Below are 71,838 nucleotides of genomic sequence, written 5' to 3' on the forward strand. Positions count from 1 at the left end.
GCTTGTTGTGTATGACGGTGAGATATAACCACACACAAACACACGCACACGCACACACACAGTTATCAGTTCAGTGGATCCTACCTGGTGTAGCTGTTTGTCCTCTGGTCCAGTTTAGCAAGTCCACAAACTGGTCACAGCTCCTGGTGGAGAAAGACAGAGAGAAAGGATGATAAAGACACATATTTATATAAATCCACCTGCTTTAAACACGCTGAGATCACGTGCATACAGAATGCATATCACAAAATGCAACGTTAAAACAAAGCACTGATATTCTAAGAACCATGAGAAGACGTGACCCGGTTGGACCTAAAGCTGCACTATATGTCCAAAAGTATATCTGTCCCAATGCATTCATGTACTTTATGTTTGTTTTCCCTTAGATCCAGTTAAGAGAAACCTTATAGCAACAGGTTTATATATACTTTGAATATACAGAAAGGCTGCAGCCAGCAGCTCGTTAGTTTAGCTTAGCTTAGCACAAAGACTTGAAACGGAGGGAAACAGCTAGCTTGGCTCTGTCCGCACTTCTAAATCTCACTAATTAACACGTTATATTGTGTTGTTTTTAATCTGTACTAAACCAAAGTGAAAAAAAAATGCAGACGGAGTATTAGGGCCACATTGAGGGAAAAAAATCGGAGATTTACAGAATAAAAAGTCGTAATATTACGAGAATAAAGTCATAACTTTACAAGAAAAAAGAAAATAACACGTAAAATTACTACTTTATAATATTGTGACTTTATTCTCGAAATCTCTGGTTTATTTTTTTCCTCAATGTGGCCCTAATACTCCGTCGTACCGTCGTACCATAGACCTACAACAAATATCAATAAAAATGAAAATGTAACAAAAAAACAGTTATTCATTTCCATGTTTATAAATCCACAGAGATCCGCTGGAGAGGAGCTAAAGAGACGCATGTGGCTCTGGAGACGCAGGCTGCTGACCTCTTGACCTATACGAAAAGTGATGCACTGTAACTCGTTTATATCCCACGAAATCGAGGTGGATGGGTGGGTCTAAAAATACCGAACTTTCACCAGGAGGCAGTGAAGTCAACATGGATTTATTGTCACATAACTTCCGTACTTAAGTTACGCCTCGTCCGGTGTCATTTTAACACAAACCGCCATCTTTTCCAAGAAAAGACGGTATTCATGCAACGAGCGGAAATGAACACGTGTTACAACATAGCTGCCTCATTGACCTGGCATTTCCCAGAATGCAACACACCACCAGTACATTTTAATATCATGTTTGTTATTAACCTGTTCAGGATGAAAATATTGAAGCTCATCGCTGTAGTGTTCAGGTGTCCACATACTTTTGAAAAAAAAAGAAAAGCATCAATTGCGAACATATTCTTAATAGTTTGAAAGGTCAAAAGGTCACGAGAGTCTTTCAGTATATAAATATCAATGTAGTATTTAAATCAGGAAAATGAAAACCAGCAGTGTTGTTTTTGTAAAAAAAATCCCGCGCCAACAGGAGTGACACGCTGATCCTGAGGTTTGTGATCTGAAATTTCTAAAAAAGTCTGTGTTGTTTTCTGAGTGTCTGACGCTGACATCTCAAACCCTTCGATGAATCCAACAATAAACAAATAGAAACAGATGACACTCTGTCTTCTAGAGTTTCAGATCACTCGTGTCATCAGTTTGTCATCTTGATTTTCACTTTTCTTTTGTCACTTCTTTCTTTGTTTTGTTTTTTTAAGCCCGTTGGGGTTTCTGTTCCGTCTCACCCGCTGAGATTAGATCTCTTTTCATCCGCTGATAGTTTTTGAAGTGTTCTTATCTTTTATATGGATATGCAAATAACTCAACCTAAACCTACAGCAGCGACTGTCTCTGTGTTTTAATCGTGTTACCGCGAAGTAACTTCAGATAATATCAGACCGGGCAGCGGAGCCTGGGAACGGCACACCACCAACAGTCAGATGGTTCAACTTATTCAAGATTAATCACCATGTTTTATTGATTTCTAATGAAAATACACCTTTTTAAAACAGATCAGTTCAAGCAGACAGTAACTTATGTCGTCTACAGATCAGAAAATAGAGAGAAAATGGCAAAAGTTGCTGTCCTTTCAAATAATTAAAAATAGTAAAAAAAAAACTAAAAAAAGGCTAAATTACAGAGTGCTTGAAGGTCAAATGGTATTTTTATAATCAATTTTTTCATCAGATTTTTTCAGACTTTTTTAAAAAAAGATTCAAAATAAATATTTACACATTTATTTGATTAAAATAATAAATAATAATTAATATAAAAAAAACTAATAATTAGAGAAAAACAAACCCTCCAATACACTTACACTATCATCAGTCTGCGACGGACAGCTTGATTTAATTTGCCGATTTATGCTTCACCTACTTTCCCCTAAAGCTGCCTCATGTGCGTCAGTTAGATGTCCTACATTTCCCAGAATGCCACTGGACATCCCCCTATAGAAAGCGCCTGAGCTCCGTGTATTCAGCTGGTTTTACATGTACGTAGATGCCGTGAGTTACTGCAGGTATGAAAGTGAGAGTTTCCCACTGAGAGAAAGTGAGACTTTCACACTTTACCGTCGTTGAAACGTATTTCAGTTCTGGTTTCGTTTCTGTGGGTGGAATGAGCCTTTATTTCTCCCCGTGTGACCGTCGATGCAAAACAGCGGCAGTAGATTGAGAGTGACTGACATTAAAAGCTTTCTGATGTTTCTTTTAATCGTACTACAGCGGAGATGATGGGAATGTGATGTCATCTACATGAGCAGTTCTCCAGCTATTAACGAGAAAAACAAGGAAACCAAACTAAGAACAATATACTTTGTTGAGATGTTTGTAGCCTCTTAGCATAAAGACATACACTTTAACTTTAACTTAAACTTTAACCTCTAACTGATGACCTCTAACTGATGACCTCTAACTACTGACCTCTAGCAGGTTAACTGATAACCTCTAACAGGTTAACTGATGACCTCTAGCAGGTTAACTGCTGACCTCTAACAGGTTAACTGCTGACCTCTAACAGGTTAACTGCTGACCTCTAACAGGTTAACTACTGACCTCTAACAGGTTAACTACTGACCTCTAACAGGTTAACTACTGACCTCTAGCAGGTTAACTGCTGACCTCTAGCAGGTTAACTGCTGACCTCTAGCAGGTTAACTGATGACCTCTAGCAGGTTAACTGATAACCTCTAGCAGGTTAACTGCTGACCTCTAACAGGTTAACTACTGACCTCTAACAGGTTAACTGCTGACCTCTAACAGGTTAACTACTGACCTCTAACAGGTTAACTGCTGACCTCTAACAGGTTAACTACTGACCTCTAACAGGTTAACTACTGACCTCTAGCAGGTTAACTGCTGACCTCTAGCAGGTTAACTGATGACCTCTAACAGGTTAACTGCTGACCTCTAGCAGGTTAACTGATAACCTCTAGCAGGTTAACTGCTGACCTCTAACAGGTTAACTGATGACCTCTAACAGGTTAACTGATAACCTCTAGCAGGTTAACTGCTGACCTCTAACAGGTTAACTGATGACCTCTAGCAGGTTAACTGCTGACCTCTAACAGGTTAACTGATAACCTCTAATAGGTTAACTGATGACCTCTAGCAGGTTAACTGATGACCTCTAACAGGTTAACTGCTGACCTCTAACAGGTTAACTGATAACCTCTAACAGGTTAACTGATGACCTCTAGCAGGTTAACTGATGACCTCTAGCAGGTTAACTGATGACCTCTAGCAGGTTAACTGCTGACCTCTAACAGGTTAACTGATGACCTCTAACAGGTTAACTGATGACCTCTAACAGGTTAACTGATGACCTCTAACAGGTTAACTGATGACCTCTAACAGGTTAACTGATAACCTCTAGCAGGTTAACTGCTGACCTCTAACAGGTTAACTGATGACCTCTAGCAGGTTAACTGATAACCTCTAGCAGGTTAACTGCTGACCTCTAACAGGTTAACTGATGACCTCTAACAGGTTAACTGATAACCTCTAGCAGGTTAACTGCTGACCTCTAACAGGTTAACTGCTGACCTCTAACAGGTTAACTACTGACCTCTAACAGGTTAACTACTGACCTCTAACAGGTTAACTACTGACCTCTAGCAGGTTAACTGCTGACCTCTAGCAGGTTAACTGATGACCTCTAGCAGGTTAACTGATGACCTCTAGCAGGTTAACTGATAACCTCTAGCAGGTTAACTGATAACCTCTAGCAGGTTAACTGCTGACCTCTAACAGGTTAACTGATGACCTCTAACAGGTTAACTGATAACCTCTAGCAGGTTAACTGCTGACCTCTAACAGGTTAACTGATAACCTCTAACAGGTTAACTGATGACCTCTAACAGGTTAACTGCTGACCTCTAACAGGTTAACTGATGACCTCTAGCAGGTTAACTGATGACCTCTAGCAGGTTAACTGATAACCTCTAGCAGGTTAACTGCTGACCTCTAGCAGGTTAACTGATGACCTCTAGCAGGTTAACTGATAACCTCTAGCAGGTTAACTGCTGACCTCTAACAGGTTAACTGATAACCTCTAACAGGTTAACTGATGACCTCTAACAGGTTAACTGATGACCTCTAACAGGTTAACTGATGACCTCTAACAGGTTAACTGATAACCTCTAGCAGGTTAACTGCTGACCTCTAACAGGTTAACTGATAACCTCTAACAGGTTAACTGATAACCTCTAGCAGGTTAACTGCTGACCTCTAACAGGTTAACTGATAACCTCTAACAGGTTAACTGATAACCTCTAGCAGGTTAACTGCTGACCTCTAACAGGTTAACTGATGACCTCTAACAGGTTAACTGATGACCTCTAGCAGGTTAACTGCTGACCTCTAACAGGTTAACTGCTGACCTCTAGCAGGTTAACTGATAACCTCTAGCAGGTTAACTGATAACCTCTAGCAGGTTAACTGATGACCTCTAGCAGGTTAACTGATGACCTCTAACAGGTTAACTGCTGACCTCTAGCAGGTTAACTGCTGACCTCTAGCAGGTTAACTGATAACCTCTAGCAGGTTAACTGATAACCTCTAGCAGGTTAACTGATAACCTCTAGCAGGTTAACTGATGACCTCTAACAGGTTAACTGATGACCTCTAGCAGGTTAACTGCTGACCTCTAGCAGGTTAACTGCTGACCTCTAACAGGTTAACTGATGACCTCTGTTGGTACTGGGCCTGCTGGCTCACTGTCCTGTCTTACTGGGATCGTTAACTAAATTAGCTTCACCTGTTTTTCCGTGTGTGACCAGTCAAACTGTTTGTGTGTAAAGGCTCTATCATAAAGTCATATTTACACCTCATATCTCTATCTCTGTATTTAACACTCACACACACAGACAACAAACACACTGGGATTAGCTAGCAGCTCTCTCCTCCCATCATGAAGCTGATCTGACTGAACCAGGTGAGTGGTGACTAGCTGCTGGCTAACAGGTGAGTGGTGGCTAGCTGCTGGCTAACAGGTGAGTTGTGACTAGCTGCTGGCTAACAGGTGAGTTGTGACTAGCTGCTGGCTAACAGGTGAGTTGTGACTAGCTGCTGGCTAACAGGTGAGTGGTGGCTAGCTGCTGGCTAACAGGTGAGTGGTGACTAGCTGCTGGCTAACAGGTGAGTTGTGACTAGCTGCTGGCTAACAGGAAACACCTGGCTACACGCTGAGCTCACAGGTTGTGGATCACTAAATGCATAAAAAGCATCAGTCTGCTCATCTCAATCTGGCCGGACAGCAACCAGCTGTGACGAAGTCTCAGAGTATTTACCTGAAAGAGCTTTTCATCAGGTAGCCCAGGACCCAGGTCTGAAACAGAGCCAGGAACCAGCCTGGATCAGCAGGTCTCCACTGGTAGCCTGTTCTCTCTGTTAATCTACTGCTGTCTGAACCTCTAGGAGGGTTAGCTGGAGGCTGGAGGCTGGAGGCTGGAGGCTGGAGGCTGGAGGCTGGAGGCTGGAGGCTGGAGGAGAAGATCTGTTAGAGATAGCCTACTGACTAGAGACCATGTCCCAGTTGAGTTCCTGATTGCTGTGTGTGAATGACATCAGCTGACAGGAAGTAAACATGTGGTGCCTTCAGATGTGGTCGTATTTACCGCGTTCACCAGAAGAGTCCATATGAACGCCAGCCCCCCCCCCCCCCCCCTCCCCCCTCCCTCTCTTGTCGTATTCACGACCTCGTAGGTGGAAAGTTTCTGAGTTCCTGAGTTGTGACGTGTTTGTTGACGTTGTCAGAAATGTCGGAGGTCGTGGAGGTTCATTATTTCGGTGCATAATAAGTTAATATATTGTAATTTTAGTCGTATATTGTTTCTGTAAATCTTCTGATTTATCGGATTTATACATCCATGGGACACGGACTCATCGGTGTTTTCAGTCCAAAATGGCGGCAGCGCTATACCGCAGCCTCATAACTGCTTTTTGTTTACATTTTCATTTTTATTTATCATTGTTGTAGGTCTATGGTACGACGGCGTATTAGGGCCACATTGAGGGAAAAAATAAATATGAGATTTAGAGAATAAAGTCAGAATATTATAAAGTAGTCCTTAGTATAATTATAACAAGTATTCATTTTACGTGTTATTTTCTTTTTTTCTCGTAAAGTTATGACTTTATTTTCGTAATATTACGACTTTTTTCTCATAATATTCTGACTTCATTGTGTAAGTCTCAGATGTGTTTTCCCTCAATGTGGCCCTAATACTCTGTAGTGCATTGTCTCTTTGGCCCTCACTGCATTAGACTGATATACTATATACTCAGACTATAAACTGAGTTACCTTCATCACAGTGATCACATGTTTTGCGGCTCCAGACAGATTTTTTTTTTTATTTTCTTTGCATAAAATCTCTCTTTTGATAGTAACGGTTGCTGACCCCTGACCCCTGACCCCTGACCTCTGGTCTAGTCAAAACAGCACCAGAGTTTCACCTCTTTGCTTCTAAACTCTTTGTGTTTAGTGTTTTTACTTATTGCAGGGAGGAATAGCAGAAGAAGTACACCTTCAACACCTTCTATGTGTTATTCAAAAGGTATAAAAGCATCCCCGCCCGTAGAGCGCTACATGTAGTAGTTCTCCTGTTGCATGTGTTGCACTGCAACTGACTCAGCTTTCACATCACTCTCCTTCCAAACCTCTTTTTCTTTTCTCTCTCTTCCTTCTCTCTCCTTTGAATACAGGAACCACTGAGGGCTGTAAAAACCAGAGCTACAGCGAAGAGACGGCTCTCCCACATCCATCCTTCCACGTCCCTGATTCCTCTCCTCATCCCTTCATCCCTAACCCATCCCTCCTCATCATCATCTGGAATAAACTGTTCTAAACCCTTATTATCCTTATTATCTTTATTATCATTATTATTATGATGGTCTTTGTTAGTGAACAGCCCGTTCTCAGGCGACGTGCAGTAAAGGGGAAACTGAATGTCGGTTGTGTCATTCGGGATTTTCTGATTACAAAACAGTGATTTAGCTCCTCCGCTGTCTGACGCAGAAATACATGAAGTGAGACTAATTACAAGCTGTTGAGGAAGTAGGCCAGTTTGGGTAAAGGTCTCTCTCTCTCTCTCTCTCTCTCTCTCTCTCTCTCTCTCTCTCTCTCTCTCTCTCTCTCTCCCTCCTGACAGCGCTGGACAGATGTGAGGAAAATGATGTCGTCTCCCGTCAAAGAGCTGCGATATGATTGGCTGAACGGTCAGCAGCAAGGTGATCCCTGATTGGCTGAGGAATAAAAAAACATGTCCTCATCTTAGAGGTTGTAGAAGACGAAGAGAGGGAGTTCCCTTCTGCACGGCTGAGGACACACACACACACACACACACACACTCACACACACACACACACACACACACACCCTACTGGGCAAAGTCCTTCAAAATAAAAGTGTGTCAGCAGCTGACAGAACAGACACTCTGTTGGTACAGATGGAAACCTCTCCTCCATCTCCTCCTCCTGTTCTTTTACTCCTCTTTCTCCTCCTTCATCATCCTATCTTCTCCTCTCATCTTGTTTCCTCTCACCTCCTCCCTTTTACACTTGTTTCCTCTTTTGTCTCCTTTCATTTTCTCTCTTCTCCTCACCTCTTCTGTTCTCTCCCTTTGTTTCTTCTTCTCTCCTTTTTCTCCTTCCTGCTTGTTTCTTCCTCGGTCCTCTCGTTTCCTTTCCTTTTCTCTCCTCTCCACATGTTTCCTATCCTCTCCTCTTTTCTCCTCTCCACCTGTTTCCTCTTCCCTGCTCTCGGTTCCTTTCATTTTCTCTCTTCTCCTCACATCTTGTTTCCTTTCCTCTCCTCTCTTCTCCTTTCCCTTCCTCTTGTCTCCTTTCCTTTTACTTCCTCGCTTCTTCTCTTGCCTCCTCTCCTCTCTCAGCTTATCATCATCTTTCCTTCTTCTTTATCTCTCCTCCTTCTCTCCTATCACTTCCCTTCTTCTTCCATATATCTCCTGTCTCCTCTTCCACTCGTCTCCTCCCTTTTCTTTTCTTCCTTCCTCCTTTCTCAACTCATCTCATTCCCTCATCCCTCGTCTCATCTTCCTCCCTTCTTCTTCTATTGTATTTTACTCTCACTTCGCTCTTCTTCACCTCCTCCCCTCCTCTCCTCCAGGTGTGTATAAACCAAACCAGGTGTATATGCTGTATATCTAACCAGGTGTGTATATACTGTATATCTAACCAAACCACAGAGGATCTATTCATCAGGAGAAGCTTCAGCTTTGTGTGTGTGAGTCTTAATAATTTAGCCGTCGCTGTCAGGACCTCGGTCACCGGAGCGCTCTCAGGTTCCTCTACAGCTCTCGGGTGATCGAACACACACACACACACACACACGCACACGCACACACACACACACACACACAGGTGAGATAAACTGTGGATCAGTTCGGTGTGAAGCTTTAAATCCTCCTCTAATGCTGAGTGTTTGTTGCCCATTGACTTCCTACAGCGGAGCGTCAGTGAGCTGCGTGTTGCAGCTGCTTTATGTTATTTGTTGGTAGTAATCCGCTCTGAGGAGTCGGAGACGTTACAATAAGAGACCGGATGAGGCAGAAAAACACACAATACAGAGTATTCTCTGTTATTAACATCATCACATCAGTAGTTTAGAGGGTAAAGATACACACTATATACACTCCTTAGGTCAAACATACACCTATTGTACTTCATTTATGTCATTCTGTTGTTGTTGTTTTAATCTATAAAACATCAAATATGTCGAGCTATTAGAGCAGAACTGTGTCTTTATGTTACTTACTATCCTAAAGTATTCTATTTAAAATAATATGGAGAATGCAAGCATATGTTTGAGAGGCTGCGGTGGTGGAAAGTAACTAAGTACATTTACTCAAGTGCTGTACAATTTCAGGTATTTGTAATTTGCTTGAGTATTTACATTTTCTGCTACTTTATACTTCTATTCCACGACATTTTAGAGGTAAATGTTGTACTTTCTATGCCAGACGTAACTATTGAGTGTTCCTCTGTTCCACTGCAGCAGAATCCTGAGAGCTGATGGTGTTAATCAGTGTGTGTGTTACTTCATCACAGCATGCCATACATCTGCAGTCATTTCAAATTCTCCAGCTATGATGTCTGCGAAGTGTTAATTGACAGCAAATGCAAACGCATTTCACATCTGCAGAGAAGCAGCTGATACACAGCCAGCGGCGAGATGGACAGGAGGAGACGCACACGGAGACAGTCAGGAAGCGAGACGCACAGATAGTCCAACAGATTTAAAATCAGACACACAGATAATTCATTCTAACAAAGGTGATGCTGCTCTTTTTACAAACCTCAGATAATGATTTTAAACTAAAACAGACACTGTGCGTCTTAAATCACTGCATCATATTTACTGTAGGTCTCTTCTGACATAACAAGCCTGATCCCAGGGCGTCAAATACCGACGCTTTGTCACAGCCATCGGCGTTCCATACCGCTGCACAAGGTGCCGGTATATGAAACACACCGGGCGTTCCATTAACTACAATATAACGGACGGTGAACTGGAGACAGTGAACGCAGCATCGTAGCTGCTAAGTTAACGCTCCCTGACGGTGAACTGGACATTTTTCAAAATTAGCATTCCTAGTTTTAAGCTCAACCATGTAGTTCTTTCCTAAACCTAACTATAGTGGTTTTGATGCCGAAAGTAATGTGACGCCGAGGGGCGTGACAAAGCGGCGGTATGTGACGAGTTGGGACGAGAACGTGTCGGCCTAAAGGATGTAATGAATCAAGATACATCATCACCTTTAACCAGAGCCAGAGGTCACAGCCGTACCACCTGTTATCACCTGACCACTGAGCAGCTCCATCCTCTGAGGAAGACCATGAGATGCGGTTGAAAACCACATGAAAGCTAATAGGAGGTCCTTGAGTCACGATTTTTTGTTTTGTCCAGCCAATATAAAGTCACATTAAACCAACACGTTCTCACTCATGACTCGTCAAATACCGACGCTTCATCAGTGGCCCTTTACGCTTCAAACTGTGACGCCCCTCTACAGCGTGTCGGGGACGGCGTGTCCAGTTTCAGCCAGTTAACTGCATACGGCGTCTTTTCAAAGTAAACTTCAACGCTCACATGAAACATACAGTTTATACTTGTTTATCTGCCAACACGTTCTCATCCCAGCTCGTCACATACTGACGCTTCGTCGGACCCCTCAGCGTCAGACTAAACACGCCACTTTCAACCATTTCATCTCCCACGAGTTGCCCTGGTGCAACAGTGATTACTGTCCCTGATGAAACCAGTCTGTCCTGTCTGCTGTTAGTATGTTATATATTATATTATATGTGCCTCTCACACACACACACATATATAGAGTTCCCACAAGGCCTAGAAGTAATACATTAATTGAATGTTTAGTGCAAATCGACTCACACCTCACGCATGTTCTCCGTACGCCTCTCTGGTCACAGTGTGTGTGTGTGTGTGTGTGTGTGTGCACGCTCGCTCCTACGCAGCGCACCCCGATGGCCATCTGATGTGGCAGTGGGACAGATGGGACGTAGGTCGGTCTTTCCCCGCGCACGCTCTCACACACACACACACACACACACACATTTGAACGTGCACAGCCTGACAGCAGCAACCCCACCAACACGTTCAGGACTCGTTTCTGTATAGTTCTCCTGTTAAGCAGCAGCGGAGCGTCCATCAGAGCTCCTTCTCTCTTTAACTCAGCCTCCATCTCATTCTATTGAACTGTTTTACAGCGTTTCATTGCTTCTAAAAATACCTCCTTTACTGTGTCAATCTTAGTTTAAAATTAGCTGCTTTCCCTGCCAACACAGACAATAAACACACACAGATGTGACAATACACTTTACAAAATAAGACCAATTGTTTGAGGAAGAATTCCAGTTATTATTAATATTATTTTACTTATGTTTTTTTGTAATTTTTTAACATTTTATGTTATAGTTATTTGTCTTTATTATATTTTATAATAAAATTTATTTATTTATTTATGTATTTATGTATTTATTTATTAACTGCATGCCTTCTTATTGGTCCTTCTTGTTAATAAGTCCTTTATTGTATATTTCCTGTGACATATTAAACATTAAAGAAGCAAACAGTGGTGCTGTCAGCAGCCGGGCAGCTCGGTGTCCTTCAGCTGTTCAGCCCTCATATCACCACTCAGCACCACCATGCATAGTGTCCTTAAGTATACATGACTAGTGTTTTGACCCTGACCTTTGACCTCTGACCTCTGACCTCACTGTGGAAAAACAAAAACAAACAAAAAAAAAAGGGAGAGCTTCCCTGCAGGAATGAGGACGGGGATCACAGGATTATGACGACGTGCGTGCTCGTATGAAGAGGCTGTAAATCTCTCTGGAGAGAAACACTCAGAAAGCTGGTTAACAGACAGCAGCGAGCAGCGAGCAGGGCCGAGCCGTGCGTCGGAGTCCCCCCGGCCGGGGCCCCTCTCCAGACGGCTACACGTCATGGAACATTCCCGGAACCAGCCAGAGCACCACCCACCATCTCTCTCTCTCTCTCCCTCTCTCTCTCTCCCTCTCTCTCACACAGACACACAAACAGAGGAAGCAAACTGGAAGTCACTCTGCTGAAAAACATCAGTTTTCATATACTGGACACATTGTTGCACATGTTCTCCAGCAACACTCACACACAGCAGCAACCAGCCTCCAGTTAACAATCTCAGGCATGTCTCTCTGCTCACACTGAGGCTGCAACCAGGAAATACCAGAGGTCACAACTCACTGTTCAACAGCTCCCTACAGTCGAGGAGTAGAGTCACATTAAACCGGGTTAACAAGTGAGCCAGAGCCGCCAGCTGCACGCAGAGAGCTGGTTAACTGCTGCTCAGAGCACAAACACAACTAAACAACAAATGGACCTTCCAGACACAGAAATCCTCACACTGTGAAGAATGTCCCAGTTAAATAACAGTAAAGAGCTGGCAGCAGGGTTTCCTTTACGTTACTGTAAAATTAACATTATTATACTGTCGCTGACATTTATAGCTTTGTACTGTTAATGAAAAATACAGTTTGAACTTTATTAATTTCACAGTATTTTACAGTTAATTTACTGTTTAAAGATACATTATAAAGCTGTTTTTCATCTTTCTTTTACATTATATTACTGATTGGTTTTAATGCACTATTTAGGTTGTATTTTTTACAACATTATTTTGTGCCTAGATGAATACACTTAGCAGGTTACAGACATAGGAATAGTCACACTAAATACAAAGTGCTATGATAGACTTGTTGTGTGTCTCTAGCTGCTACAAGCACAGAATGAAACCAGAACAACATGTGATGAAGAACAATAAAGATAATTCACTGATTTTACAATCATGTTCAATGAACAAGCCTCACATGAGCAGACCAGGTCCCAGAACTCAACACATACTGCATGAAGCTGTTACTGATGACACTTTAGACAGCTGATCAGCAGGAAAGGGATGTTTATTAAGACTGCAAAAACAGCCTATGAGCGTCATTTAACAGGTTTAAAGCACTGTTTTTAGCAATAACAGGTTAATACTGGTGAAATCCTGCAGTTGTTTACAGTGCATGACACCTCAACGAGCTGACACTTCCACAGCTCCACATGCACTAACAGTCCTCTGGTCCTCTGGTCCTCTCTATGTCTCTCCATGTCCCCCCCCCCCCTGGCCTTGCAGCAGCAGCCTGGTGGTCGTGCAGGCTGCTGCAGATTCCTGAGGATATTACGCAACCCGGGTAATGTGCGTGCACGCTGCTCTGCGTGCCCGGCCGGGGTATTCCCCCTGCCTGCAGAGCCGTGCCCTTATAAGCTAAACAAAACGACATCAAGTGCGAAATGAAAAACATCCCATAATGTCCGTCATGGCGCAGAAAGGCACCGCTGCCACTCTGCGTAATGTGTTGGAGAGAGAAGAAGGTTTCGTTTCTTACCTTCCGTCCGTGTTGCGCTCCTCCGGCTGCGCGTCTCCGTCTCCGTCCGTCTGTCTCCGGTAATGACAACAAGCAACCTCCGGTGACAGGAGATCCTCCGCTCCAGAACAGAAACCCAGCCAGCAGACGGTTCGTTAGAGATCCAGGGAGCTGAGAGGAGCTGAGAGGAGGAGCGCTGGATCCGGGTGGAGGTGAAGGAGAGAGACGCGTCGGAGGAGAAAGTTGCGCGTAAAAATGTTGAAGGAGGAATCCTCTCCGACCGGATCTGATCTGTCGCTCCTCTACACTGCTGCTGCTGCAGTCACACACACACTCACACACACTCACTGTGCACTGTGCGCGTCCGACTGGGCTGTGAGTGTGTATGTGTGCGTGTGTTGTGAGGGTGAAATCAGGAGACACACGCACACACACACTCATAGGGGGTTATTCCAAACAGCACTTCCCAGAATAGCAGCAGAGAGAGAGAGAGAGAGAGGGCGTGTGTGTGTGTGTGTGTGTGTGTGTGTGTGTGTGTGTGAGAGTGTGACGTCGTCGGATCCCCCAGCGCGCAGCCAGGGCAGAGGGAGGAGGAGGAGGAGCAGTGGCCGGAGAGGAGGCTCTGTCTGCCGGAGAGAGAGAGAGCAGGAATCCCCGGTCACCTCTGGAGCGACCTGTCTGTCTGACTGTCTGTCTGACTGTCTGACTGTCTGTCTGTCTGTCTGACTGTCTGTCTGTCTGTCTGACTGTCTGCCTGACTGTCTGTCTGTCTGTCTGTCTGTCTGACTGTCTGTCTGTCTGTCTGTCTGTCTGTCTGACTGTGTGTCTGACTGTCTGTCTGACTGACTGTCTGTCTGTCTGTCTGTCTGTCTGTGTGTCTGTCTGTCTGACAGTGACTGTCTGTCTGTCTGTCTGTCTGTCTGTCTGTCTGACTGACTGTGTGTCTGTCTGACTGTCTGCCTGACTGTCTGTCTGTCTGTCTGTCTGTCTGACTGTCTGTCTGTCTGTCTGTCTGTCTGTCTGTCTGTCTGTCTGTCTGACTGACTGTCTGTCTGTCTGTCTGTCTGTCTGTCTGTCTGTATGTCTGTCTGTCTGTCTGTCTGTCTGTCTGTCTGTCTGTCTGTCTGACTGACTGTGTGTCTGTCTGTCTGTCTGTCTGTCTGTCTGTCTGTCTGTCTGTCTGTCTGTCTGTCTGTGTGTCTGTCTGTCTGTCTGTCTGTCTGTCTGTCTGTCTGTCTGCCTGTCTGACTGAACATTTATCTATAGGCTAACCAAATGATCATATCAATATTATACTATACTTGTAGTTATAATAAGTATATATATAATTATAAATATATATATATATATTTGTGTAAATAAATAAACTAAACTAATACAAATACAATTTCTAGTTTTAGAACTATTATTCATAATAGTCTTCCTCGTCATCATCACTGCCATAATTATCGTTATTGTTGTGTATAAATGTAATTAATTTACAAAATGATGATTCATCTTTTAACACCTGCTCAACGATTTATGGTCATAATAATTATTATAATTAAATAGTTTGGTCTTAAAGTTATCGAGGATTTATGACACAGTTTGACGCTTTGGAGACGAAGAACATGATAAAGAACATGAGCAGAGAAACCTGCTGCAAAACAACAACAGCTGTTGGTCCCTCATTTCATTTCATTTAAGAATATGAGAATTGATTTGAGATTAATTTTGATTAATCAAACAAGATAATGAACCCAGTCGCCAGAAAAAGTGTTTGTACGTTTCTGCATCTTACGAGATACGCTGAATGTTTTTAAACCAAAAACACGTTCCCTGTGAGCCTCGTATCACGCCTTCAGAGACCAACAACGCCATGTGGTTAACGCTGTGTAACGATTGGTTAAGGTTATAAAAAAGATCATAGTTTGTGTTAAAATAACGCAACAACATTACGTAACTAGTGTAAATAAATAACGCCCTTACATAATCAGTGTTGGGAAGTATGGATGGCGCCTATTCAGTCCAATGAGAATTGCCCGCCTGGCGCCAAAATGTTTACCAGCTTCGGGGTTTACTTCCGGGGTATGTGGCCGACTGAATACAGTGTTTCGCTCAACTCGTCAAATACCGCCGCTTGGTCAGCGCCTCTCGGCATCGGAGACCGACGCACCGGGTTCCCCTCTAGCGTTCCTGTTGGACGGACCGGGGACGGCGTGTCAATATACGCTCGTTACATGCATCGTGTCCTTTCAAAATAAACTTCTGTTTTCACAGGGAGTTAGGTTTAGTCAATACAACCATGTAGGTAGGGTTAGGAAACGGTCCTGGTTATAACGTTAACAACTCACGGGGTTGACGATACCGACGAGTCACCTGACTAAAGACTGACGGGACGAAAATAAGTCAACGTTACTTTTAGTTTCACACCATCCGTCCATCACCCGTCCATCACCCGTCCACCACCCGTCCACCACCCGTCCACCACCCGTCCACCACCTGTCACGCTCACCCTGAAAGGACTCTCACGCTATTAATACCTCGTCACCGCTCCGACCGTCGAATAACGCCGCGGGTGGGTTTAAACTGAGTTAGTAGAAAGGTTCGTCACACACGGTTACTAAAAATCGTTCTCCTGGGCGCCTGGGTTAGCTCAGTTGGTAGAGCGGGCGTCCATGTATTAAGGCTTGGTCCTGACCGCGGCGGCCCGGGTTCGAATCCGGCCTGTGGCCCATTCCGCATCCACTCTCTCTCTCAACCCTTTCAAGACTCTATCCACTGTCCTGTCATAAAAATGGAAAATGCCCCCAAAAAAATAACTTTAAAAAAAAAAAAAAAATCGTTCTCCGATGCCGAGCGGCGCTGACCAGTCGGCTGTAAGTATTTAACGAGCCGGGAGTGAGACCGAGTTGACGTTATAGACTTTAACTGCGGTGGTCTACGGTGGAAAATGCTTCTTGAGCCACGTCGCAATACCGCCAGTGGCCACTGGAAAACATTGCGCCGTATCCAGATCTCATTATACATCCATGATTATAACCTTCAATACCGGTTGCTCGTTGTACTACGTTACTTCCTACCAAAAGAGAGTGTCTAATCTATCAGTATGTATAATATATATCCATATTCATGTACCTCTCCCGTATAAAGTGGTAAAAGTCAAATATTTGAAACGTGTTTCGGTAGAGTTCATGTATTTATTTATTTAGGTGCAGTATGATTTTATTATCTGTGTTGGCAGGTTTGAGGTGAATCCTCCGTGTTCCCTCCGGCTCGGAGTCCTTTCATCTGTGAAACACATTTAGGAATACAGAGGAGCTCATTGAGGCCGGCCCTCCTGCTAATGAATTACATCAGGCTCCTGTTTTCCTCTGGATGGGTTCAGATGCGCCGGCCCCCCTTTGCTGCTAATAAACTGCATTAGCTTCTGTAAGCGCCTTTTAGCGACAGGTGGCAGCTCTGAAGCACCACAGGTTTGATTCCTGTGACGGACGACGGAGCGTCGGGCTCTGATCCGCCGTGGTCAGAAAGCAGAGTTTTTACTCAGCCGTCAGCTTTCTGCTAACAGCTCCTGTTGTACACAACCTGGGGACAGATAATGACACGGAATCGTCTCGATGGCGGCCGCTCACTCACGGCGCCGTGAGAAGTCATCGGACGCTGCTCGGCGGGGGCGGAGCCATCAATGGAACGATCAGAAATGACCTTTTGGTGCTGAGCTCATTTATTTATTTATTACAGTTTTTTTTTTACAATTATTAACAAGCGTTTACTTCAGGTGATTTTTCTAAACTCTCAACAAACCATCACACAATTAGACAATATGTTCCTCAAAACCTCATTTTGTTCATGAACTCTACATTTCGTTCTCTACGTACACTAACTCTATCAAAACACAGCAAACACGACTCAATATCAAATAATCTTTCTAAACACTAACACACGTTTTCTATCCAAGAGGAACACGGAGTCAATCACAACTTTCAAAATACTACCAAACACATTATGGAGAGGAAAAACTGTCCGAAAAAAAGTCAGAAAAATGTCAAAACAAAAAATGTCTGAAAAAAAAGTCAGAGAAAATGTCAGGAAAATTTTCAAAAAAAAAAAATAAATAAATAAATTAAGTGTAGAAAAAAAGTCTGAAAAATGTTTAAAAAATAAATAAAAAAATTCTAAAAAAAAATGTCAGAAAACTGTAAAAATCAAAAATGTCAGAAAAGATGTTTAAAAAAAAGTCTGAAAAATTTTCGAAAATAAATGTCTGATGAATCCATCGGTACCAACCAGGTCAGACTAGCTGGTCATGAAGGAGGTTAAATAACGCTCCAAACTTACACTAAATGTTGGAAAGGAAAAACTGTCATGTCCATGTTCAAAGGGGTCCCTTGACCTCTGACCTCCAGATCAGTGAATGTAAATGGGTTCTATGGGTACCCACGAGTCTCCCCTTTACAGACATGCCCACTTTATGATCATCACATGCAGTTTGGGGCAAGTCATAGTCAAGTCAGCACGCTGACACACTGACAGCTGTTGTTGCCTGTTGGGCTGCAGTTTGCCATGTTATGATTGGAGCATATTGTTTTATGCTAAATGCAGTACCTGTGAGGGTTTATGGATCAATATCTGTTATTGATCTGTGTTGTTCATTGATTTACAATAATAAATATATATATATATTTTGCATAAAGCAGCATATTCGTGGTGTTTTGTTTTATAAATTCTTATTTTAATCCCAACCATGACGTTTTTCTTTACCCTGAGTACTGTAAGTCTTTCTCTTGCCTAATGTCGTGGTATTTTTACGGTTGGGGACATGTAGACTGCAGGGGCCAGGGATCCAACCACCAACCATCTGATGAGTGGATGACCGCTCCACCTCCTCAGGTATGCAATATTTAGCTTCATATTTTGGTTCCCCTAAAATCGCTCCCAGCCCCCCCCCCATTTAAAATGGTCTAGAACCGCCACTGGATTTATAAGTGGCCTGAATCCTTTATTTTGTCTCGTGGTGAAGAGAGGCAGAAAAGTGACGACCACAATGTTCCTGGTTGGATAATGGATCTCATTCCTCTCTCTCTCTCTCTCTCTCTCTCTCTCTCTCTCTCTCTCTCTCTCTCTACTTCCTGTCCATCTCCACTATAAACTGTCATTAAAGGGTGTTAAATGCAAAAGAAGTGACATCCAGCAAACATCCTGGGCCAGATTCCAACCACATCACATCACCTAACGGAGCCTCATGGAACATGCACTTATTTCTTCCTGAGTCGTTGATCTTCATTTTGCAGCAGCAGCAGCGGTGTGAATCTGCAGGGTGTGAATCACACCTTGTGCTCACAGTTTGGATGGTGGTTAATCTGCCAGCTTCCAGTTTATAACTCCAGCTCCTTAAAGACACTGTGAACGCTGCGCTGTGGATAGATAGAAGAAAGTGGAGAGATCTCTGACCTCCAGCAGCACAACGTCTCAGTGAACGTCCTCGTCTCTCTCTCAGCCCGCCGGCTTATCGCCAGTGTGTGTGTGCGTGTGTGTGTGTGTGTGCGTGTGTGTTTGTGCTGGCCAGCGATAAGTGGATTAACGTCTGCCATCGCCCATAAGAGGCTCATCGGGATGTGACCTCATCACCGGTGACCCCATGGAGTCCCCATGGCGACGCCGTGGCAACACGGCACCATGGCGACAGAGAGCTGCAGCAGCTTCTGATGCTGCAATTTGCATCTGCTTTTCATATGAAGCCCGGCAGGAAGGTAGACGCAGTCTGGAGCTCCTCTCACTCTGTTCTTATACTGTATATACATATATATATATATATATATATATGTCTACCAGGTTTCATCCAACATAGCTGAACCTCCAGAATGTCAGTGATTTCATCTTCAACAGTACAGTTACCCGCCAGCGAATGTCTTCTCATGACTCAACGCTGTAATGATTTGCTTTGCAGCTGTCATCTAGATGAAGTAAGTGTGAGTTTTTCCACATGTGCCGTTTCACTTTAAACTCCATCAGTCTCTTCTTCTTATGTGTGGTTGAAGGATGTTAAAGTGTCTCTTTGTATAGTTGAGACCAAAATAACTACAAAGGAAAAACAGTTCACTTATAATATATAAAAAAAATAAGATGTACTGAATCAGAATCCGTTTGATTTCTAGTCTGTTGGCCATCGGGTTATGCCCGGTTCAGACAACACGATATCAGCCCGATTACAGCCCGACTCGGCTGTCGTAGGGGATCGGGAACAATAAATGAGTGTCGTGTGCGAAAATGGATCCTCTTATCTGGTGTAGTGTGTCATAGTACACGACAACCGACGCCACGTCTGGGACGCCCCACGACACCCCGAGGAAAAGTCTAGCCTGTCAGAATTTTTCGTCTTGACACGCCTAGTGTGACTCCAACGACATGTTCCTTTGTGTTGACCAATCAGGTGCTCTCTCCAGCGCGCAGTCGCAGTCAGGTCACTAGGTAATAAACAAACATGGAGAAAAGGAGGAGGGATGGCGAGTTTGCTGCTGTCAGGTTGACAACCAAACTGACTGAAGTATGGACAGCCCATCCCGTCTTCTCTGTTCCACCCAGGAGAACATCCACAACACCAGACCGCCAGCATCACACACAACGCTTCTGCTGCCATGATCGACAGTTGCTTCAACCGTCTCCCCGATGACGTCTGAACTGGCGCGTGATCGTAGAATATGACGTGCCGTGATTGGTCGTGGTCATACGTGTAGTATGGGTGCCAGTCACCCGACCGAGACACTGCAAGAGTTTATGACGCTGTGATCATTAGATCTGACCTGGTGACCATCGTCAAAGACTAAAATATCATGGAGTCATTAGAAATGAGACAATAATGATAATAAAATAAAAACACCTAAATCAAGACCAAGTCATGACCAGGACTTTGAGGGGTTGAGACCGAGACAAGACCGAGACCAGACCAGACCGAGTCCCAGACTGCGTGACACACTCATGATGCAGTTTGCACGTAAAGGTGTATGTGAAAAGGCTGCCTGTCGTCCTTTTCACTGAACCCCGTCCCCCAAAGTTAACGGGGTTTCTGTGTCTGCTTAATCGTTGATTTCAGTCTAATGTTTGAGTGTGTTTGATACGTTATCAGTGAAGGTGTATGACACAAGCCGGTTTAGTTGATTTGTTCTGTGGGTTCGTGGAGGTGGATCAGCTGCATTCTAAATGTGTCCCAGTTTAGTTCCTGTTGCAGTGTATGTGAATGACATCAGCTGACAGGAAGTAAACATGGACCCAAGCTGTTGCCTAGCAACGCAATTCCGTTGAAATGTGCTAAAACGGAGCGTTTCAGACTGAGGGTGAATACAGGTATATTCAGACAGACAGGATGAGGAAAATAAAGTTTTGTTTTTGTTATTACTGCATGTAAACTTGTTCTAATAGAAACACAAACTACAGATATGAACCTGAGAATGAGCCGATATGGGAGCTTTAATACGAGGAGCACTGAGTGGAGCTCTGGGGAAGATTACACGGATGACTCAAATATGATGCTAATTGTCTGCAGCTACTTAGCATTAGCATGCACAGAGCCGGTGACACAGAGAGATGTGTTTTTTTCGGTGCCAATCCTCTCAAACGAGCGACTAATAAAGTTAACGAGTGTGGCCACAATCCCAGGAAGTGAGTCACGCCGCGGTTAAAGTCCCACGCCGGAGCTCTAAATCCTCTCTGTTCATTGTTTGCATTCACTGTACAGTCGTAAAAAAACGTGAACGAGGAACCTGCTGAGTCGTTACGGGAAGTCGTGATTAATCCATTACAGCAGAGAGGTGGACACACACACACACACACACACACACACACACACACACACACACACAGAGTCGCCTCAGGCTCTTGTCCCGGAGTCGAACTGTAACGCTCTGCAAGACAAAGCACTTCTGTGACAGCTGACTGATTACTAATGCTTACTCATACACTCTCACACACACACACACACACACACTCACACACTGTGAGACCGCTCCCCTCGCTCGCTACCACACCTAGTTTGTGTTCACACTCTTTATATGCACACACACAGACACACACACACACACACACACATTAACGTTGTGTATCTTTCCATCTTCTGGTTTTTGAATCTCTTCACACACACACACACATTAATCCCTGTCAGTGTGTCTTTCCCCTTCCCGTGCATGCACACACACACACACACACACACACATGCTGTGTATCAGAGTGTGTGTGTGTTGAGGCGTGGCCCATGTTATGTAAAAGCTGGAGGGTAAGGGTCAAACTACCTGTGAGATAACAGTTTCATGAGGACTTCGTCAGAGAGAGTTCAGCAGAGACTGATATGATAGAAACACACACACACACATACACACACACACACACACACACACACACACACACACACACATACCGTCACCCTACCAGCTGTTTTGGTGCTAAGCGGCACCCCTTACTGGTTAGCATCGGTACTGACAGCTGTCGGTACTGTTCATTATAAACCTGGTAATTTGTCTCATTTGCAAAGATTTCAGGCAGTTAATGATTGGAATTTAATGTGTGATTTATAAATAATGAACAACACAGATCAATAACAGATATTGATCCAGAAACCCTCACAGGTACTGCATTTAGCATAAAACAATATGCTCCAATCATAACATGTCAAACTGCAGCCCAACAGGCAACAACAGCTGTCAGTGTGTCAGTGTGCTGACTTGACTATGACTTGCCCCAAACTGCATGTGATGATCATAAAGTGGGCATGTCTGTAAAGGGGAGACTCGTGGGTACCCAGAGAACCCATTTACATTCACTGATCTGGAGGTCAGAGGTCAAGGGACCCCTTTGAAAATGGTTATGACTTCATGAAAAGCTAGTATTTTTCTGACTTTTTTCTGACCTTCTTTGGACCTTTTTTTTATTTTTTTCCGTCTTTTTTTTGGACATTTAAAAAAAAAATTCTGACATTTTAAAAAAATATTTCAGACATTTTTCAGACTTTTTTTGGACAAAAGCCCTCATACATTTACATATCTGGAGGTCAGAGGTCAAGAAACCCTTTTTTCTCCCGTCCAAAATTTAGCGCAAGTTTGGAGCGTTATTTAGCATCCGTCTGTTTTCTGGTAAATGGACTTGCTTTTATATAACGTTATTGCTTTTTACACTACATGTCTGCATTCACACACATTCATACACTGATGGCAGAGGCTGCCATGCAAGGTCCCAACCTGCCCATCAGGATCTAATCTAAATACTTGCAAGGCGTCTTTGAGCAGTTCACATGACGATCGAGCGATGATGTGCGTACGGCGAGCCAACGCCAAATTGCCTCTGATCTGGAGCTTTTGTCGGGGAGCTCCATAAACTGTCGGGGAGCAGAAAATCAGGGCTGAAGTGGTGTAGTGTGAACTAGACATCAGTCGACTAACACTCAACATCATTTTGTTGAGTTGTTTTAATTGATTAATCTGTAAAACTGAGTTTCTCCACAAAGAATCACATAAAAGCACCACATTTAAATCACTTTAAGTTGCTTGGAAATAAGTCTTTCTGGAGCTGCTGTTTACATCCAAACACTCATTTCTATTACTTGACTTTCAAGTGTAATCGTCATGACTCTGTGAAGAGAGTTGGAGGTCTCTACCTCCTCCAGCTTTATTAATGTGGGTTACAAACAGTGATGGAGTTACTGCGGTTCTACCACGTCTGGATCATCAATAAAACCGCATCAGTGTGTTCTTGGCCCGAGCTCTGCTGACTGGCTCGCAGTCAGAAACAAGATGGTAAATATAAAGTCAATATTTTAAAAGGGGCACTCACACCGATTTGACAAAAAGCTCTGAGACTACAGATGAGCTGCTGCTGCTGAGTCCCCAAACTTTAATGGAAGTGCAGCTGTAAATCACTGCAGCACTCTTCTGGATTGACTCAAAACACAGAGACAGTGACGGTGAACTGGGAGGGATTCTTTGTAGAAAGTTGTTGTTGCAGACGTCAATCAGCCAGAGAGAGGCAAGTTTTTAACCTTTCAAAGTAGAAAAAAGTTGTTAAAGTGTGAAAATATAAGTCTTAAGTGTCTTGTAGATGTTACCAACAGACAGTGAACAACAGTGTTAAAGGGTCAGTTCATTCTAATCAGAAGTAACCTTTTACTTTATCTGCAGTGTTTCCAGCCGTATACATTCTCACCACTAACTATCTTTACTTTTCTTAATGTCAGTGCAGCTTTTCACACGATGAAACTGTGTGTATTGATGTTTGTGATGAGTATAAAACACTGATTAGATAAATGGTTTCAATGCTAATGCACCAGGATTTACAGCTGTGCTTTAATCCATTTCTACTGGTTCCACCTCGTGCTGGGAGTAGACAGTAAAGACACTGTGTTTAGAGGTATAAATTACATAGTATGTTGCAGAGCATACTGTATAAGTTATCTACATTAGCTCCTCTATATAAACCATGTTCTTCTATAAATACTGTTTGTTCATGATGTGAGAGGACACCAGACATTCAGCAGTAGTATAGCCTAGTTAGCATGATTCAGTTGATCTGCAGCTCAACAGGTTTAAATGGTTAAATGATCACTGCAGTTCTTCACTACACGGTGAATGTCATGGTTGAAATCTTTACAGTCTTTACATGTAGCCTAGATGTCTAAAACTAAAAAAAGAATCTGAGATTTCGAGAATAAAGTCAGAAGTTTACGAGAAAAATAGAATATTATAAAGTAGTAATTTTATGTGTCATTTTCTTCTTTTCTTGTAATATTCTGACTTTATTGTGTAAATCTCAGATGTTTTTTCCCTCAATGTGGTCCTAATACTCCGTAGTACATTGTCTCTTTGGCCCTCACTGCATTAGACTGATATTCTATATACTGAGACTATAAACTGTGTTACCTTCATCACAATGATCAATGTTTTGCGTCTCCAGACAGATTTTCTTTTTCTTTTTTATCCTAAAATGGCTCTTTTGATAGTAAAGGTTGCTGAGCCCTTTACTAAACCTAACTAAGTCGTTTTTGTCACAGAACTTCCGTACTTAACTTCCAGCCCTTCCGGTGTAACCTCTTCTGGTTTGGCATAACTTGTCTTAACCATGATCTTTTCCTAACTCAAACTAAGTAGTCTTCTTGCCTAAACCTAACCAAGTCGATCTTTTCCTAAACCTTAAGTGTTTTATTTTCTGTTGCCTAAACCTTATGAAGTTGTTTCCTGTGAAGACGGAAGTTTATTTTGAAAAGACTGGAGCGTAAATTGACGCTGGACATTGGTAGGAACGAAAAATGAGGAATAACTTTACCTAACATCTCATACGAACCGTTGTATGAGGATACATTGATTTACATGATAAATAAATGTATTATCATTAAAACACATTTCAACTTGTCATCTGACGCCAACATAGAGATGTACAGAACACATGTCGTTAATGTAAAGACGTAAAGCGGCCTGCAGCCTGACTAGCTATAAGTCACAATGCACCTTTAACCTGCAAATAAAGAATTCCTTCCGTAGCACGTCTTGAAACACAATTACACGGTTATTACACGTGTGTGATGTAAAGTAGAGCTGTGCGTGTGTCCATCCATCCATAAAAACCTGCGAGTGCAGAAAACAGCGATGCACTCCCTTCCTGGGTAGCAGCTCAGCGTCGCCATGGCAACAGCATCACCTCTTTCCTCTCGCCTGCTGGAGATCTTTTTATAATGTCTATCAGCTTCCTGTCTCTCTGTCTTTCTCTCTTTCCCTTTAAATCACTTCATTCCTAATTCAGAAGCTGCGTTATTATCATCAAACTGGGTTCCTGTTTCTGTCCAGAACAACGTAGACAGAAAAATAAATATGAAGTGTGAACATCTGCGCAGCATTCAAATGTTTTAGATTTAGAATTTGAATGTCAACATTCTGCGAAACACAAAAATACGTCCTGTATGTAAATCTGTTGGACTAATATCTGTAGGCTATGGACATTCTGTTTATACCTCATACTTTGCACATCTTCTGTTAAATATGTTTGCACACCGTTCACAAACAGTTCTCTCATTTTAAAACAGGAATATTTTCACATTTTGAATGTATTTTTTTTCCTATTCATTATTCATGTTTCTTGACTTTTGCAGCACTTTGCTTTTATTTATATCTTTTAACAGTTTATTATTTTATTTTATTATTAACAGTTTATTATAAGAATAACAGTTTGTTATTTTATTTTATTATTAACAGTTTATTATAAGAAAAACAGTTTACTTTATTTTTTATCAACAATTTATATAAGAATAACAGTTTATTATTTAATTTTTTTAAAAAGTTTATTATTTTATTTTTTCTTAAAACTTTATTATTTCATTTTATCATTAACAGTTTATTATAAGAATAACAATTTATTATTTTATTTTATCATTAACAGTTTATTATAAGAATAACAGTTTATTATTTTATTTTTATAAACAGTTTATTTTAGGAAAAACAGTTTATTATTTTATTTTACAGTTTATTATAACAATAACAGTTTATTATTATATTTTACAATTTACTATAAGAATAACAGTTTATTATAAGAATAACAGTTTATTATTTTATTTTTTATTAACAGTTTATTTTAGGGAAAACAGTTTATTATTTTATTTTACAGTATATTATAAGAATAACAGTTTATTATTATATTTTACAATTTACTATAAGAATAACAGTTTATTATAAGAATAACAGTTTATTATTTTATTTTTTATTAACAGTTTATTTTAGGGAAAACAGTTTATTATTTTATTTTACAGTATATTATAAGAATAACAGTTTATTATAAGAATGAAATAACAGCTGAATTTAAAATGCAAGTAAATAAATAAATAAACGTGTTTATTGCCCAACCAATACTACACTGTAATGACAGCTGAATATTAAATATATACTTTATATAAATGCAGTGTGAGGCAGTTCTGTATACTACATGCAGTACATACTGGTAGTACTGTGTGTAGTACAGAGTACAGCCGGATATACTGGTAGTACTACATACAGTACATACAGTACATACCTGTATGTACTGTATGTACTGTATGTACTGTATGTACACAGACCCCCCCCCCTCCTCCTCTTGCATCATCATCATAACACGGAAGCAGCAGCCGGACGGATATCGGGGTGACACCAGCAGAGCAGCAGGCTGCAGACAGACAGACAGGGCGGGAGGTGAGACAGGCCAGCAGACAGACAGACAGACAGACAGGTGCACCGTTAGCAGCTCGTCATGGCGCTGATCCCGTCGCAGGTGCTCCGGGTCGCCATCCTGCTGTCCTACTTCTCCATCCTCTGCCACTACCGAGCTCTGGACATGCCGGCGCACCAGACCTACGGAGGCAGCTGGAAGTTCCTCACCTTCATCGACCTGGTCAGACTCACACCTTCATTATACTATCATCAAGTTAACGGTCGGTGCACGGTGCACCGGGATGTGGTCGGTGTTCCGGTCCCGGTGCTTCATGAGTTCACCGTTAACCAGAGAGCAGCTCAAGTCGCTTTTAAAGCCTCCATCGTGGTTACCTGGTGACGTCACGGTGTTGTGGTGCAGAGTGACTTCCTGATACAATGTAGCAACGGTCTGTTATACCTAGCAACGGTCTGTTATACCTAGCAACGGTCTGTTATATTTAGCAACGGTCTGTTATACCTAGCAACGGTCTGTTATATGTAGCACCGTCTGTTATACCTAGCAACGGTCTATTATACAATGTAGCAACGGTCTGTTATACCTAGCAACGGTCTGTTATACCTAGCAACGGTCTGTTATATGTAGCACCGTCTGTTATACCTAGCAACGGTCTATTATACGTAGCAACGGTCTGTTATACCTAGCAACGGTCTGTTATACGTAGCAACGGTCTGTTATACGTAGCAACGGTCTGTTATACCTAGCAACGGTCTGTTATACGTAGCAACGGTCTGTTATACGTAGCAACGGTCTGTTATACCTAGCAACGGTCTGTTATATGTAGCACCGTCTGTTATACCTAGCAACGGTCTATTATACGTAGCAACGGTCTGTTATACCTAGCAACGGTCTGTTATACGTAGCAACGGTCTGTTATACGTAGCAACGGTCTGTTATACGTAGCAACGGTCTGTTATACCTAGCACCGTCTGTTATACCTGGCAACGGTCTGTTATACGGTCTTGTATACGTAGCAACGGTCTGTTATACATAGCAACGGTCTGTTATACGGTCTGTTATACGTAGCAACGGTCTGTTATACATAGCAACGGTCTGTTATACGGTCTGTTATACCTAGCAACGGTCTGTTATACGTAGCAACGGTCTGTTATACGTAGCACCGTCTGTTATACCTGGCAACGGTCTGTTATACGGTCTTGTATACGTAGCAACGGTCTGTTATACATAGCAACGGTCTGTTATACGGTCTGTTATACGTAGCAACGGTCTGTTATACATAGCAACGGTCTGTTATACGTAGCAACGGTCTGTTATACGGTCTGTTATACGTAGCACCGTCTGTTATACCTAGCAACGGTCTATTATACGTAGCAACGGTCTGTTATACGTAGCAACGGTCTGTTATACATAGCAACGGTCTGTTATACGTAGCATTGGTCTATTATACGTAGCAACGGTCTGTTATACCTAGCAACGGTCTGTTATACGTAGCATTGGTCTATTATACGTAGCAACGGTCTGTTATACCTAGCAACGGTCTGCTATACGTAGCATTGGTCTATTATACGTAGCAACGGTCTGTTATACGTAGCAACGGTCTGTTATATCTAGCAACGGTCTGTTATACCTAGCAACGGTCTGTTATACGTAGCAACGGTCTGTTATACGTAGCAACGGTCTGTTATACGTAGCAACGGTCTGTTATATCTAGCAACGGTCTGTTATAAAGAAATTACAGACCGCAGAATGCCGTGATTGACCAGTCAGAATCAGGTATTTAACACAGCTGTGTAATAAAGTTAATCGTAAGATGTTTGGTCGTCTTAAAGCGTCTTATTCAGCGTTCGGTTGCACTTAGCTCCTCCCTCTCATGTCACTTCTGGTTGCAAAAAAACAAGATGGCGACGACACCGATGCTGAACTGGAGGCTTCAAAACTGAAGTCCACAAACCGATGAGCGTCGTCACGGTGACCACGTCCACTTCTTATAGACAGTCTATGACTGTTAGTCAAGATAACTTCATCAGGATTAACACATTAATCCTCAGATTGCTTTCAATGAACCAAATGATCTGTATGAGAATAAAAAGTATTATTTGATCATTTTAAATGAACATGATTCAGGATGAAACCAACCGATCAGATATCAACAGAAAGATCAGCAACAAGCTCTTTATATCGGTTCTTTATTATCCTTGTAAAAGCGTCTGTATGAATCAGAACACACTGAGCCTCGTAAAGTAAAGACTTTGAACTGTAATGACCAGAGAAAACTGGAAGAAGACTCACAGTCGGCCCAAACAATGAACACATACATGCGTTCAGAGAGGAGCAGCTCTATTAGAGACTGATTCAATTAGACATTCATCCACTAACATAGCATGTCAGCTTCAGCAGTAACCGCTCACAGCCAGTTAAAGCAACTAGAACAAGATAACCATTGTCGACACGCAGCAGAAGGTCAGCTTCTCTTCTAATGGTTTAAATCAACGTACGCTTTTTATTTCTGTTTATTACATCAGTCATTTATTCTTTATTCTTGGAGTTGTTGTCACGATACTCCAATTTCTAACTTCGAAACAATAACTACAAAAATATAAAATAAATATGTACTGTTGCTCAGTACATATTTATTGTTTTGGTAGTGTGGTTTTATTTTATTCATGTTTTATTTATTTAGAATATTTTAATAATAATAAATAATTAAAAGCTCGTTGCTCTTTGAAAGGGTGCATTATTATGCTATATTATATAATATCAGTGGCATAAAATGGTCTTAAAATGACAATAATATTGTTTATCGCAATTATTTTCTGGGACAATATATCGTCCAACAGAAGTAGTTATGGTGACGGGCCGAGGAGCGACGCTTTCAAACGCTCTGTGAGGCGTTCAGAGGGTTAAAAACACAACGTCGTTTCTGTCATCTGGTTTTGTTTTCCTGTTTTTTCACAGGACATCGGCTGTAAAGTGTAAATGAAAACAAAACAATTATACTTACAATTATAATTATGTATCTAATGAAATATTGATTGATAATAGGCCTGAAAGGATATTAAACATGATGCTAGTGTTGGTAGCCGTGGTTACGTTGAGGCCTGTTTAAAGGTGAAGAACGTACCTGTGAGTGTGTTTGAGTGAGAAACAGCTGTGTCATATTTTCCACATTAGACCTCCACCTCCTGGTTAACTGTGCTGTTAACCGCTGCAACATCTGGATCTAAATCATACTGTGTGTGTGTGTGTGTGTGTGTGTGTGTGTGTGTGTGTGTGTAGCCCTGCAGATACACTAACACTGAAACACAGACATGATAGCTATGAGATCCATTTCATTTGATTGTGATTGATTGTGTGTTCAGCTCAGAGCCTCACCGCTAGCTGAGTTCTCATAGAAACCCATTCTTTATGTAGCGGGCGAGCTAATTTAGGTATCAGACTAACATTTGCGCTGACGCCCACACACCCTTAAGATAAAATCATTCACACACATCAAGTAGGGCACCAGCTAAACACGCACATATAACTGGAGGTGAATCAGCGTCTGATAGCTTTAAAGCATAAATGCGTCCAGCCGTCCAGCCGTCCAGCCGTCCAGCCGTCCAGCCGTCCACACACCCAGCCGTCCACACACCCAGCGGGGGACACCTGATCCTCCCAACGGGAGAAGAGAGGAGAGGAGGAGAGACATCCTCTCCTCCTCATCTCTCTCTGGAGAAGAAGGTCAGATCCATCATCGTGAACATATCGATGGGAGTGTTTCATTACACGGAGAGAAGGAGGGTAAAAACACAGAGCTGCTTTCCGTCTCTCTCCACAGTTCATTTACAGAAACAGCTCCGTCTCAATATGAGCCTTTCAGATTCATGATGTGAGGGAACTACTTATTAGGGGTGTGTGTTTCTATAATCATGTACAGTTTAATCTAAATACAGTGGTTTTCATTTATTCCCCTGAGGCCGGGACGTCCAACATCTAACATGTAGGAGAAAAACAGAGTTTAAGATCTGATTATGGAAATCTACATTCCTGCACATTAACATTATCAAACACCTTAAACATGTTTAACTACAATCATCATCAGCAGCAATAAGAAGAAGAGATACTTGATGGTCATCTCTGAGTTATTAACGTTCCTCAGTGACCTCACATCCCACGCCGTTCAGACGTTCAGATAATAACCGGTGACGTATTCTGAATTCTTTTCCGTTTTATCCAGATATGATCGCTGTTCCATCGCGTCCAGATATTTAACAGCAGCAGCGGCGGCGGGGAGCTGCCCATGAAACGAGTGGAACTGTCAAGGTTGTGTTTTCAATAAGTGAAGTCAAGTACAGGATATGTTTGGCTTTCAAGCGGTTTAAGTTTGAGAACACTGTTGCTAGGTGACGACGGGCAACACAATGGAAACGGCTTTGCTCCGTTTTAAAGACGGAAAGTGATTTTGTGTTTAATAGATTTCAGTATTAAATTCAGTAAAAAGAGTCAAACCCCCCAAAAAACTGAATGTTCTTTTATTTAAATTAAAATCTTCTATTGAGGTTTCAAAAAAAGCTTTGAATGTCTGTCGTCATATTTTCTGACGTTGTGTTATCGTGGTTATATAAATGTAATTTATGGTGCTGTTAGACCGCCTCGTTAGTACAGGTGCGTGTCTCTCTTTGTGTGCAGCGAGCCGGAGAACAAACAGTTTATTGACCTCAGAGAAAATGTTGTTTTTCAAAAGGCTAAACGCCGACAAATAACTGTTGACTTTTAGACTTAACAACGCTCCAGTTATTGGAGATATTTGAATGACTCGAGTCAGAAACAATCCGACGCAGCTGCTGGAATCTAATTCTACAAATAGTAATAATACTACTAACATTAGTGTGTATCTGATCTTTATCTGACGCTGTGCACAAATACCAGCTTTAAACACATGAATTCAGATGTCAGTGTTATGAACGAAGCTTTGAACTATTCAGTACAAAGAATGATTAAAGCATTTTAAACAATCTTACTTCCATCAGGGCTCTGCAATTTAAAAAAAGAAAGCTTTGTAACTTCTATGTCGAAGCAACAACATTAGTGAAGGCAAACAAATTCACCCTCAAAGACGTGTGACGGAAGATGAAATGATGCACACGGCTTTATGACTCCAGTTCATGATCGCACATTAACAATAAAAGAAGGATTCGGTTTATGGAGTCAAATGTGAGAAAAGAAAAGGAGTTCCAGGTGAGATCAGTGAAAGGCTGAGCTGTTATACAAACACAGTACCGGTACACGTGGCCGTGCACGGTTTGGCTGTGTGCGGTGAATAAACAGTCCATTGGTCGTATTTACGTAACAAACTGGTTCTTCCATGCTCGTCTCAGAGTGTGTCTCCAGCGTGTTTTCCTCCTGAGGACGTTGTTGACGTGACGTCGGGTTAATGTGTGAGATTACTGCTGAAGTGGAGGAAGGACAGGCGGGTTATCAGAGAAGTGGACGCATCACATAATGCAGTGATAGCAGTGCAGTTTTTGCCTTAATGTGTGGTTCCTCTCTCTGATCAGCTCGTCTTCCCTCTCTTCTACCTCTCTGAAGTGTTTGAAGACGTGTCTCTGACCTCCCCCCCCCCCGTCTCTCTCTGCAGGTGATCCAGGCGGTGTTCTTCGGACTGTGCGTCCTGATCGACGTGTCCAGTCTGCTGACTAAGGGAGGCGACAGCAGGGAGCAGGAGCGCCAGCTGAGGAAGCTGATTGGCCTGAGGGACTGGATGATGGCGGTGCTGGCCTTCCCCGTCGGAGCGGTGAGCGGATGGATGTGTGCAGCCAAACACACACACACACACACACACACACAGTAGCCCGGGGAAGGATCGGATCGGATCGGCTGGCAGGAATCAAAGGCTTCAGTTTATGCATCTGCAGCAGCAGCTCTCTCTCTCTCGCTCTCTCTCTCTCTCTCTCTTACTACCTCTCTCTCAAAAAGCATTTGTGAAATCAGCATGTGGTCGTCCCAAAGTGTCAACAGAGCTACATTTACACTTGGCTAGTAAAAAAATAGCCACATGAAACAGTCTGGACATCACAGAGGAATCCTCGTCTTCCTCTCCGTATCAGTGACCGGACCTTCAGGTCTCGGTACGACAAGAGAACCAGAGGTCAGCAACCTGCGTCTCTTCAGCTCCTCTCCAGCAGCTCCCTGTGGATGTTTAGAAATGGAAATGAATAACTGTTTTTTTGTTTACATTTTCATTTTATTGATCATTGTTGTAGGTCTAGGGTACGACGGTACGACGGTACGACGGAGTATTGGGGCCACATTGAGGAAAAAAAAAAAATCTGAGATTTCAAGAATAAAGTCAGAATATTATGAGAATAAAGTCATAGATTTATGAGAAAAAAAGTTGGACGTTTTTCTCGTAAAGTTTCCATTGGGGAAATCACAGATTTGTTTTCCCTAAATGTTGCACTAATACTTTTTTAGATTTTGTTTTTGCCTAAAACGTCTCTTCTGATAGTAAAGGTCGCCGACCGCTGGACTAGAGAATCAGGTCTTTATTTAGATGCTTGTCTGTCACATGAGTTCAGTTAACCAGAGGCTCTCTCTCAAACACACATCACGTTTGCTCAACGGCAACAGTAAACTATTCAGCTGAGTTATATAAAAAGACTTCCTGTCAGCAGACGCCGTTTAACGAATGTGGGAGAGAGAACGAGAGCGAGAGTAGAAGTGATGACAGTTGAAGGTGTTTTTTCTGTTCAGACATTTAAATAGTGCTCCTACATTGTGAGGCGTTAACTCTTGTGGGCGTGTTGTAACACGTTAAACTGTAACAGCGTGATGGTTGTTGGGGTTTATCTGACCTCAATTAATGATCAACTATTGTACGTATGTATGTTAAAAACAAATGCAATCCAAAGTTAATCTACAACAAATTAAAAAATCAGTTTATAAAACTCACCTACAGGTCTGTTTAGCAGCTGTTGAGGAGCTTTCAATGATAAATTGCTAAATCATTTCTGGGTGTTAGGACTTATTCCTGCAGCTCTCTATGCGCTGCTGTTGACAACATGGGAGGTTCATACACTGTATATAGACGCAACTCAAGCGCTATCCTCGTCCTTTGTGCCGTAAATGAAGCCTTCATTTACCCAAGAGATCGCCACCCGGTGACAGACAGAACTGCAGAGTGGAAGCGAGGCTGATAGGGAACCAGTCTACACCCTGATGGTGTCACTATTCTACAGACAGCCTCATCGTGCAATCAGCATCTACTCCATAATGAGAAGTTAAGAAACTAACTGTGACTAGAACAGAGGAAACAGTGTGGAGTCGTCCTCTGTTGCTTCAGACAGCCAGACTGTGACCTCCGTCTGATCCTCAGGCTGTTTCTCACAACGCTGGCACACACACACACACACACACACACACACACAATCACACACACACACACACACACACACACACACACACACACACACACAATCACACACACACACACACACACACTTTCTCAGTTGGCAGGCTGCCCTGTAGCTGCCGCACGGAGGAACTTGTACGGCTGTCTGACCACAACCATATCCAGGTTTATGCACACACACACACACACACACACACACACACACACACACTAACCACACACAGTCAATAACTAACTGCCCTAAACAACCACACACATACACACACACACACACACACACACTTATAGAAGCAGTCAGCTGGCATGGTGCCGTTTGTGTGTGTGTGACACAGAGTTCAGTTTACAGACGGTACAATAGACGTGATTATCAGCACAGCTAATGTCTGGAACCCTAGCCTCACTGATATGGAAACAGTGTGTGTGTGTGTGCGTGTCCATGTGTGTGTGTAGCGCTCCGGTACATGCACGGGAGTGTATGTGCATACATTACACGTATATATGTGCATGCATGTCCATGTCATTGTGTGTACGGCGCTGTGGAAACTAGAGGGTGTGTGTGTGTGTGTGTGTGTGTGTGTGTGTGTGTGTGTGTGTGTGTGTGTGTGTGTGTGTGTGTGTGTGTGTGTGTGTGTGTGTGTGTGTGTGTGTGTGTGTGTGTGTGTGTGTGTGTGTGTGTGTGTGTGTGTGTGTGTGTGTGTGTGTGTGTTTCCTGAAAGCAGAGAACATGCCGGTCAGGGTACAATAGGGGGGGGGGGGGGGTTCAACTGGAACCCAGATGACAGTCAGGTAATTCCACTCCCGTCCTGCAGAACATGGTCTGGCCCGGGTCCAGCCGGTCTGCTGGAGATACATTAGACCGAGGGGGGGGGGGGTTGTTAGCGTACGGTGCGTTCAGGACACAACCATCCTGTTATCATCATGCTTCTCTCACCACTGAACCGCCGCGGTGTGGAGGAGAGGAGTCGGATCAGAACACGGTATCATTTACCGTCCTGAATAAAACACTGACCGCTGAACAGGCTTCATCAGGGAACGTTCTAGTTCCTCCGACTCTACGGAGGAACAGTTCTACTCTTTGACTTCTTATTAGAGACGGGTTAATGATTTCTAAACAGATGTTTTAACACCAGAATGGATCTATCTGCTTCATGTGAGTCTATGTGGAGGTAGAAGGAAGTTACCGCTTTTATTGTGGTAGTCTGAGTAACGTGACGTCATATCTTTTATTGTGGTAGTCTGAGTAACGTGACGTCATATCTTTTATTGTGGTAGTCTGAGTAACGTGACGTCATATCTTTTATTGTGGTAGTCTGAGTAACGTGACGTCATATCTTTTATTGTGGTAGTCTGAGTAAGGTGACGTCATATCCTTTCCGTATCCGTCAACCAAAACAAACCTCAGAGAGTCTAAAACGTTGGAGGGTCGTCGTGGATACGACCTGCACCCTCCCATGTTAAATCCAGCGTGGTAAACACTACACATCCAGTAAAGGATGGAAACACTTTGGGTTTCACACATTGACAGGAAAAGCAGAGCTAGACAGAGCAGAGATAAAGCTGCACGCTAACTTCTAAAAAAAAAAGGCCGAAATGTGTCCGAAAATAAGTTCGAACAAAAGGCTGAAATAATGCCAAAGTATGTCTGAAATATGGCCCAACAAATGTCTAAAAAAAGGTCGATATATGTCTGAATAAAAGTCTGAAAAAAGGCCAGCTAGAGACCTTAGAGAACCTTGGAGGAGTTAGAGGAGGTGTGATGTAGTGAGGAGAGGAGAGGAGGATGCTTAGCCTCTGATATGTGCTGGATGATGACGGCTGTTTGCTAACCTTTGTGTTTCCTCTCTAGTTCGTGGTGTTCACCTTCTGGAGCCTCTACCTGTACGACAGAGAGCTGGTCTACCCCAGACTACTGGACAACTTCATCCCTCAGTGGCTCAACCACGGCATGGTGAGTCCTCTCGTCTCTACTGATGTTAATCCACTTTAATTTAACCTCGCTGACGCTGCATCGATGCTGCTGATGTCAGGATGATGACTCAGATAAATGATCAGAAGAATTATATAAAAATTATCAAATAACAGTCGATATATCAGTTCTGCAGAACCAGACCTGCTCCACACCTGCAGCTCATTACCAGCAGTTAAATGACTTCCAGCTGGACTTTGGAGCAGCTGTGAACACTCCCAGGTCGGGATAATGTTTCACCTGTTCAGGTGAACAACCAGAGCAGCTTTAACCGCGCTGAGTGGACGTTTTTAAAGACTTCACTGAAGCTTCCTCGTCTTTTATTGCCTTAGTTTTTATTTATTTTTCCCCTTTTTTCGAGGTTGTTTTCATATATGCAATTTACAGTTCGTAATTACAATAGTTTATAAACCAATTTTTTATACCAAACCAAATTAAGAAAAGAGAAAGATAATAATAATAATAATAATAATAATAATGATAATAAAATAATAGAATAATTAAAAAAACACAAAAAAAAACAAATGAATAATATGAATACAAAGAAAAGAAAGTAAAAATAATAAATTAAATAAACAAATAAGTTAATAGAACAAAAACAAAATATATACATATATTATTATTATTGCCTTAGTTTTTAAAGACTTAATCTTTGGATTTCATATTATTTCTATCTCTTGTGCTCTTTATTCTACTGACCTTTATGTATTTTAACATTTTATTGTTTATTGTTGTTTTTAGTTTTGCAAAATTCTGTTTTGTTTGTTTTAGTCTGCTGTTTTAATCTTGGGCTGTGTGATTGTATGACAGTTGAATGGAGTTGATGTTTAGTAATGTAATTAAACAAATGCAGTAATTATAATAAATTTTTTTTTTGGCATAATTAGGATTGATAAAATGATATTGGTTAAAATAGTTTTCTTTACCGGGTTGCCAGCATCTGAAGCTCCTTTTCTACTGGACTGAAAACATCCACCAACATCTGTTATGTCTTCAGCATTCATTCCTGAATTCCTAATGCAGTACCTGTGAGGGTTTCTGGATCAATATCTGTCATTGATTTGTGTTGTTAATTGATTTACAATAATAAATATATACATACATTTACATAAAGCAGCATATTAGTCCACTCCCATGTTGATAAGAGGATTAAATACTGGACTAATCTCCCTTTAAAGGGTCTGTTAGTAAGAATCCTAAATGTGTTGTTAACAGCTTCACCTGTGTCCGTTAAGTCAACTAAAGTCAGCGTCCTGTTGCTGGCGCTTGTGTTCGCTCTACATAGACATGAAGGAGCATCACTCAACACAGTGAGGAGACACACGTCAGCTAAAAGCACAATATCACTCTATATTCCAGCTGCTTGGCAGTAATGTTAGCTGACCAGACCAAGGTGAATACAGTCAGCTGATCGCTGCCTTTGATTCGCCGTCTACGAGGAAGTGGGTTTAATCTAATGTCCGACACGCTGTAGCTCTCCACGCCGACCGACTGATAACGCCGTCAGCTGTGTGTTTAAATCAGACGCTGAGATCATCAGGAAATGTTCCAGCACTTTGTCTGTAAATATGCAAAACGTCCTCGTGAAGCGAGGAGGGGCGGCGGCGTTGAGGGGAGGGGCGGCGGCGTTGAGGGGAGGGGCGGCGGCGTTGAGGGGAGGGATGGTGTCGTGAAAGGAGGGGCGGCGGCGTTGAGGGGAGGGGAGAGGGCATTGAGGGGAGGGGCGGTGGCGTGCGTTCAGATCATTCCCACAACACTGATTTAAGTGAAACAGACAGAGACTGTGTGTGTGTGTGTGTGTGTGTGTGTGTGTGTGTGTGTGTGTGTCTCTTCTCATACTCCAGAAGATGATGTAATATCTGAGTGGTTGCTATGGCGGCGTTGCCAAGGACCAAAACAACCACCAACGGCTTTGTGTGTGTGTGTGTATATATATATGAGACACAGAAAACGTGAGGAAGTGTGCGTGAGTGTGTTTTTGAGACATTGTGTGTGTGAGTTCAGCCTGGTTGTAAATATTTAGCGGTATTCATGGTATCACTGTTGTTTGTCTATACCGGCTGCCACGGCAACCGTGTGGCCATTCCCATAGAGAGAGAGAGAGAGAGAGAGAGAGAGAGAGAGAGAGAGAGAGAGAGAGAGAGAGAGAGAGAGAGAGAGAGAGAGAGAGAGAGAGAGAGAGAGAGAGAGAGAGAGAGAGAGAGAGAGAGAGAGAGAGAGAAGAGAGAGAGAGAGAGAGAGAGAGAGAGAGAGAGAGAGAGAGAGAGAGAGAGAGAGATGTTATTGATCTGTTATCATTTATAATCCTGATATTTAATGTCTTCTCTCTGTGGAGGTGAAGAACTTGTGTAGTTGTGTTGTGATGACGGTAACGTTGGTAACGTTGACCTTCATGTCAGGAAGAAACTCACAGTTTTTCCTGCAGAGATGAATTTTTGTGATAAAAAATGATAAGAATGTAGAATAAAAACATGAACATCAACTTAAATACGACGTCTTTGACTTCCAGCAGTCGACTCCCCCCCTCATGCACCGTCCCTGTATGTTTCCCACATGCAGCTGGCGCTGGATGAACCAGCCGAGCTGCGTTGTTCCAACTGGGCCTGAACGCTCCGCTGTGAGTGCTGACGGTTAACGAGACGGGCGCCGGTCTGATGGGCACCTGTAGCTCGCAGCGGCATGACAGCTCCCTAAAAGTGAAGCCAAAACATCTGGATCTCTCCCTGGTAGCTGGCTGCTCGTTTAGGCGCCGCTTGATTTGATACACAGCCGCATTTTAAACGTCAATATTGCAGCCAGTTATGTTCATTTAATTGTGGGAAATCGGGATTGTGATTAATAATCAATTAATTGTGGAACCCTACGAGAGAGAGCAAAGACAGACGACAGCTAGTTGACAGACTGCGACCAATATACGAGCAAGAGGGTCAAAAATCAAGGCGCTTTGTTATGACAAAGTAGTATGTCCCAATTGTCCCTAGTTTTTGTAAAACAGCGCCCCCGCTGGCGCATCAGTAACAGTTCAGGCGGAGAGTGGTACTGCAGCCCGGGAGACGACGAGAGGCTTCCAAAACAAAAACCCACAAATGGATAATCGACTCAACTCACGGCTCGTATTAAAACACGGTCGTTCTTTAACTATCGGCACTAATAAAACGGGGTATCGTACCGTTTTTAACGCCGGGGGTGTCGCGATTCCTTTCTAGTATCGGTATACCGTGCAACACTAGCAGGGAGGAGGTCAGGACTTTCACCAGGAGACCAGCGTTCATGTCCCGTGTGACACCAGAAGTCAACTTTGATTTATTTTTCACGTAACACACTGCTTTAGTAACGCTACTTTAGTAGTTTCTTTTCCTAAACCTAACTAAGTAGTTCTATTACATAAACCTAAGGAAGTTGTTTCCTGTGAAGACGGAAGTTTATTTTGAAAAGACTGTATGCATGTAACGGGTGGAAATGGACACGTGTTGCTGGACATTCGTAGGAAAACAAATGGAAACGAAAAGGTGGAATAACTTTTCCGTAGGATATCATATGAACCGTTTGAAGATACGTTGCTGAAAGCGGCGCGTCGAAAAGCGAAGTTCAGCTCTGTTCTCAGAACGGTCCCGTTTTTCATCCCTCTGTTTGCAGGCCTGAGAGGGTCGGTCTAGTCAATAAAGCTGGTTTGAAGTTCAGCGTTAGTGCTTTGCTCAAGTGATGGAGGAGAGAATGATTGTGATTCTCTGTCAGTCTGTTTGAGTTTGGTGTACAGTAGAAGTCTTTCAGGTCACATCCTCAGCTTCTGAAATCCGTCCCAGAGTGAATCTATTTCCATCGTTTTCAGTTGTTTGTTGGACTCTGTGAAGACGTTTGACCCCCGTGACCCCCGCCCTTGGCCGTGTGACCCCACCCACCCCCAGCTGTGTGTCTCTGCGTGAAATGGTTTGTCCCGTTTTTAGCCTACAGACCGCAGGATCGAACCACCGAAGAGGGGGGATTTTCCACAGAGGCAGAAAGCTGGCTGCTCCAACAAAACCGCAAACCTCGAGGGGGGGGGGGGGGGGAGACAGAGACAGAGAGAGAGAGAGAGAGAGAGAGAGAGAGAGAGAGGACAACAAAGAGAGAGACCTAGAAACTAAAATAGAGAGAGAGGGACAGCGAGTATAAAGAGAGTATTATTTACGAGCCGCGAGTCCTCTCAACAGAGACTAAACTTAAACACGACCGAGACGCTGGAATTCCACTGAGGAACTCTGGGTAAAAAGTGCAGCGTCAGGACAGTGTGTGTGTGTGTGTGTGTGTGTGTGTGTGTGTGTGTGTGTGGAGTATAATGATGGGAGGGAAACCTAGTATTTAAGACCCCAGGAGAGAGAGAGAGAGAGAGAGAGAGAGAGATGTTGTTAGTTTGCACATAGTTGGCATCTTCAGTCTGACCTTCTTCATCCTCAGGACGGAAATCAGAGAAGCCGATTGGTTCAAAGTCGGTATACGAAGTACTCTGCTGTGTCAAATACACTTTAACATGTCATCTTTAAACGTGGTGACGGTGATGCTGAAATATATTCATATTCAGTGTCCCTTCAGATTTATAGTCTCCTTCTAAAACCAGAAACTTCAGCTACGCTCCAAATCTCAAACTTTACCTTTAGTACGTACTGCAGCTACTCCTACAAAGTACTGCAAGTACTCCTACAAAGTACTGCAGCTACTCCTACAAAGTACTGCAAGTACTCCTACAAAGTACTGCAGCTACTCCTACAAAGTACTGCAAGTACTCCTACAAAGTACTGCAGCTACTCCTACAAAGTACTGCAGCTACTCCTACAAAGTACTGCAAGTACTCCTACAAAGTACTGCAGCTACTCCTACAAAGTACTGCAGCTACTCCTACAAAGTACTGCAAGTACTCCTACAAAGTACTGCAGCTACTCCTACAAAGTACTGCAAGTACTCCTACAAAGTACTGCAGCTACTCCTACAAAGTACTGCAAGTACTCCTACAAAGTACTGCAGCTACTCCTACAAAGTACTGCAGCTACTCCTACAAAGTACTGCAAGTACTCCTACAAAGTACTGTTGCACATACTACTTTGTCATAGCATAGCACCTTGACCTTTGACCCTCTTGCTCGTATGTTCGTCTCAGTCTTCAGCTAGCTGTCTGTCTTTGCTCTCTCTCTCGTAGCGCTGCACAGTTAATTTAATATTTTTTGTATTTAGTATTTTATTGATTTTTGAACATTGTCACGTTTTGGTCCACAAATCAAGCTCCTATATGCAAAATAATATTAATCTAAAAAAATTATAAATGAATAAATAAAAAACATAAATCAATACATTTAAAAAAAATAATATCTACAAAATCCTAGTATACAACTAAAACGCAAAAAATAAAAATGAAGAAATAAATTAAAAAAGACAAATCAAATACATATATATAATCTGATTTACAAGCATCCAATCAGTTTTCAGACATCACATAGAGTGTGTGTGATGGTGTGTGCTTTACTTCACGGTCTGTCCACATGAGAAATGTATTCAAAGCAGTCTCCCCACTTCGCCACTGATTTCTCCGTCCTGTCCTTCATATGAGAAACATCATCATCACCTTCTAACCATCAATGTGGGAATAATGAACAGATGGAGGAAGAATCCCAGTTGTTGTTGTTCTCGCCGTGATGTAACACACACACACACACACACACACACACACACACACACACACACACACACACACTGATGTACAGCTGTGTTCCTCAGAGTGCATGTGAGGTAAAAGGTCTGAACTGTGCTGAGATGTTAACAGCAGCCTGGTGAGAGTCTGTAGTTTGTGTGTGAGTGCCTCCTGGTGGACACACAGAGTAGTTCATGTGAAGGCTTAGAGTGTATTTACAGATCTATTCTTCTCTCTCCGTCTCTCTCTCTCTCTCTCTCTCTCTCTCTCTCTCTCAGCACACCACCGTTCTTCCCTTCATCATCATCGAGATGCGGACCACCCGCCATCGGTACCCCAGCAGGTCGTGGGGTGTGGCCGCCGTGTGCTGCTTTGGCGTGGGATACATCCTCTGGTACCTGCTGCTTCCTGTTTCCACCACACACACATCCAGTTCATGGTTAAAGGGACCGTTCTCAGTGTGGTTGTATGAGTTGTACTACAGTGTATTCCTCCAGTAGATGGAGTTCTGAGTAAAGTAATGTCCTGCTGTGGACGCTGGCAGCAGCTAAACACATTTTAGACACCTAAAAGAATCAATATCAGTTTAAGTTTACACTTTATTTAGAGTATTCTCACCCCTTCACCTCGCTGTCAGACAGACTATCTGACTATCTACGCTCTCTTCAAAGCCACCAGACTCCATTAAAGAAAACAGTGATGTAACCTCTAAATCCAGAATCTAATCCTGAGTTTAAAACACTTTAGTCTTTACTACTAACCCTGATGAAACATGTCCTCTGATGATGCGTGTCTCCTGTGTCCCGGGTCTCCGTCCAGGACGTGTTGGGTGCACCAGGTGACGGGTGTTTGGGTCTACCCGGTGCTGGAGCGCATCACGCCGCTGGCTCGGGTCGTCTTCTTCAGCGTGATGACGGCGGTGATCTGTGTTTTCTACACGCTCGGAGAAATCCTCAACAGCTACATCTGGGACGCAATACCAACTACAGGTACACAATATATACTACAGGTACACAATATATACTACAGGTACACAATATATACTACAGGTACACAATATATACTACAGGTACACAATATATACTACAGGTACACAGAGTACACACAGGAGAAATCCTCAACAGCTACATCTGGGACGCAATACCAACTACAGGTACACACAATATATACTACAGGTACACAATACCAACTACAGGTACACAATATATACTACAGGTACACAATATATACTACAGGTACACACAGTATACTACAGGTACACAAAGAAACCTGTTATATTAAAATGTAATTGTAAATCTGATGATAGGAGATGTTGAGCGTATCGTCCAGCTCTACTAACGGTCTAACGGTGTCGTCCTCTCTCATTCTGAAGAGCTCAGAATCCACCAAAACATCTGGAACAGACAGCGGCGGCAGATTTCACTCTGCTGTTAGAACATATCTATTATATATTATATCATGTTCTCAGATCTGGTGGTCTGAAACGGGATGAAAAGCAGAAACAGATGAAACATCTGCAGACCAGATAGACTTCCTGTTTCACCTCAGAAAGACTTCCTGTTTTACCTCAGAAAGACTTCCTGTTTTACCTCAGAAAGACTTCCTGTTTCACCTCAGAAAGACTTCCAGTTTTACCTCAGAAAGACTTCCTGTTTTACCTCAGAAAGACTTCCTGTTTCACCTCAGAAAGACTTCCTGTTTCACCTCAGAAAGACTTCCTGTTTTACCTCAGAAAGACTTCCTGTTTTACCTCAGAAAGACTTCCAGTTTTATCCAAGAAATACTTCCAGTTTTATCCAAGAAATACTTCCTGTTTTACCTCAGAAAGACTTCTTGTTTTACCCCAGAAAGACATCCTGTTTCACCTCAGAAAGACTTCCTGTTTTACCTCAGAAAGTCTTCCAGTTTTATCCCTGAAAGACTTCCTGTTTTACCTCAGAAAGACTTCCAGTTTTACCCCAGAAAGACGTCCTGTTTCACCTCAGAAAGACTTCCAGTTTTACCTCAGAAAGACTTCCTGTTTTACCTCAGAAAGACTTCCTGTTTTACCCCAGAAAGACTTCCTGTTTCACCTCAGAAAGTCTTCCAGTTTTATCCCAGAAAGACTTCCTGTTTCACCCCAGAAAGACTTCCTGTTTTACCTCAGAAACACTTCCTGTTTTACCTCAGAAAGACTTCCTGTTTTACCCCAGAAAGACTTCCTGTTTTACCTCAGAAACACTTCCTGTTTTACCTCAGAAACACTTCCTGTTTTACCTCCACAGTCTGCTGACCTCTCTCTCTCTCTTTCTCTCCTCTTTGTCTCTTTCTCTCAGAAAAGGTCAAAGGTGAGTGACCTCCTCTGGACGGGGGGGGGTTGAAGTCGACCTTGGTGGGACAGAAGAGGACAAGTCGCCCCCCCCCCCCCCCGACCCACCAGGACAGCACAAGAACAGAAAACAGCCGACCTCTCCGGACCGCTCACCTTTGGACTATATACAGTATATATATATATACACCCAATAACAATACCAATAACAATAAGATAGGAACATCATCAGCTAATGTAAATACGGAGGAGAAGATGACGAACGCCGGCGAATCAGAACTCATCTTTTGTTTTTTAATTTATTTGTTTTTCAGTGGCAGAAACTAAGAAACCGTCTAACGCACAAACATCTACTCATCTACTCATAACAACATCAATAACGTGTTGATCATCATTATTATTATTCATCTTATGAGTCACACCACATGTATGGAAGAAACTAGATGTTGGTTCAAAATCAATAAAGCTTCAGTGGAACATGTTTCCTGTCCAGTCTGGATCCCGACCGATCGAGTCCCTGGCGGGTTTCGATTGGACGAGACGGGACGCTGCAGCACCTGGTGAAGAGTCTCAGGTAAGACAAGCAAACTCACCTTTGGTGATAGATATACACTTAACAGACATGTATTCATTAAAGAACACCTCTAGGTGACCTGCATCTGGGAACACCTCAGACCTCAGAGCTCAGAGCTCAGACCTCAGAGCTCAGAGCTCAGAGCTCAGAGCTCAGACCTCAGAGCTCAGAGCTCAGACCTCAGAGCTCAGAGCTCAGAGCTCAGACCTCAGAGCTCAGACCTCAGAGCTCAGAGCTCAGACCTCAGAGCTCAGACCTCAGAGCTCAGAGCTCAGACCTCAGAGCTCAGAGCTCAGACCTCAGAGCTCAGACCTCAGAGCTCAGACCTCAGAGCTCAGAGCTCAGAGCTCAGACCTCAGACCTCAGACCTCAGAGCTCAGAGCTCAGACCTCAGACCTCAGACCTCAGACCTCAGAGCTGCTCCTGCAGGAGTCTGTGCTTTATTTTATTTTATTTAGTTTACTTTCATTAAAACTCCTTTTCTACTTATGTTTTCATTATGAAGCCACCTGTGAGGTTTGTTTCTCTGGGTCTATACCTCTGTATTATGTGGTTGTGAACTGTTCTCAGCTGAAATCTGGTGAATCGGTACCGACACAGAGTTCATGTTTCATAGATAGATAGATGGAAGGAAGGAAGGAAGGAACAAAATGGGATGAGGAAGACTGGGTAAGGAAGGAAAAAAGATGAAGGACGGAGAGAGGGAAGAAGTAAAAGTATAATAATATAAAATAGTATAAAATAATATAAACACAAGATGGACCACTGGATGATGGAAAGGAAGTAGTAGAAAAACAGTTCAAATAAAAAAAAAGGAATCAAGGAATCGAGAGAAATTGTGAAACAAAAACAACCTGATAGGATTGAACCGCTGAGAAAAAGGTGTCGAAAGAGAGGAAATAAAAAGGAGTAAAGGAAAAGAAGAAATAGGAGGGAGAGGGAAGATGTAAAAGAAAAACAATATGAAGGAAATAAGGAGGAAGGAACGATGAATAAAGAAGGGCAGGAGGAAACGGGGGAGGAAGGAAGGAAGGAAGGAAGGACGTTGTCGGCCACTAAAAGAAGGAAGTAGAGAAAAGAGAACTGAAACTAAAGAGAGAGAGAATGTGTTTCTTCTTCTCCAGGTAATAAACAGGAACAGATCATAAAATGTAATGTAGAGAAATCTATCCATAGAATACATAATATAAAGAATATTAGAATACACTATAAACATACAGACTACTACAACTAGCATAACAACATCTAGATTATAAACCTAGAATAACCCACATTATATTATATTATATATACAAAGCAATGTTTAGTTCTTTAATAATATATAATAATAATAATAATAACTGAGGTAGTGAAGTCTCTCCGAGCGGTGAACAGGGAGAGGACATGTCTTTTTATAATTTCACCAACGCAGCCTGACTGCTTTTAACCAGCTCTCCGTCGCCATGGAAACCCCAAACTTCAAACACAGTTCAGTAGATGAACTGAGCTGAACAGCACTCACACATTAATAATCACATGAATCACATGAATCTCTCTAGTGGAGGACTGGTAGCTGCTTCTCTGTCTGAACACAGCAGAGCAGAATAACATGGAGACCGGTGTTGTCCAGGTGTTGTCCAGGTGTGAACGCAAACAGCAATGCAAAGACAGGAAGTGAGTGTTTGATTGGTCCCCCAGCGCTGAGCAGACGGGTGGAGCAACACTAACACCACCTCAGTTTCCTTTTTCTTTAAAGGTTAAACCACAAAACACATCATCACTTCCTGTCAACACAAACCACACTGAAATAATACATAATAACAATATGAATGTTCCTGCATCTTCTACACAACATGACGTCTCACATTACACCAGCTGTGTGTGTGTGTGTGTGTGTGTGTCCTCTGACTGTCAGCTAGGAGACGAGAGTTTGACACAACAACACAGTTCATTAGCGGTTAGCAGCTAACTGTGTGTGTGTGTCGTCTCTTCATTAACACGTCAACTCCTCCGCTCTGAGGTGACGCATTAAAACATGCAGGAATATTCTGCTCTGCATTAATTAGCATAAATTTATATGTTAACGAGCCGAGAGGAGCCGACAGGAGCTGAGAGGAGCTGGACCGCTGAACGAGCTTCAGTCACAATAAAACACCACTTTTATATCTGTGATGATAATATATAAATATATATATATATATTATCCTATATATATCTATATAGGATAATATATATCTATATCTGATGATAATATCTGTGATTGAAGCGTCCTCAGGACACGAGGAGGAGGAGGAGACAGTGTTCATGTGATCCGTCTTGGTGAAGACGTTTCTATGTGATGAACTCGTGTTTATTTCGCCGGGCTGATGAATGTTCATGTTTTTCTGTATAAAAGAGGAAGTACAGAAGATAAAGTATAACATGTGTTAAAGGAAGTTAAAGTGATATGATGAAACATTATAGAAACGGAAGGAAGGAAGAGGGGAAGATGTGTTTATGATGGGAGAATGAAAGAACAAAAGAAGGTCAAATGAAGCTACTGAACCACTGAGGTAGGAAAGGAAACAGGAAAGAGGGAAGGATACAAGATGAAAGAAGGAAGGAGGGTGGGAGAGGGGAAGTAAAGTAAGAAACTGAAAGGTGAGATAGTAAAACAGGAAGAAGGAAGGACAAAACCAGAAAGGGAGGAGTGGGGGGTGAAGAAAAACTGAAGGAAAGAAGGAAGGAAGGAAAGGGGATGAGAAATGAAGGAAGACTGGGGGAAGCAAGGAAATAAGATGAAGGAAGGAAGGAGGGAAGAAGTAAAAGCATACTAAACATAAGATGGACAACTGGATGATGGAAAGAAAGAAGAACAGAAGAATAAACTAGTAGTGGTAGAAAACAGGTCAAATAAAGAAGGAATATAATAAAGAAAAGAGGAAGTAAAAAACAGGTAAAAAAAGGGAAGGAAGGAATCAACGAGAGAAACTGATACAAATAAACCACTGAGAAAAGAAAGGAAACCAAAAGAGGGTGAAGGAAGAGAAGAAACAGGAAGATGTAAAAGATAAACAATGAGAAGGAAATAAGGAGGAAGGATGAACAAAGAGGACGGAAGGAAGGAAGGAAGGAAGGATGTTGTTGGCCACTAAAAGAAGGAAGGAAGTGAAACTAAAGAGAGAGAGCGACAAAATGAGTTTAAAATCATTTCTTCGCTCTGCTGGAGAAACACCTGAAACACACACACAACTACACAATTAAACGCACACACACACAGTCCCTCAGCACACTCTGACACTCAGACACACACACACACACACACACACACAGTCCCTCAGCACACTCTGACACTCAGACACACACACACACACACACACACACACACAGTCCCTCAGCACACTCTGACACTCAGACACACACACACACACACACACAGTCCCTCAGCACACTCTGACACTCAGACACACACACACACACACACACACACACACAGTCCCTCAGCACACTCAGACACACACACACACACACACACACACACACAGTCCCTCAGCACACTCTGACACTCAGACACACACACACCTCCATCTGCAGATACTGTGAACACACACACACACACACCTCCATCTGCAGATACTGTGAACACACACACACACACACAGTGTGTCTGACAGGAAGTGAAACGACAGAAAGAGTGAGTTGTGTCAGCGAGCGTGTCTCTGTGTGTGTGCGTTTGTATGTGTGTGTATGTGTGTGTGTGTGTGTGTGTTATAGTTGAGGTCAGTCCTGTTGAGAAGCGCTGCTACACACACACACACACACTCACACACACACACTCTGGTTCTCAGTGATATAAAACAGGAAGTGGTTTTACATGTGATCAGTTATGAGCAATAAAATCCAACATGGCCGACGAGCAGACGGACTCGGAGCGTCCTGCTGAAGATTCAGACTCTCTAACGTTGATCTTTCAGTTTGAACTGCAGCTTCAGCAGCTCGTCTGGAAGACGGTTAAACTACAGACGACGTGACGGAGCTGTGGGTCATTAAGAGATGATGTTTAAGTCCAGAGGTCAGAAACCTGCATCTCTTCATCTCCTCTCTAGAAACCTGCATCTCTTCATCTCCTCTCTAGAAACCTGCATCTCTTCATCTCCTCTCCAGAAACCTGCATCTCTTCATCTCCTCTCTAGAAACCTGCATCTCTTCATCTCCTCTCTAGAAACCTGCATCTCTTCATCTCCTCTCTAGAAACCTGCATCTCTTCATCTCCTCTCTAGAAACCTGCATCTCTTCAGCTCCTCTCTAGAAACCTGCATCTCTTCATCTCCTCTCTAGAAACCTGCATCTCTTCATCTCCTCTCTAGAAACCTGCATCTCTTCATCTCCTCTCCAGAAACCTGCATCTCTTCAGCTCCTCTCCAGAAACCTGCATCTCTTCAGCTCCTCTCCAGAAACCTGCATCTCTTCATCTCCTCTCTAGAAACCTGCATCTCTTCATCTCCTCTCTAGAAACCTGCATCTCTTCATCTCCTCTCCAGAAACCTGCATCTCTTCATCTCCTCTCTAGAAACCTGCATCTCTTCATCTCCTCTCCAGAAACCTGCATCTCTTCAGCTCCTCTCCAGAAACCTGCATCTCTTCATCTCCTCTCCAGAAACCTGCATCTCTTCATCTCCTCTCTAGAAACCTGCATCTCTTCATCTCCTCTCTAGAAACCTGCATCTCTTCATCTCCTCTCTAGAAACCTGCATCTCTTCATCTCCTCTCTAGAAACCTGCATCTCTTCATCTCCTCTCTAGACACCTGCATCTCTTCAGCTCCTCTCTAGAAACCTGCATCTCTTCATCTCCTCTCTAGAAACCTGCATCTCTTCATCTCCTCTCTAGAAACCTGCATCTCTTCAGCTCCTCTCTAGAAACCTGCATCTCTTCATCTCCTCTCTAGAAACCTGCATCTCTTCATCTCCTCTCTAGAAACCTGCATCTCTTCATCTCCTCTCTAGAAACCTGCATCTCTTCAGCTCCTCTCTAGAAACCTGCATCTCTTCAGCTCCTCTCTAGAAACCTGCGTCTCTTCAGCTCCTCTCCAGCGGCTCTCTGTGGAGTTTAAACATGGAAATGAATAACTGTTCTTGTTTACATTTTCATTTTTATTGATCATTGTTGTAGGTCTATGGTACGACGGAGTATTAGAGCCACATTGAGGAAAAAAAATACATCTGAGATTTAGAGAATAAAGTCAGAATATTATAAAGTAGTCATTTTACGTGTTATTTAATTTTTTCTCGTAAAGTTCTGACTTTTTAATCTCGTAATTTTACGACTTTTTTTTCTCGTTTTGACTTTATTCTCGTAATTTTACGACTTTTTTTTCTCGTAAAGTTATGACTATTCTCGTAATTTTACGACTTTTTTTTCTCGTTAAGTTGACTTTATTCTTGTAATATTACGACTTTTTTTCTCGTAGTTATGACTTCATTTTCGTAATTTTACGACTTTTTTTTCTCGTTAAGTTGACTTTATTCTTGTAATATTACGACTTTTTTTCTCGTAGTTATGACTTTATTTTCGTAATTTTACGACTTTTTTTTCCATTGACTTTATTCTTGTAATTTTACGACTTTTTTTTTCTCGTAAAGTTATGACTTCTCGTAATTTTACGACTTTTTTTTCTCGTTAAGTTGACTTTATTCTTGTAATATTACGACTTTTTTTCTCGTAGTTATGACTTTATTTTTGTAATTTTACGACTTTTTTTTTCTCGTTAAGTTTTGACTTTTTAATCTCGTAATTTTACGACTTTTTTTTCTCGTTAAGTTTTGACTTTATTCTTGTAATATTCCGACTTTTTTTCTCGTAGTTGACTTTATTCTCGTAATTTTACGACTTTTTTTTCTCATGACTTTATTCTTGTAATTTTACGACTTTTTTTTTCTCGTAAAGTTATGACTATTCTCGTAATTTTACGACTTTTTTTTCTCGTTAAGTTGACTTTATTCTTGTAATATTACGACTTTTTTTCTCGTAGTTATGACTTTATTTTCGTAATTTTACGACTTTTTTTTTCTCGTTAAGTTTTGACTTTTTAATCTCGTAATTTTACGACTTTTTTTCTCGTTAAGTTTTGACTTTTTATTCTCGTAATTTTACGACTTTTTTTTCTCGTTAAGTTGACTTCATTCTTGTAATATTACGACTTTTTTTCTCGTAGTTGACTTTATTCTCGTAATTTTACGACTTTTTTTTCTCATGACTTTATTCTTGTAATTTTACGACTTTTTTTTTCTCGTAAAGTTATGACTATTCTCGTAATTTTACGACTTTTTTTTCTCGTTAAGTTGACTTTATTCTTGTAATATTACGACTTTTTTTCTCGTAGTTATGACTTTTTTTTTCTCGTTAAGTTTTGACTTTTTAATCTCGTAATTTTACGACTTTTTTTCTCGTTAAGTTTTGACTTTTTATTCTTGTAATTTTACGACTTTTTTTTTCTCGTAAAGTTATGACTTTATTCTCGTAATATTACGACTTTTTTTCTCGTAATATTCTGACTTTATTCTGTAAATCTCAGATGTTGTTTCCCTCAATGTGGCCCTAATACTCCGTAGTACATTGTCTCTTTGGCCCTCACTGCATTAGACTTATATACTATATACTTAGACTATAAACTGAGTTACCTTCATCACAATGATCACATGTTTTGTGGCTCCAGACAGATTTTTTTTTGCCTAAATGTCTCTGTTAATAGTAAAGGTCGCTGACCTCTGGGTTACAGGTTCATCACTCAATGGTTTCATTTCCCCTCTTCTTCCTTCATGAGAAGTCATCACACACAAACAGGATTTATAATGACATTTATTTAATAAAACAAAGGTGATATACAGAATATAAAAACTGAATCTACAGCTGAAGAGTTCAGTCCTTCCTTGTTCTGGGTTTAGGAGCTGAAACAGACAGAAAGTAGAACACTGTTAGAGAGAGAAGAGAAAAGAGGGTTTAGAAAAGGAAAGGTAAAGGTAAAGGTATGAAATAGTAAATCAATGAAATGAATGAATAGAAAAGTGTGTAAAGAAGAGAAAGATGACGGAGTAGAAAAGATGAAAATAGATGTGATTAAAAGGAGAAGATGAGAAAAAAATCACAAATGAGAAATAAAAAGTATAAAATTAAAAAAGAGAAAACATAATTTGGAGAGAGAGATGAGAGAAGAGAAGAGAATATGAGAGAGCCGTTAAACGCCACAAAAGGACATTTCTTTTTCTAGTTGGAGGTAAATGGTGTTCATGTTAGCTTCTGAGCTAGCTAATAACTTTAATTATATAATAATAATAAATAATTTGAGGAGAGATGAGAGAGGAGATGATGATGATGTTTCTGATCACCGTTTGGATTCTCCTGTTTGTAGAAAGACTTCAGCATCTCTACGGCTTCTTCTGCTCGGTGACCTGAAACACACTGAACACACACACGACGTGTTAATACACACTTATATATACTGATTATATACAGTTATATATACAGTATATATATAGTTATAAATACAGTATATATACAGTTTATATATACAGTTATATATATAGTATATATACACCATAAGGCATTAAGAGCATTAATCTGCAGCCTCCACTCTTCTGAGAAAACTTCCACAAACCCATCAGAGACACTCCCCGAGGACGAGACACACAGATAAATAAACGTCAGTCAGGCGAACATGAAGAGACACCGGGGGGGGACAGACAGAGACCTTGAACGTGGTCCCAGTCTGAGGAAGGTCTGCAGAGGAAACGTCCAGAACTGAACCGCAGCCTCCGAACCGCTCGTTCCTGCAGCCGTACACGACCACGGGGATGTCTGACGCCGAGGTGAAGGAAACACAGCCGTCATCATCAGAACCAGCGTCTGTTTTACTGGAGGAAACCGTCCTATTCTTCTTCTTCTTCTTCTTCTTCTATTCTCACACCGACTAAAACCACGACAACCTCATTTCATCCTGCTGTTACTGAATCTATCTGGTCTTTTTCTCTGGTGTCATCGTTTGGAAACTTCTCTTTAAAGAACAGAAACTGTCTGAATCAGATTGTGAAATGGTCTAGTAGTCGGGTGATTCATTGATTATTTATTTATTTATTCATATTTATTCATTGTATTTTAGTGGATTTAGTGATCACTGGAACCTTGAGCATTTTTACCATGTTTGTCTACAGCAGCGGTCAGCAACCTGCGTCTCTTCAGCTCCTAAAATTTTGCCTAGAATGGTTCTTTAGATAGTAAAGGTTGCTGACCCCTGGTCTATTGTCTGTGTCTGTAAAATGTGAGTCATGAAGGACACCTTGTCTTTTTACTGCAAACCAAATTTACCTTCAGTATGTGTACAAATAAATAACCTGAACCTGATCTCACACTCTCACGCACGCACTGATCGCTCGCACGCACGCACGCACGCACGCACACACACACACACACACACACACACACACACACACACACACACACACACACACACACACACACACACACACACACACACACACACACATATACACACACACACACAGAGAGGTTGGGGGTGGAGGATACTGAGCAGGCGCAGGGCTGCAGCACACATGATGCACGGCTCCACGGTGACGTACAGCGCCGTTCGCTTGCACACGCCGCTCACATCCAGATTGCTGCGGCGACACCAGTCCAGGAGCTGATCCAGGGCCACCATCTCAGCGTGGCGAGTGGCCTAATATACACACACACACACACACACACACACACACACACACACACACACGGATAAACTTAATGCCAAACTCCCTTCTGAAAATGAAGGTTTTAAGAGGTGCAGGTTGTAACGGTGTATTTGGAGGATAAAATGTCTGCACTATTCAGAAATATTGATTAGTGATGACCTGTAATTAAATGTGCTATAATAATATAAACATAATAACTTTGCCCCAAATAGTCTAAATATGAAGTAAACAACAATAAACAACAGAGATGTTTCTCTGTGCTGGTATGCATGTTTGATAAACTGACAGATTTCTGCACGGAGCTCAGTCTCAGTCTCTGAAAAGAGAAACAGGAAACCAGCCGGAGCACCCTGTATGTTTTCATATTTCCTACGTTTTTGGTCTCGTTGACTTCGTTCCTCCCTTTCCCCACGACTTCATCACCGTAGACCATCAGACATCCGACCGGCACCTCTCCGTTCTCCAGAGCGTCTTTAGCCTGCAGAGACACGTTTACAGCAGGTCAACACGCAGCAGCTACACACGGACGGTCACATGGTGTTAAACAGAAACACACTACACACACTGATACTGATCCAGACCTTTATGGAGATGCAACTAAAAAATTATTTTCATGAGAATTTAATCTGTCAATTACCTTTTAAATGTATTTATTTATTGCTTTTATTTATTTGTTTGTTTTCATATTCTTAAAATAAAGTTTCTATCCTTTTTTTGTGTGTTTTTGCACTATAACACTTTAATATAATAATAATAATAATAATAATATCTGTCATCTACTTTTGTATTCATTGCTTTTTAATTTTTTTTTTGTTCTTAAAATTAATTTACAAATCTTTTTCAGTTTTTACATGCACTGTAACACTTTAATATAATAATAATAATAATAATAATAATTCTTATTATTATTATCATAATAATTATTATTATTATTATTACTATCATATTAATAATATCTGTCAATTACTTTTTACATTTATTGATTAATGGTTAAACATTTTTTAAAAGTATATAAAAAAAGTTTGGAAAACATGAACCAGCAAATATTTGTCATAGTAGTTAAAACATGCTGCAGAACTCCTGAGAAATTAGCTCCAATAATTGGCAAAATATTCCTGTTTTATGAATAATATGTAAATGTATAAAGTTAATTGCAACAATTATATAAAACTGTGAATCTTTAAAACAACTGAGATTCATTCTTCACCATGTTAAAGGCGCTGCTCATCCACCTCTCCACCTCTTCATCACTCAGACAGAAACCCTCATCATCACCAGCCTCCTCTGTTCCCATGGCAACTATCACTACTGAACTCTACGTAATAAAGGTCATACTATTCACATATGATGAGTTTATTGCGTATTTCTTCGCTCTTTAGTTAAATGTGGTCGGTTGTAGTTCACCATGCCGTCCACCTGCACCGGAGGGGGAAGATAATATTGGACGGACCAGTTCCGTTCCAGACGTGACCAATCAAACAGCTCCGCTCATCCTCACGTTCATGATGACGTCATCGATGCTTCAAGCTCACTAGAGTTGACTGGATGTAAAACCGGAAATGAAGGGATTTTACATATAAAATAAAAGCTTCATTTTATTATGTCTTTTGTTTCTATTAAGTTTTAAGGTTTGACAGACTCGGAGGTTGTTTTTGAGTCAGGTTCCTTCGACAGATATATCATAAATTGCACTATCATCATTCCCACTATAACATGTTTCTATTCATTACACTGTTATTATACATATTGTATATATATTTCTGTATTTATATACATGTATGTACAGAAATGTATGTCACAAATTTGGTTATTTTAAGATATATTTATCGTAGTATTATTTTTATCTTAATTATTATTTTTGTGCAAAATGTTAATGTTTTTCACATGATCAAACTGCGTTTACTATCTTTTATTAACTTTTTTTATTATATATTTTTGTATTGTATATACATTTGGTGCAGCGATATTATCCTGATATTAGATCATCACAGAAACACTGTTCCTAATACATATACTTTGTCCACCAGTGAGCACTAACACGTTTATGTAAGTTATCAGATTTTTTTTGTAAAAAATGTAAAATAATAATGTAAGGACAGGCCTAAAAGAAATGACCTCATAACTGCATAACACAATAAAACTGTTTGTCTTCACATGTTCTTCACATTATGTGCTAGAGCTCGATTCGTGTTTTATTTTGAAATCGCTCACCGGAAGTAGTGCTATGTACTATTCCCTCCGCCGCGTCACCAGCGCATGCTGTTAGCATGTTAGCACGCTGTTAGCATGGTGTTAGCCTGTTAGCATCAGCATGTCTCCGGTAGCAGCTGCTGGGTTCTGTAGTGAGTGAACCTTCAACAGCTCCGTCATGTTGTCATCTGTCTGGAGCTTTGTTAAACGACACAAGAGGAAGTTTATCTTCACCGGAGCTCTGACCGCAGGTAACTATAGCTAACCGCTAGCTGCTAGCTCTCTGCTAGCTCTCTGTTAGCTCTGACTGCAGGTAACTATAGCTGCTAGCTCCCTGTTAGCTCTGACCGCAGGTAACTATAGCTGACCGCTAGCTGCTAGCTCTCTGCTAGCTCTCTGTTAGCTCTGACCGCAGGTAACTATAGCTGACCGCTAGCTGCTAGCTCTCTGCTAGCTCTCTGTTAGCTCTGACTGCAGGTAACTATAGCTGCTAGCTCCCTGCTAGCTCTGACTGCAGGTAACTATAGCTGCTAGCTCCCTGCTAGCTCTGACTGCAGGTAACTATAGCTAACCGCTAACTGCTAGCTCTCTGCTAGCTCTGACTGCAGGTAACTATAGCTAACCGCTAACTGCTAGCTCTCTGTTAGCTCTGACTGCAGGTAACTATAGCTGCTAGCTCCCTGCTAGCTCTGACTGCAGGTAACTATAGCTGCTAGCTCCCTGCTAGCTCTGACTGCAGGTAACTATAGCTGCTAGCTCCCTGCTAGCTCTGACTGCAGGTAACTATAGCTAACCGCTAGCTGCTAGCTCTGACTGTTTATGTTTCATTTTTACAGACTCAGAGCTAGAATACATGATTTAAACTATATATCAACAATAGAGCAGTATGTAGTTTCAGTTAGGCATACATGTATAACTATATATATATAGTTATACATGTATAACTATATATGTATAACTATATATATATAGTTATATATGTATAACTATATATATATAGTTATACATATATAACTATATATGTATAACTATATATATATAGTTATATATGTATAACTATATATATATAGTTATATATGTATAACTATATATATATAGTTATATATGTATATATACATACATATATAACTATATACATATATAACTACATATATATATATAGTTATATACATATATATAGTTATACATGTATATATATATATAATTATATATAACTATATATATAACTATATATATGTATATATACATACATATATAACTATATATATGTATAATTATATATATATAGTTATACATATATATATATATGTATAACTATATATATGTATAATTATATATAACTATATACATATATATATATATATATATATATATAACTATATATATATATATGTATAACTATATATATGTATAATTATATATAACTATATACATATATAGTTATATACATGTATAACTATATATATGTATATAACTATATAGATAGTTATATATATAACTATCTATATATATAGTTATATATATATAGATAGTTATATATATAACTATATATATATATGTATAACTATATATATGTATAATTATATATAACTATAACTATATATAGTTATATATAACTATATATATATAATTATATATATAGTTATGTATAACTATATATATGTATAATTATATATAACTATATATAGTTATATACATGTATAACTATATATATATAGTTACATATATATATAACTATATATATATATATATAGTTACATATATATATAACTATATATATATATAGTTATATATATATATATATATATAGTTTTATATGTATGTATATATATATATATATATATGTAACTATATATATAGTTATATATATATATATATATATATATATATAAAACTATATATATATATATATATATATATATATATGTGCTATGTACAATGTGTGACAATAAAGGTTGATTTATATTTTACATTATTTATATTATTATATTTATTTATATTCTGTGCTTGATATTAGTTAGTAATACTTCTTCTTCGTTGGTGATCCCCAGGAGTGTACATCCTGGGTAAATATGCCCAGAAGAAGATCAGGGACATCCAGGAGAGGGAGGCGACCGAGTACATCGCTCAGGCCAGACGACAGTTCCACTTTGAGAGCAACCAGAGGACGTGCAACATGACCGGTAAAGACTCTACTCTGCTGAATGACAAGACTTTGGTCTTCTTTTTTTCATATTATCAGGATCGGCACTAAACAATGTAAAGTTGATGTTAGACGTTCTTTGTTCTGACTCTTTGCTCTGTGTGTGTGTGTGTCAGTGTTGTCCATGCTGCCTCCACTGAGAGAAGCCATCGCCTGTCAACTCAACTCAGAAAGCCTCACCGCACTCCTCAAGGCCAAGTGAGTAGCATTTTACTGTTAGCTTCAATAGATAAAAACAATTCCTCATTCACTTGTATTACACATGCTTGTGCCACTTTGTCACCATCTTTAGATGTTTCTGTTGTACTAAACATGTTGAAGTGTTACTTTACTGTCTGTAGTGAAACAGGAAGTGTGCTGTAAAACGCAGCGTTGTTCTCAAGTCTTGATGTGAAACATAAACAGTTTCTTCTTCCCCGTCGTCTCACAGACCGGCCAACAAGCTGGAAATCTGGGAAGATTTAAAGATCATCAGTGAGTTCACGCTGTTAGCTGTCACAAATCAGTTGTAAATAATCCCAGGAAAATATTTTACTGCACAGAAACAGATGTTTTTGCTTTTCACAGTCAGATTTGAGATCTAGTATTTGATCCCAAACGTGTGTGGTCTTGTTCAGGTTTCACCCGCACCATCGTGGCGGTGTACAGCACCTGCATGCTGGTGGTTCTACTGAGAGTCCAGCTGAACATCATCGGAGGATACCTGTACCTGGACAACTCTGTGGGCAAGAACACCATGGTGAGGAACACAACATTCAGGAGCTTCTTTCACTTCTACAACCTGTAAGATCACAGCATTAACTAGAACACTGTCAGTTTCTGCTGTTCACATTATTACAGTTAACTTTAAATACAAACAGATTTTTGTTTATGTAAATATTTGACATGAGACTTCCACTTCCTGGATCCAATCGTTGCAACTGTAGCAACAAACTATTCCGGTTTCTCAAACTACTTGTCCAGGATGAGGTCACTGTAAAATCTGTGTTCTTTTTTTAAGAAGGTATATTGTCTATTTCATGATGTCCTTAAGGTTTTAGTGTTTCAAAGGAAGCTTCACAAAGTTTCAGTTACAGGAGAACTCAAGACTTTCATTTGTTTCCCTCCCAGACTCCTCTGGCTCCCCCGGACGTCCAGCAGCAGTACCTGTCCAGTATCCAACATCTCCTGGGAGACGGTAGGATGGAAACACACACACCAAGATCTCCTCCTCGTTTATGTCAGTCTGTCAGTCTTCACCTCTGTCTGTCTGTCTTTCTCGCTCCAGGTTTGACAGAGTTGATGATGGTAGTGAAGAAAGCTGTACAGAACTCTCTGGGAGGGTGAGTGTCTGTAAATAAAGATCGGGTCGTCAGGCAACGAGTCTCGCAAGAGTTTTGCACATTTTCGCAACTTACAGGCGACCTTTTGTCGTGGCAACTTAAAAAATCGGTTTCTAGTGGCCATGTCGGAAAAATCTAACTTACATCAAAGTGCCACTGAAGACAAAATAGTCCCTGCAGAATGTCTGTTTCTGATGATTTATTTATCCAAAAGCAAGCAAACGAAGCACAAAGAAAACATGGCTGTCGCGGCTTCTCTTGTTCTGCTCTTGGTGCATGCTGGTCCAATACCGGCCTACTATACCTACCTAGATAACAAATAACTAGCAAAACAAAACACTATCAAAATCAAATCTAAACAAAATAAAAATCTAGAATAATCAATACTTATTATTAATAAAACAACATCTAATAACTAACAACAAATAAATACACAGTTTCTGTCTAAAGTGATGAGAGAGAAGCAACAAACAATATCAGTCTGTCAATTCTTCTAAAGATCTCAGATTACCTTTAATACCATCATTTCCATAACACCTTCTAAACACGGCTGTTATTGTAATAAACTAAATAATGATAATTAAAATATTGTTAGTAAACTGAAACTAAATAAATCTGTATCCTTGAAGAAAAAGTAAACTGAAACGATATTACCTGGTTTAAAAAAGAATAATAAAAAAAAGAATAAATACGTAAATCCATTTCAGTTTGAGTTTTTAAGACATTATATCATAAACTAAACTAAACCTTGAGAAACTGAAACTAAGAAACACATTTAAAACTAACTAAAACTAAAATAAAATAAAAAAACAGTTGAAAATGTAAAACTATTCTAACGTTGGTTCCCGGAGCGCCACGAGACATTTTCAAAACAAAACAGCCAAAACATTCAGTTCAGTCACGTCTCTGATCTCTGAGGCTTGAATCAGAAGAATCAGAAGACGTTGTTTCTTGCTGAATTAAATGACTAATGAATGAATGTCTGATTTGCAGCGTGTCCCTGAAGCAGAGTCTGTCTCTGCTGGAGCTGGAGCAGCAGCTGAGCTGGATCAGGGCGGAGGTGGAGGCCGGCTCTGAGCGGACGATGTCCTGGTACATGCTGGCTGATGACGAGAACGCGCTCGCTGACCAGGTCGCTCACTTCACACGCCGAGAGAGAGGATGGATGAAACACAGCTGTACTCACTGATATCAAACATCTGGCTGTTTAACTAACAGCATCTCCTCTTCGTCCTCTGCAGGCATGTGGGCTGACTGAAAACGATGTTGTGACCATCAGACTGTTGAACGAGACCAGAGACATGCTGGACAGGTAAACGCTGCACCTGTGTGTGTGTTTATACACCTGTAGACGTGTGTGATTCTGATGTGTGTGTGTTTGCTCCTCCAGTCCAGACTTCACCACCGTCCTGAACGCCAGTTTCAACCGCGGTTTCTCTCGTCTTCTTGACAACCTGGCCGAGTTCTTCCGCCCGCCTCCCTGTGACTCCGCCCCCAGCTCTGCACCCGATAGGTCGGCTGCTCCACTGACTAACATGATTAGCTTTTATCACTGTTTACACACTATAGCAACTAACATGAGTACATTATTGTTTCCTGCTCATTTGAGTTTATTCTTTTGTGATTTTCTATGAGAAAATTGTCGTTAATCTCCGACTGTCGTATTTGTGTTTGTTTGTGTCCAGTCTGTCTGCAGTCAGTCTGCCGCTGGCGAAGATCATCCCCATCGTCAACGGTCAGATCAACACCATCTGCAGCGAGACTCCCAGCCACTTCGTCCAGGTGAAACCAGCTGCAGGCTCTCACCAACACAAACTTCACAGCATCATATAGATTACATTACTTCAGAATGGGACGCTGGCTTTCACGTACTAGTTCCATTTGTTTTGCATTAAAAGACGGTAAAATACTCAACCAATCAAATATTAAAGCTAAGTACACTTAACGATCCGCTGGTCAGATATCAAGTTTAGGCAAACAGATGTCAACAGCTCAGGCTGCACAGATTGGCTCAGTTATCTTGAAACAAAGTCCAAACTCTGCCTTTTGTTTGACTTTATCTTGACTGTTTGCTGAGTGATAATCAAACACATGTTCCCAACAGTAATCCAGTATCAGTCTTTAAAGGTCCCATATTGTAAAAAGTGACATTTTCATATCTTTTATATTATAAAGCAGGTTTAAGTGATATATAAATCCAGTTAAACTATCAAAACGCTCAATATACGGAGAAACACACACAGCCCGTATTCAGAAATTGTGCGTTTGAAACAAGCCGTTTGGATTTCTGTCCATTTATGATGTCACAAATATAAAATATTTAGACCATTTCAAAGTTTTAAACGTAAACATACTAAATGTGTCCCAGTTTATTTCCTGTTGCAGTGGATGTGAATAACATCAGCTGACAGGAAGTAAACATGGACCCAAGCTGTTGCCTAGCAACGCAATTCTGTTGCAATTTCATTGAAATTCACTAAAACGGAGCGTTTCAGACAGAGGGTGAATAGAGGGATATTCAAGCAGACAGTATGAGGAAAATAAATGTTTTTTTTAAACATTAAAGCATGTAAACATGTTCTAGTAGAAACACAGAATACAAGTATGAACCTGAAAATGAGCTGATACGGGACCTTTAATGTTTGTAAAAGAGAGGACAAAATATCAGTTTCACTTTAGAGACCGTTTTAATTGTTTGACTTTACTCGTCGGCTTGCTTTCCTCACTTCCGTTAGTTAGTCCGTCAGTTAATTTTGTCATTTCTAAATATGAATTACATTTTAAAGCACAGAACCAGCAAACACAGAATACATATCACCGTCTTTACTTCTCTGTATATCATGTCTCTAACTTCCTGTCTGTCTCTCAGGAACTGCTGATGAACGACCAGGTGAAGGAGTTTGCGGCCAACGTCTACGAGACCTTCAGTGCACCTCAGGAACTGCAGAAATAATCAACCGAGCATGAAGAGGAAGAGGAGGAGGAAGAGGAGGAATCAAGAGGGATGAAAACAGAAATGATTGAAGCCCTGGACTGTTCATCCTTCCTCTCTGTGAGACACTCTTCTCCTCCACATCCTGCAGACTTGAGTCTCTGTGACGATGAAGATTCATGACAGAAATATCCACGGCAGTGGAAGCGTCGGTGTGCTTCCTGTGAACGGCGCCGTTATGGATATTCAACTGGTGCAGGAAGACTTGCACCGGGGTTGTAGTCACAGCAGAGCCTGTGGTTAACCCTCGGACCACTGCATCTTGGGAAATGGAGTCTTATTTAACCTGGTAGTGTGGTTTTAATTACCCTGAGAGGAGGGGAACACACACTGAGACTACGTGGTGAAGGATCGGTCACTACTGTTCTCCACTTTATCAAACAAGAAGAAACATCGTCAGTTTATTACATTAATATTACAGATTTTAGGATGATGTTCTATCAGCAGAGGTGAGTGTTTTATGTCTGTTCTCGTTTCCAGCTGTTCGGTCGGCATCTTGGCTCTTTGTTTTGATATCAGAAGAGTTTGTCTTTATTCCTTTTCTTGTTTCTTTTTCACAACGTAACCAGGTATTAGAGGGACCGACGGGGGCTGATCCGTATAAGATCTTCTAATATTTAGGGTTTTAAATTTGACCGTTTTTCTTGTCCTTGTGGAGAAAATCTGAAGCAGCTTGGAGGTAATTTGGAAATATTACAGCCTTTAAAAAAAAGATTATCAAAGAGTGAGAAGATGATCAAAATGTCGTAGTGGCATCGATTTATTCCTAATTAACAAGGCAAGATGTAAGAATGAGAAATAGCTTGTTAACAGTGACACCTGTGGCGTTAAGTCAACGACAGTCAGCGTCCTGTTGCTCGCGCCTGATGTTTTTTTTTTTGTGCTTCCGTGGAGTCTGAGTTGTGGCAGCTCGCCGTTTGTTGGCGTCAGCGGACTCCTTTTCTTACCAAATGTTAGCTGTGGTTGCACGCTGTTAGCCCTGTCACTGGAGCTGAAAATAAAGGCACTCGCGAGCGTGCACGACGTCACATCCGTTGGATTTTGCCGGAAAAAACGACCCACATTCTTCACATGAAAATCATTCTACAGGCTGAGAGAGGAAACCCAGAACGTAGTGGAAGGTCTCATTGTTTCGGTTACTTTACAACCTGTTCACACAGTAAATACAGTCCCTTTAAATATGTCCTCAAAACAGCATCTTATCAGATGTGGATGACTTTCAGTGGTCAATAAAACACCTTTATTAACAGACTCACATCAGTCCGACTGCAGTTATGTGTACTTGCTGTTTCAAGTTTCAAGTTTCAAGTTTATTTGTCATATGCATTGAAAAGTACAGTGTACAGTGAAATGCAATGAAATGCATTTCACCCTGGCTCTCTCTCAGCCCTTAAAATCTATAAATAGTACAGTTGATAAATACTACAATAAATAAGACAATACCTAAGAATAAAATTATAAAACAACCTAAAGACAAACACACAGCAGTTCACCTCTACGACCCACAGGCTTTAAAATGTTCTGATTTCAGTCGGACTGTCCTCAACCAAAGGAGGACTAACTGATTAGTTGATTGACAGAGTTTCTCCACAAAGAAACACAGGAAAGCTCCACTTTAAATCTGGTGTTGACCAGAGATGTGCTCAGAAGCTTTTCATGGAAATATTCAGCATGAAAAAAGCATTAAAAATCGACTGATGAAATCTCAGTCAGGCCGATTAAGAGGGAAGCAGCCCGTGATTTCAGTCTATAAATCGGCGTCCTGCAGCGTCTGAATCCTATTTTTCCGATGTAGTCCCTTTTTAATCCAGAAGGTGTCGCCGTTCTTCAGCTGATGTGAGAATCTGTCTGCATCGTCCTCCTCTGTCTTTACATGAAGGGCTTCATTACAATAAGGTTCTCTCCTGTTTTTAAGTCCAGTTAAATGTTCTATCCTGGACAGGGTGGGTATTACATCCTGGTTTGCATCCTAAAATAGCCAAAGTTTCACTTTAAGAGCCACAATCTGTTTGGTATTTGTCTCATTAATGAGCCGATATTGACATATTCCTCCTGTTTCTTTCTGTTTCACACTGACTGTATGGGACTACTGGCAACGCTGAACTGATTTCAGAGTGTTCTGTGTGTAAATTATAAGACTGTTATCCAAAGCCAAGAAAGGAAACCTAGTGGTTCTCAGTGCTGCATGTTTCCCAACTCTTCCCAGGTGAGATTAGCTCCTCAGATCAGGTGAGTTCAGCTCAACGAGAACTCGTTAACGCACCTGAACTCATCATGTTCTACTAGCAGAGCAGGGAGAGGAGGGAAATACGCAGCACTTCATACACTACTATATGAACTTACAGGTTCTTTACGTCATCTAGACAGCTGGAATATGATTATTTTTATTGTCAACTAATTGATTATTTTCTCCATTAATCGATCAGTTGTTTGGTCTGTAAGATTGTGAAAAATATCGATCAGTGTTTCTTAAAGCTCAAGACGACGTCCTCAAACGTCTTGTTTTGTCCACAACTCAAAGATATTCAGTTTACCGTCACAGAGGAGGAAAGAAACCAGAAGATATTCACATTAAGAAGCTGCAATCAGAGACATTTAGACTTTTTTTTTCTTAACAAATAACTAAAATAGTTGGTGAATAATTTAGCGGATCAGTTAAGTTAATAACAAATGTGCATTTTGCGATAAAAAGCAACAAATCTGTCATAAAACACGCAGGTTTATATGTTATGAAAAGATATATAGATATCAGGGTGCTTGCAAATTTGGCTCTTGAGAGCGCTAAATATTACTAAACATAAATAATAAAAAAGCAAAATGCACAGATGGAAAGCTGGAGATCTTTCCGTCCTAAAGGCGTATTGGTTGTCGTTCTGTCATGAAGTTAAAGGGGTGAAGTTTGACCCTGAAGTGACCTTCTTTTATTTAGTTTTCATGTTTTTCTCAGGTTAAAAGCTTTTAAAAAAGCACCTTTATAAAATAAAAAACAACATGTCTGTGATCTTCTGACATCTGATCTAATCAGCTTAACACACCTAAGAATTCATCAAGACTCAGAAAATCAGTTTTCTTAATTAAGCGCCTAATTGGAGGCCATTTAAAAAAAAAATCTGTCACGGACCTCAGGGATCAAATTGGCGGTGCCCCAATATCTATATCTTTTCATAACATAAACCTACATCTGTGTTGCTTTTATCGCAAAATGCACATTCGTTATGAATATTGTTTTGTGGCAAACTGACACATAAATCAATGAAACTTCCAGAGGATGTGATTCAGTGAGGATGAGTCCGTCCTGAAACTCTTCCTCCTCCCCAAAACGAGACCAAAACTAACGATGCATTCAGGCGTCAACCTGTAACAGTCAAATATTTCCAAGGTTATCAGCAGGAAGTTCCTTTAAAAGGCCGACAAGGTGTCAGATATCTCCGTTTCATCAGTTAAGATGTCTGAGATGACGTCCTCAAACGTCCACAACTCAAAGATATTCAGTTTCCTGTCACAGAGGAGGAAAGAAACCAGGAAATATTCACTTTTAAGAAGCTGCAATCGAAGACTTTTTTTTTCTTAAGAAATAACTAAAATAGTTGGTGATTAATTTAATAGCTTACGACTAATGAATCGTTGCAGATCTCCCCTTCAGAGCATTACCTTATCACTCCTATTGTCTTTGATTAGTGGCACGCAGGCGGCTACACATGGAGGGAATGGGAAGATGATTATTTTTACATAACAAAATGATAAGAATTATTATTCTACATGTTTTATTAGATCTGGTTTAGTTCAGTTCTGATGCACAAATCTGCTGATTGGTCCTATAAGAGCAGTAAAGTAAAGTAAGTATGCATGCAGAGGCTGGTTGGTGGGATTCACCAGAAACAGTCTCAGCGTGCCACCAGGTGTTGCACGATAACCTGTCAGATTCCTGTTAGTTAGTTTCCCTCTCGAGGAGAAGAGATCAGTCCAGCTGATTCATTCCAACTGATTCCTTCATGATAATAATAAACAGGTGAGAATGTAAATCTGCGTCTGTAATCAACGATTCGTTATTACGCCTTTTGGAGCGTAAAGAACATCCTGAATGACAGATGAAATGTACGCTTGTAGCAGTTTATTGAAGAGATAATAAAAGTAAAATGTGATTTAATATACATTTTGTGTTTCCTTTCCTTTCTGCTTTATAGGGTTTTAATTATGTTTAATATGTGAGAGAGTTTAGTTCACAGGTCAGCGACCTGCATCTCTTCAGCTCCTCTCCAGAAACCTGCATCTCTTCAGCTCCTCTCCAGAAACCTGCATCTCTTCAGCTCCTCTCCAGAAACCTGCATCTCTTCATCTCCTCTCCAGAAACCTGCATCTCTTCAGCTCCTCTCCAGAAACCTGCATCTCTTCAGCTCCTCTCCAGAAACCTGCATCTCTTCAGCTCCTCTCCAGAAACCTGCATCTCTTCAGCTCCTCTCCAGCGGCTCTCTGTGGAGGTTTAAAAACAGGAAATTGATAACTGTTTATTTGTTTACATTTAAATTTTTATTGATCATGTTGTAGGTCTATGGTACGACGGTACAACGGAGTATTAGGACCACATTGAGGGAAAAAATACATTTGAGATTTAGAGAATAAACTCATAATATTATAAAGTAGTCATTTTACGTGTTATTTTCTTTTTTTTCTCGTAATATTCTGACTTTATTGTGTAAATCTCAGATGTGTTTTCCCTCAATGTGGTCCTAATACTCCGTAGTACATTGTCTCTTTGTCCCTCACTGCATTAGACTGATATACTTTATACTTAGACTATAAACTGTGTTACCTTCATCACAATGATCACATGTTTTGTTTTTGATATTAAGGGTTAGTTGGACACTGTAAGCCAGCAGGACATTATTGTGTCATCAGGGGGCGCCGTCCTGAAGCAGGAAACAGCTCCATCATTAGATATAAGATCAGCACATCGTGACATACTGGTGTTGGAAAATAACCTCCGCATTGTCAAAGTGCTGACTCATCATAACATCGGCAGTTATGTCATCTTTTAATTGCCGATTCATGAATTCAAGAAAGAAAATCTGGAATGGAAATTGGTATTTCATAATCCAAGTCAACGCGGGCGTGGGATTATAAAGACAAGCGGTTGTTTCCACGATGAAGAGATGAACTCGTCATCTCCAGCTGTAACACACCTTTATTTTATAGGATCATGGAACACATGTTTAGTGAAGGTTACACTCAGACTGATGAGACGGTTCAGGTCACAATCAAGGACATCAAAAGGTGAATAAAAACAAGCCTCTTTTGTAAAACTACATTTATTGTTTAGATTAATTTATTGATATTGTGATGGACATAAACTACATAACTGCTGCATGTTTCCCATCACTTCCCACGTGTGATTAGCTCGTCAGATCAGGTGAGTTCAGCTCAACGAGAGCTCGTTAACACACCTGATTCAACTCATGTTCTACTAGCAGAGCAGGGAGAGGAGGGAAATACGCAGCACTTCATACTCCACTCATTGTTGATTATTTTCTCCATTAATCGATTAGCTGTTTGGTCTATAAATGGTGAAAAAGGTCTCTCAGTGTTTCTTATAGTCTAAGACGATGTCCTCAAACATCTTGTTTTGTCCACCACTCAAAGATATTCAGTTTACCGTCACAGAGGAGGAAAGAAACCAGAACATATTCACATTAAGAAGCTGCAATCAGAGACATTTAGACTTTTTTTTTCTTAACAAATAACTAAAATAGTTGGTGAATAATTTAGCGGATCAGTTAAGTTAATAACAAATGTGCATTTTGCGATAAAAAGAAACAAATTTGTCATAAAAGACGCAGGTTTATATGTTATGAAAAGATATATAGATATCAGGGCGCTTGGCTCTTGAGGGCCAAATAGGCGATAATATTACTAAACATAAATAAATAATAAAAAAGAAAAAGAAGTTGAGCATCATGTTGTGATTTTCAACGACTCTTAACTGGTGAAACTGAGATATCTGACACCTTGTCGGCCTTTTAAAGGAACTTCCTGGTGATAACCTTGGAAGTATTTGACTGTTACAGGTTGACGCCTGAATGCATCGTTAGTTTTGGTCTCGTTTTGGGGAGGAGGAAGAGTTTCAGGACGGACTCATCCTCACTGAATCGCATCCTCTGGAAGTTTAATTGATTTATGTGACGTTCATGTTCTGAATGTTTTTATTGTTTTCTGTTAGTTTGCCACAAAAAACATTCCACAGCATTCCCCCTTTAACCTTGAATGATTGAACGAACAGGAAACGGTTGTTGGGAAAGCTCTTATCAGGACGAGAGTTTACACAGCGGAAAATATCAACAGAGAGAGACGTCCAAGTTCAACGAGTCCAAACACCGATCATCAACTTTATGCATTTATTCAGTTATTATTATTCAATTCAAACTGTCATTTTAGACGTGTGTGTGCGTGTGCGTGTGCGTGTGCGTGTGTGTGCGTGTGCGTGTGTGATGATATTCATGTTCTTCCTGGAGTGTGACTCAAACGATGACGTCATCGTGTCAGCTGACCTCTCTGATGTTACCGTCGGAGGAGGAGAGATGAAGAGAGAGTTGTTTATTGATGGTCGAGACGATTAAAGGGTTAAAAGAATGAATTATTATATTATTATATTATTACACTGAACCGAGCAGCTGTTGTCAGATGTTTCTGTTCCACTTCATTAGAAAGGTCACATATTTAAAGCTGCTTTATTTATATTTTTGAAGAGGTTAAACAATCTGTGCACGAGAATCAGTCTAGAATGGGATGGAACTTTAAATGAGTTCTTTATTTAAAGATGGATCACCAAGTTCCTCCTTCTGGAGACACTTTAAAAACACAGACTGTATATGAGAAGTGCACGTCGTCGCCGTGACGTCACCCGTTGGGTTGTGGACGGACGTTTTAAAGTCACGTTTTGAACATCGCCATCTTGTTTTTTTGCAATCAGAAGTGATAGTGGGAGCATCCCAAAGCTCTTCATTACATCCACGTTTCCCTCACTTGCGTCTTTTCCACCATGCGAGGAGAGAGGAAACCACGCGAGGAGAGAGGAAACCATGCGAGGAGAGAGGAAACCACGCGAGGAGAGAGGAAACCACGCGAGGAGAGAGGAAACCACGCAAGGAGAGAGGAAACCAGGCGAGGAGAGAGGAAACCATGCGAGGAGAGAGGAAACGAGGAAATATGTTTTTAGAGACATGAGACGTCGTTTCTCTGAAGCGTCACGTGAAGCAACGTCCGTTTCTGATCACAGCTGGATCAGCTGTCAGAGACTTTAGATGGAGTTTATGTCTGAACTGTATTAATATAATAATAATAATATAATAAAGACACTCAGTTCTTCTCAGTGGTAGAGCAGCAGTGCATTTCTTTTTTGCATTTTAGGCTAAAAAATAAATAAAAATCTGTCTGGAGCCACAAAACATGTGATCATTGTGATGAAGGTAACAGTTTATAGTCTAAGTATACAGAATATAAGTCTAATGCAGTGAGGGCCAAAGAGACAATGTACTACGGAGTATTAGGGCCACATTGAGGGAAACAACATCTGAGATTTACACAATAAAGTCAGAATATTACGAGAATAAAGTCATAACTTTACGAGAAAGAAAAGAAAATAACAGGTAAAATTACTACTTTATAATATTATGACTTTATTCTCTAAATCTTGGCCCTAATACTCCGTCGTACCGTCGTACCATAGACCTACAACAATGATAAATAAAATGAAAATGTGGAGGAGCTGAAGAGACGCAGGTCGCTGACCTCTGTCTTTATCCATCCGTGGAGTCGAGTCCCCACAATGTGACTTTGTGAACAGACTCTCTGAGGACTCTTAACCCTTAACATGACCTTCATTCTAGCTGTAACCCTAAAACCAGGTCCTAACCCTCAAACAGTCCTCTGATGGAGACAAAATGTCCTCACTTTCTAAAGAAGTCCACACACAGACACGCTCAGTCCGTCAGACGGTTAACAAACAGCCACATGATGAAAGAGGCCATGTGGTCGGCAGCAACACTGTGACTGTGATGTGTAAGTTTCTCCTCAGAGTTTCAACACACAGCTGCCAGTCAGTCAGTCAGCTGCAGCCTCCTGACCTCCTGACCTCCTCCTCCTACGCTGATTAACCGATACCCGGGTACGGATCGTGCCACCGCGCCCCGTCCCACTGACGAAATGATTACTTGCGTCCTGAAATAGAGCCGGAGCCCCTCGTAAACAGGCCGAGTGGCAGAATGGAGCCTTTGTTCCTTTATGATTTGCTGAGTAACTGTGTGCGGTGAGGCTGTTTGTTTGTTCCATGGAAGCGCTGCTGAGCCGAGTCACGTTCAACCCTGAACAGCAAAAACAGGTTCAGCTCAAATTAGCCCCAGAGTGACTGAACTGTCGTCGTGGTTCTGTTTGTTCTTGCTCCACAGTGAGTGATCGTGTCTCTGCCTTTTGTTTGTGGCACAGAGCTGGAAATACCCCCCCCCTCCTCCGCTGTTGAGCTGGAAGTCTGAGCCGCCGGTGGCATGATGCAGCTCTCGTCTGAACCACTGACCCACATTGCAAAAGTGGGAAATCCACGGCAGACGGGGAACGTGCTGTTTGTCAGGAGAGTTAGTAAAAACATGTTGTGCTGCAGAGCTGAACTTCTGCTGACTGTTCATCACATTGATCAGCTGATGTTCAGGAAACAGAGGACATAGTTTCTCTCTGCAGAGACTCTGTTAAACAGTAAAACTAAATCATGTCTTCAGCTTCAATCATCAACAGGAACAAAGCACATTCTGATGTACATGTGTTCTTTTCTCAGTCTTAGAACTAAACCATGAATGTCTGTGGTCGTCCTCTCAGCCCGTAAACATAGATATAATCATCAGGCCGTGGTCGGGGTTTTAGAGAAGTTGAGGTCTTGTGTCCAAACACCAACCTCCTGAGAAACGTTTGACTTCCCATCAAAAAGGTTGGTCAGATGTCCAGGTTTTATTTGTTTTACATTTACTTCATTCGTTAAAAGACGCAGTAACAGACTGTAGTCGAGATAAGAAGGGGACTATAGTCCCTATATATATATATATGACTATATATAGTCACTGTGACGTCACCCATTGGTTTGTAGCCTCCGGTTTGGCATTTTGGCCGTCGCCATCCAGCCCGTTCTCATTTCCAGGGTGTCAAACACCGAGGCTTTGTTTTACATAAAGTTAGGGTATTTTTTATTTATTTATATATTTATTTATTCATTTATTTATTCCATAAAGTTAGGGTCTTATTTATTTATTTATTTCATAAAGTTAAGATGTTATTTATTTATTTATTTATTGATTGATTTCATAAAGTTAGGGTATTATTTATTTATTCCATAAAGTTAGGGTCTTATTTATTTATTTATTGACTGATTTCATAAAGTTAGGGTATTATTTATTTATTGATTGATTTCATAAAGTTAGGGTCTTATTTATTTATTCCATAAAGTTAGGGTCTTATTTATTTATTCCATAAAGTTAGGGTCTTATTTATTTATTTTTCATAAAGTTAGGTTGTAAAGGCCGTTTTAAAACGAGACTGATGTCTCAGCTGACTCCGAGTTCAGCCTCACTATAAAGGAGATCTTTAAACAGTTATAACCACAGGGAGCATTTTATCTGAGTAGAGATCTTTGTCTCCCCCTCAACATCTCCAGCAGCTTAGTGATGCAAGAAGTCGTCTGAGTGGGCGACAAAAACAACAAAGCCTCGTTCTCAAGTCCAAAACAGGAAAAACAGAGAAGGAGGGTTCAGGTGGATTCAGGGCTGAAACTGGTGTAGGAGAGAAGAGCGTAAATAAACACCTGATGTTGTGGTTGGGTGAAGCTGTGATTTACAGAGTTACGACACACTTTATAACCCGTTAGATTACAGTAAATAACATGACACAAGACACACGTGGTGCGTCCCTGAACTGA

At 41.1% G+C, this 71,838-nt stretch overlaps 4 protein-coding genes and 1 long non-coding RNA gene across 16 annotated transcripts in view; 2 read left to right on the forward strand and 3 right to left on the reverse strand.

Annotated features, from left to right (window-relative positions):
* The window catches only part of hivep2a (HIVEP zinc finger 2a), a 116,035-nt gene extending 102,111 nt beyond the window's left edge, over positions 1–13,924 (reverse strand). For 3 of the 7 annotated variants that reach the window (XM_074616661.1, XM_074616667.1, XM_074616669.1), the window contains exons 1-2: positions 13,458–13,924; positions 85–143 (exon numbers count right to left, since the gene is read on the reverse strand). The gene's annotated coding sequence lies outside the window, so the exon portion shown is untranslated. Of the gene's footprint in view, positions 1–84; positions 144–5,796; positions 5,989–13,457 lie in introns of all 7 variants that reach the window. The other 4 variants (XM_074616665.1, XM_074616666.1, XM_074616664.1 and 1 more) reach the window with 4 other exon arrangements.
* Positions 13,925–18,484: 4,560 nt separating this feature from the next.
* Positions 18,485–25,526, reverse strand: LOC141756451 (uncharacterized). The gene is made up of 2 exons (XR_012591478.1): positions 25,019–25,526; positions 18,485–23,439 (listed from the first exon to the last, which is right to left on the reverse strand). It is a non-coding gene; the product is annotated as an uncharacterized LOC141756451 (long non-coding RNA).
* Positions 25,527–26,613: 1,087 nt separating this feature from the next.
* aig1 (androgen-induced 1 (H. sapiens)) lies at positions 26,614–44,387 on the forward strand. 5 transcript variants are annotated; one of them, XM_074616693.1, is made up of 6 exons: positions 26,614–26,807; positions 32,206–32,361; positions 35,825–35,926; positions 41,881–41,996; positions 42,422–42,591; positions 43,918–44,387. In XM_074616693.1, exons 1-6 carry the CDS (start codon positions 26,667–26,669, stop codon positions 43,935–43,937), a joined length of 705 nt encoding a protein of 234 aa, XP_074472794.1. In that variant the 5' UTR covers positions 26,614–26,666; the 3' UTR covers positions 43,938–44,387. The 5 variants fall into 5 exon arrangements, with proteins under 5 accessions (XP_074472794.1, XP_074472789.1, XP_074472791.1 ...); XM_074616688.1 differs by lacking the exon at positions 43,918–44,387 and adding an exon at positions 42,798–42,933 and having other exon boundaries at positions 42,422–42,691; XM_074616690.1 differs by lacking the exon at positions 43,918–44,387 and adding an exon at positions 42,798–42,905 and having other exon boundaries at positions 42,422–42,671.
* A 6,586-nt stretch (positions 44,388–50,973) lies between these two features.
* On the reverse strand, positions 50,974–54,686 carry adat2 (adenosine deaminase tRNA specific 2). Of its 2 annotated transcripts, none has more exons than XM_074616695.1 (6): positions 54,587–54,686; positions 53,556–53,660; positions 53,022–53,172; positions 52,189–52,295; positions 51,827–51,899; positions 50,974–51,388 (listed from the first exon to the last, which is right to left on the reverse strand). In XM_074616695.1, the coding sequence occupies exons 1-6, from the start codon at positions 54,587–54,589 to the stop codon at positions 51,360–51,362; spliced, it is 468 nt and encodes a 155-aa protein (XP_074472796.1). In that variant the 5' UTR covers positions 54,590–54,686; the 3' UTR covers positions 50,974–51,359. The 2 variants fall into 2 exon arrangements, with proteins under 2 accessions (XP_074472796.1, XP_074472795.1); XM_074616694.1 differs by having other exon boundaries at positions 54,390–54,648.
* An 806-nt stretch (positions 54,687–55,492) lies between these two features.
* On the forward strand, positions 55,493–66,040 carry pex3 (peroxisomal biogenesis factor 3). Its single transcript, XM_074616687.1, has 12 exons — positions 55,493–55,623; positions 57,424–57,555; positions 57,692–57,773; positions 58,006–58,049; positions 58,193–58,314; positions 58,686–58,752; positions 58,843–58,897; positions 59,891–60,029; positions 60,139–60,209; positions 60,288–60,410; positions 60,583–60,679; positions 61,767–66,040. The coding sequence occupies exons 1-12, from the start codon at positions 55,551–55,553 to the stop codon at positions 61,848–61,850; spliced, it is 1,089 nt and encodes a 362-aa protein (XP_074472788.1). The 5' UTR covers positions 55,493–55,550; the 3' UTR covers positions 61,851–66,040.
* Positions 66,041–71,838: the final 5,798 nt, after the last annotated feature.

The sequence above is a fragment of the Sebastes fasciatus genome, chromosome 18, assembly GCF_043250625.1.
Source record: "Sebastes fasciatus isolate fSebFas1 chromosome 18, fSebFas1.pri, whole genome shotgun sequence".
Classification (NCBI taxonomy): domain Eukaryota; kingdom Metazoa; phylum Chordata; class Actinopteri; order Perciformes; family Sebastidae; genus Sebastes; species Sebastes fasciatus.

What these genes read in the sequence shown, in the direction of transcription:
- aig1 (XM_074616688.1), top strand. Translation starts at nt 26,667, where the DNA reads ATGGCGCTGATCCCGTCGCAGGTGCTCCGGGTCGCCATCCTGCTGTCC. An exon ending in TCCTCACCTTCATCGACCTG is followed by an intron (nt 26,808 to 32,205) that starts GTCAGACTCACA and finishes CTCTCTCTGCAG; the next exon opens with GTGATCCAGGCGGTGTTCTT. An exon ending in TGGCCTTCCCCGTCGGAGCG is followed by an intron (nt 32,362 to 35,824) that starts GTGAGCGGATGG and finishes TTTCCTCTCTAG; the next exon opens with TTCGTGGTGTTCACCTTCTG.
- adat2 (XM_074616694.1), bottom strand. Translation starts at nt 54,476, where the DNA reads ATGGGAACAGAGGAGGCTGGTGATGATGAGGGTTTCTGTCTGAGTGAT. An exon ending in TGCAGCCCTGCGCCTGCTCA is followed by an intron (nt 52,296 to 53,021) that starts GTATCCTCCACC and finishes CCTCGGCGTCAG; the next exon opens with ACATCCCCGTGGTCGTGTAC. An exon ending in AGACTGGGACCACGTTCAAG is followed by an intron (nt 51,900 to 52,188) that starts GTCTCTGTCTGT and finishes GTGTGTGTTCAG; the next exon opens with TGTGTTTCAGGTCACCGAGC.
- pex3 (XM_074616687.1), top strand. Translation starts at nt 55,551, where the DNA reads ATGTTGTCATCTGTCTGGAGCTTTGTTAAACGACACAAGAGGAAGTTT. An exon ending in ACCAGAGACATGCTGGACAG is followed by an intron (nt 60,210 to 60,287) that starts GTAAACGCTGCA and finishes TTGCTCCTCCAG; the next exon opens with TCCAGACTTCACCACCGTCC. An exon ending in CTCCCAGCCACTTCGTCCAG is followed by an intron (nt 60,680 to 61,766) that starts GTGAAACCAGCT and finishes TCTGTCTCTCAG; the next exon opens with GAACTGCTGATGAACGACCA.